Source organism: Helianthus annuus, chromosome 10, assembly GCF_002127325.2.
Source record: "Helianthus annuus cultivar XRQ/B chromosome 10, HanXRQr2.0-SUNRISE, whole genome shotgun sequence".
NCBI classification, from domain to species: domain Eukaryota; kingdom Viridiplantae; phylum Streptophyta; class Magnoliopsida; order Asterales; family Asteraceae; genus Helianthus; species Helianthus annuus.
In genome coordinates, this window is record NC_035442.2 from 123,221,671 (window position 1) to 123,293,759 (window position 72,089).

Here is a 72,089-nt window from a genome sequence, read left to right on the forward strand (position 1 = left end):
TCTCAAGCACCTCATCAGTCATCAACCCTAGGTTGTAAGCAATTTCGGTCACATATTGACCGCCATGAATCTGACTGTTGGGCGTTCTACCTGAGCACTTCACAAAGTATTAAGCCATCCTTGCGGCTAGGTTGATGTGTACTCCCTCAACCAGCGCGTATAGAAAAATCAAATCCGGTGTTGGACAGTTCCCCAAACTGTCCATGCGGCCGCAAATGGTGTGGCTAAACACATGATGCATCACTCGAACCAAGGGGTCTCTCAACCATGAAGCCTTAGACATTCTCGGGTCGTAAGGGTCACCAATAGCATTTGCAGCCCAGAATGCAGCCCGTGCTTCATCTGACGGAAAGGTAAACTGCTCAGTGAAGAACTCGGAGTCCATGTCTGCAGTTGTGTAGATACCCAGCCTCCTACCCAATCGACCTACCGACCAACTGTGCCAGCGTCCACCCAACCTAAAAGTTACCCGCTCCTTGTAGCGGAATTTTGGCCTTCTAGCAGCAAGTGGTTTCTCGTAGGCATATGTGGAGAAAAACTCTATCGTTAGCTCAAGATAGATGGGTCGGGCGACAGCTACTAGGCGCGCAAGTGGGATACTAATCATGTTTTCAAGCCTATCAAACTGATTGAGATCCCTCATAACGTCCCAATCCAACCTCCGGGGGACGCCAAATTGCCCTCGCCTTCTCCATAAGGCGTCCCGTCTTGGGATACAAAGGGCTTCTCGTTCATCATTGGGGTTAAACTGAAGGAAGGGATGATCCATCTGCATGAGGAATATAGTTAGAAATCATGGAACAGGAAAAATTTCATTCGAAAACAGCAGAACGCATAATTATGAAGGTTCTGTCTTCCTGATCTGGGCCTGTGGCACGGGCGTACGACGAGACGCACGGTCGTGCGTCGCCGAGAACAAGGACATGTGGCCGGCAAATGTCGTAACCGCACAGTGTGCGACCAACGGCACCACCATGCGATACCGAGCCAACATCAAAGTCACGACCGTTCCACCACGGAACGACCGTGCAACCCTGATTCTGCAGATTTTCGAACCCCTGAACTTTTAACAGCCTGATTTTTGCAAATTTCAACAAGTTTTGTGCAAACAGGGGTTTAGAAAATCAACCGGATGTTCACTAAACATGATTCTAGCAAGGGCTAGGGTTTCGATTTGTTTATGAAGAGAACCCTAGAGAATCCTTGAAGAATCGGACGAATCTAAACTAGAAAGCGAAGAAACGGAAAATCTACAAGAAGGAACATACCGTGCGAAGAGATTGGTGAAACCGTGCGATTTGAGGCGAAATCGCTCTAGAATGGTCGGCAGCAGTTAGGGTTCGCGAATGAGGGGAATGGCTGCAGATGGGGGTATTTATATCGCCAAATGACCAAACTGCCCTTGATGTGTCGCACGGTCGTGCGACAGCTCGCACTGGCGTGCGGTAGCGACGTTTATCAACCCTGTATGCTGTTGTCGGAGTTGCACCGGGGGTGCGACTCCTCGTTCCGGCCAGCCCGCAAACGCACGATCGTGCGATGTATGGCACGGCCGTGCAACAGCTACAGATGTGCCTGTTTACTGCAGAATGCAGTTTCAGCAGCCGATTTCGACGTTTTTCACCATTTTTACCATCCGCAACATGTTTTAACAATATTCAGACGCAGACCCTTCGCTATGCACGTATAAAAACGGTACAAACTAACGGAAACTACCAAACACTCCTAAATTACGCTAAAACTAGAAAAACATGAAAAAGGACGATTTTACCCCTAAAGCGCTTTTGACGCTCTTGCTACATTTTTGATCCGCGAGTCAGTAGCGTAGACTCTGTCCTCCCCACACTTATGATGTGTGCGGGGTTTGGAGCTCGATGACCTCCACCGCCGACTCTATCGGCCCGACAACGTACAACTTCAAGCGATGCCCATTTACCTTGAAAATAACGCCGTCCGCATTCTCTATTGCAACAGTCCCATACGAAAATACCTCTTTAACTGTGTATGGGCCTGTCCAACGTGAATGAAGCTTCCCGGGAAATAAGCGTAACCGCGAGTTGTAAAGAAGAACAAGATCGCCCGCTTGGTATTCTTTGTGGTCCTTCAAGCGCTTATCGTGCAATCTCTTCGTGCGCTCCTTGTACAACACGGAGCTTTCATAAGAGCGTTGTCGCAGCTCTTCTAATTCATGAATCTGGAGAAACCGGGCTTCACCTCCGGTTTTTAAGTCCAGATTTGCGGTTTTTAGAGCCCACATCGCTTTATGCTCCAACTCAACCGGCAAATGGCATGCTTTTCCGTAAACAAGCCTAAAGGGGGTAGTCCCAATAGGTGTCTTGTAAGCCGTACGGAAAGCCCACAATGCTTCATCAAGCTTATCCGACCAATCCTTGGGGTTTGCACCTACTGACCGCTCAAGGATTCTCTTCGGCCCCCGGTTCGTGACTTCCACCTGCCCGCTTGTCTGCGGATGATAGGGCGTGGATAAACGGTGATGCACACCGTAACGGGACAAAGCTCTCTCGAGCTGGGTATTGCAAAAATGCGTCCCTCTGTCACTGATAAGCGCTTTCGGAGCGCCAAACCGGGCAAATAAGCTTTTCAAGAATCTCACGACCACCCTGGCATCATTGGTGGGTAAGGCATGTGCCTCCGCCCACTTGGATACATAGTCAACTGCGACCAGGATGTACTTATTACCTCGTGAGGGGGGAAATGGTCCCATGAAGTCTATCCCCCAGATATCAAAGACTTCACAAACCTGAATCCAGTTCTGAGGCATTTCATCACGTGCCGATATATTTGTCGCCCTCTGGCAGGCATCGCACGCTCTAACCTAACTCTGCGCATCACGAAATATAGTCGGCCAATAAAACCCGGAATCCAACACCTTCTTGGCGGTAAAGTTAGCTCCATGGTAGCCTCCGGTAGGTCCCTCGTGACAATGGCGCAGAATATCGGTCGCCTCCTTCCCTGAAACACATCTCCTAATCACCTGATCAGCACCAACCCGAAACAAGTAAGGGTCATCCCAAATGTAGTGCTTGACATCCGAAAAGAATTTCCTCTTTTGCTGGTGAGTCAACCCTTTAATCAGAATCCCGCAAGCAAGGTAGTTCGCAAGGTCGGCGAACCATGGCGACTCATCGCATATCTCAACACTCGTCAAAGACTCGTGTGGGAAGTTGTCATTTATGGAATCCCAACGCGTGTCCACGATGTCACCATGCTCTAAACGAGATAGATGGTCAGCCGCTACATTCAACGCACCCTTTTTATCTTGAATTTCAATATCGAACTCCTGCAGCAACAAGATCCACCTGATCAGACGCGGTTTAGCGTCCTGTTTGCTGAAGAGATATCTGATGGCTGCGTGATCAGTATACACAACGGTTTTCGAAAGCACCAAGTACGATCTAAATTTGTCAAATGCGAAAACGACCGCTAAGAGCTCTTTTTCTGTCGTGGTATAATGCTCCTGAGCGTCGTGAAGAGTCTTGCTCGCATAATAGATCGGGTGAAAGTGCTTTTCTCTCTTATGTCCAAGAACGGCCCCTATAGCGTAATCACTCGCGTCACACATAATTTCAAACGGCAGATTCCAGTCTGGTGCAACTAAAATAGGGGCCTCAATCAACTTCTGCTTGAGAAGGTCAAAGGCTCTCAAGCAGTCATCTCCAAATATGAACGGAGCGTCTTTCTCCAACAAACGGGTCATGGGCCTAGCGATCTTTGAAAAATCCTTGATAAATCGCCTATAGAACCCCGCATGACCAAGAAAGCTCCGTATCGCTCTCACAGAGGTGGGAGGCGGAAGTCGTGAAATGATATCTACTTTGGCTGGATCGACCTCCATACCAGCATGCAAAATCTTGTGTCCCAAAACTATGCCCTCCTTGACCATGAAGTGGCACTTTTCCTAGTTTAGGACAAGATTCGTCTCCTCACACCTCTTCAACATCCTTTTCAAATTTTCCAAACAATGATCGAAGGAATCCCCAAATACCGAAAAGTCATCCATGAAAACCTCCATAGAATCCCCGATCATATCATGAAAAATTGCAACCATGCACCTCTGGAAGGTCGCTGGTGCATTACACAGCCCAAAAGGCATCCGCCGGTAGGCGAACGTGCCGAAGGGACAGGTAAAGGTAGTCTTCTCCTGATCCCCAGGAGCAATAAGAATTTGGAATTATCTAGAGAACCCGTCCAAGAAACAGTAATACAACTTCCCCGATAGACATTCCAACATCTGGTCGATGAATGGAAGCGGGAAGTGATCCTTGCGAGTAGCATCATTGAGCTTGCGGTAGTCAATGCAAACTCGCCACCCAGTGACAGTACGGGTAGGAATTAGCTCATTCCTATCATTTGAAACTACAGTCATACCGCCTTTCTTAGGTACAACCAGCACCGGACTCACCCACGCAGAGTCAGAAATAGGATAAATCATTCCGGCATCCAACAACTTAATCACTTCTTTCTTCACCACGTCTTGCATATTCGGATTTAAACGCCTCTGATGCTGTGCACATGGTTTGTACTCGTCTTCCATCAGAATCTTGTGAGTACAAAAAGAAGGATTGATGCCCTTGATATCCATGATTTTCCATGCAATGGCTCTCTTATGAAGTCTCAGAACCTCGAGAAGCTGATTTTTCTCATCCTTTTCCAATGATGCCGAAATTATGACCGGTAAGCGACGCTCCTCGTCCAGAAATGCATACTCGAGATGTGGCGGGAGTTCTTTCAACTCCAAAGGCGTCGGATCTTCAACCGAAGGCTTTGCTTCCTCTTCTTTTACATGGGAAATTTCTAGAAACCTCTCCGGACTCTGGGAACCATCGTCACCAATCTGATAGACTGGCTGCTCGAAATCGTGGCCCTCCTGTGTAATGCCAATCAGGTCCCCACACGACAGACGTGTGTCCGAATCAATCTCGTCAACAGTGCCTTGAAAATGAGAGCACACACACGCGTCGACAATGTCGACATAGTAAAGCATGCCATCGTGACTTTGCGGATGCTGCATTGATCTTTTAATATCAAATGTCACGTGCTCGTCATTTACTCGGAGCGTGATTTGGCCAGCTGCCACATCAACAATCGTCCTCGCTGTATTGAGGAACGGGCGTCCAAGTATTAAAGGCACTCTTGAATCGTCGTCCATGTCAAGGATAACAAAGTCCACGGGGAAAACGAATTTATCGATTTTTACAAGCATGTTTTCCACAAATCCACGCGGATACTTTATTGAGCGGTCTGCCAACCGAATGCTCATCCTAGTGGGTGACGGCTCACCCAGATCCAGCTTAGTAAAAACCTTATACGGCATAAGGTTGATACTCGCTCCCAAGTCAGCCAATGCATGGCTAACAGACATGTTTCCAATCAAACACGGGAGCGTAAAACTACCCGGATCTCCCATTTTCGTGGGCAGACGGTTTTGCAGAACGGCGGAACAAGTTTCATTCATCACCACACATGATATATCCTCGAGCTTCTGTTTATTCGAGAGGATATCCTTTAGGAATTTCGCATACTTTGGCATCTGGGCCAAGGCTTCAACAAATGGTATATTAATATGTAGTTGCTTAAACAACTCAAGGAACTTACCGTATTGCTCTTAGTTCTTCTGTTTCTTCAGCCTGCCTGGATAAGGTACTGGTGGAGTGTAATCTTTGACCGGCTCCTGGACTTGTGCTGTACTTGCTGGGCGTAGCCTGGCTTGCACCTCGTCCGGTGTGTCAGTCGGGACCGCTCCAGTGATCGGTGATGAGTCCGATATGACGGGTCCGGTAGTTTTTCCACTCCTGGTCATGATCGCATTCACATGCCCGCCCGGGTTTGGTTCTGTAATACCCGGAAGACCGCCTGGGGGTCTTTTGGACATCATCTGCGCCAGCTGACCAACCTGATTCTCGATATTCTGAATCAAGGCTTTCTGACTCCTCATTTCCCCCTCGTTAGCTAGAAAACGATCTTCGCTTTGTTGGTATCGTTTTTCGGAGCTAGAGAGAAGCTGAGCCATCATATCCTCCAGCTTGGAACTAGACTGAGGGGCCTGCTGCTGGGAGCTACTCCCAGTGCCCTGATTTTGGTACGAATATGGACGCTGCTGGTAAGGTTGGTTGTACTGCTGGTACTGCTGACCCTGATGAGGCGCTGGAGCACGCTGAGTGAACCCCAATGGGTTCTGATTACCTGTATTCGCTCGCCACCCAAAATTTGGGTGATTTCTCCAACTGGGATTATAGGTGTTGCTGTAGGGATTGTTCTGCGGCCTCACCTGATTACCCACAAAATCTACCTCTTCGTGGCTCTCATACACGACTCCCTGAAAGCATGCACCAGGCTCATGTGACACTCCACACTGGTCAAATCCCGAACCGGCTTGTGCAATCATCTGGGACTTATCGAATTTCGCTGAAAGAGCCGAGATTTGTGCAGTTATGGCCGTGTAGTCATCCACCGCGTGTGCTCCTGCGCGAGATGATGATGATGATGATGATGCTACCCGGCCTCTATCTCCTTCCCGACGAGAGCTGGATTTCAACGCAGCTTTTTCTATAATATCATACGCTTCCGTCGGCGTCTTAGTTCCTAAATCGCCTCCTGCGTTCACGTCTAATCGCTCCTGTGTGTTGTAACTGAGCCCCTGATAGAACGTCAAAACCAGCTGTCGCTTGGAGAAGCCATGATGAGGAACATCAATCAACAAATCTTTAAATCTCTCCCAGGCCGCGTGCAACGACTCTCCCTCGTCCTGACGAAAGGAAACAATCCGGTTCCGAAGCTTGTTTGTTTTCTCAGGTGGAAAATATTTATGCATAAACTGCTCCGCCAACTGATTCCAGGTCCTGATGGACCCGGCTGGGAGTGACATAAGCCAAGCTCTAGCTTTATCACGCAATGAGAAAGGAAACAACCTCAACCGAATAGCATCCTCCGAAACACCTGTAATCCTAAATGTCGAACAAATAGCAAGAAAAGCAGCGATATGCCTCCCAGGATCCTCATGCTCACGTCCGTCAAACTGTACTGAATTCTGCACCATGTTAATAATACTAGATCTAATTTCAAAAGTAGGTGCATCTATAGTAGGCTGAAGGATACTCGGCTCCAGGCCTGCGCTTTCGGGCTGATTTGTTTCATTCAAAGGTCGGTCGTCGTCCGCCATGACGACTCTCTCCTCGTCCCCTGAGCTTTCGTCTTCAGAGATTATCACCGGCTCGTCAATTGCGTTTGCAATGCATTGTGCAATGACAAGTGACCTTTCACGCAGCCTCTTACTCTTTCTTAGGTTATGCGCTGGTTCGTCAGTCGGCTCAGCAATAGCGGGCGCGGGAGTTGAGGACATCAACCTGCAAACGAAAAACTGACACAATGAGTATTTTATTAATATAATAATGCTGTTTCTTTTTTTTTTTTTTTTGCTAAAAAGAAACAGAATATTATTGTAAATGGGCTGAAAAATTTATAAAAATCCGAAAATGGGCCCGAAATTTTATAAAAATTAAAGCAATGAAAATAATCGAATCGGCTAGTGTAAAAATGATTTTTAAGAGCCGAAAATGCAACGAATAAATGAATAAATAAATCCAGATTAGAACAAATAAATAGAATAAAAATTCACAAGTGTACAAAAGAATCACGAAAATGAGTAAATTGAATTAAAAGCAAGAAATATTAACAAATAATCAATCATGAAAATATACACAAATATTAACAAGTATATACACCGATAGCACAATGACTCGAGTCGTTCCTAAAACTCGCCATGTCCCCGGCAGACGGCGCCAAAAACTTGACGTGTGCGTGACTACACATATTTTTACAATGAAATTACACACGATTTGGTTTTAAATTTATAAAAGTGATTATTACTTTTACATCAAAACACACACGAAAGAGGCAAGTGTACCCCGTCATATATGTAATAAAGTATCGTTAAGAACCAAGTATCGATCCACGGAAATGGGCGGAGAAATAATACTAGACCTTTGTCACTAAATTATCGATAAAAACATAAGTCGTTTGGTTTTTTAATTAAACTGAAGTAAGCATAAACAAATATTTATAAAACATAGTAGATTATATATAAATAGCCTTGCTTAATACACAACCAAAGCATGTCAACTAAGTCAGTTTTGGCACTAGCAGTATTCGGTCAATTTTCCATTTTGAGACAATTAGTATCCCTTTCGGGAATCCTAACATGACAATCATTCGGAAAGTTAAAACGATAAACACACTTTAACCACCTAGAATTGTTCTTTAACGTGCAATTGATAAATGTCTATAAAAATCTCCTAAAAATAAGTTAGTCATCCGTTAGGAGTTTTCTAACCTCATTTAATCAAGGAAAGCAACACCGATAAACACAATGCAACCACCGAGACAAGCATAAACTAGATTAAATCACAACCGAGTTCATTTTACAAATCTTGCACATAAATTCACCAAGATAGCAATTTTGGCCGAAACTACTAACTAAGCTAACAAATCATGGCAAGAATTCATAACAACACCATCTAACCCGTTAGAGTCCTTCCGTGAGGGCAAGCTTTCTTGATTAACAATAATTACATTTTATTAAACCACTAACCATTTCTAGTATCATGGTGCCCACATTTTAACTAAGTTAAACTAGTTAACCAAATTAAAAGTTTACTAATACATGATTAATTAAGCTTCATTTTTCAACTATCTTAACTAACCAAGCACCAATCATCCAACACAATTACTTATAATCAAGAAATCAATATCAATAACAAGGTTGCAAACTAATCATCAAAGATAATCATAGAAAATACTTCCAAATGTCATTACAAACAAAGGTTAACATACTAATGGTTATAATCAAGCAAGGGATTGTTGTGTTTTTGCCCAAAGGCTTACATTAATACATAATAATCAGTCTAAATGCTTGAAACATAACAAAATTATGGAAAGATTTGAGAAACCAAACCATAAACAAGCATAAGAATGAGAATCCGGATAGTAACCGAGCTAAACCGGGCAATATGGCTTGAATCCGGGCTAAAGCTGATGCTTCCGGAGCCTGAAAATCGCCTGTGGAGCTCTCCAAAATTCCAGAGTTACGAACAGAATGCTTCTGTTCGCTTTTTATATTTTTTCGCTGTTGCACGGTCGTGCACCGATCGCACGACCGTTCACTTTATGCATTATTGGAGTTACTGTTCATGACATCAGCAGAGTTGACTGGTCTTCGGTCTCGCACGACCGTTCTTCAGATGGCACGACCGTGCGGTTCCGGGATCTTGTTGCACGGACTGAAACACTGGTCGTTCGTCACCGGGAATTAGCTGATCATCGGATGCGCACGGGGTGCAAGGTATGGAACGACCGTGCATCACCGGGATTGTCTTGAACGCCTTGTTGCACTGGTCGTTCATCACCGGCTGATCTTGGTTTGTCGGAGATGCACGGTCGTTCCTCAGAACGCACGACCGTGCCACTTGCCCAGGTCAGTTTTCTAACAGAATGTCCGCAGCTTTGTCATTTTGTCCGGAAAGTCCTCGTTTTCACTATCATCTTGTCCGGTATGCTGTTTTAGGCCTGTAAACAAAAGTATACATAATTAAGTATCCGAATGACGGTTTTACGGCCGAAAACGCATAAAATGGGGATAAAATGGGGGACTAAAATATGTGTAAATTAGCGAATATCACCAGTCGATCGGATGTCAATCCGTTCGGATGCTCATCCGATCGGATGGCCATTCAATTGGATTGACATCTTGTCTCGTAAGGATGTGTTTGTGTATGATGGCTTTGAAGTTTTCGTTGTAGCATTTTGAAAACAGAGTAGTATCTCTACCCTTCAGGTCGATCGATCGAACGGCGGTTCGATCAGATAGCGATCCGATTGGTAGGACACTTAGTGAGAACAAGTTCATAGCAGGATTGTCACTCAATCGGATTGCAATCCGATCGGGTGGCAATCCGTTGGTTACTGATGATCTTTGAAAATTGAAAACGGTTAAGTGTCGAAGTTCCGAATGTCACATGGTCGGATGGTCGTTCGATCAGATGGCAATCCGATCGGACGGCAATCCGTTCGACATTCAAATCTTGGAAAAGTTGAAATAAAAGTCTAAGTGTTGAATACTCAAGTGCAATCCGATCGGATTGTAGTTTGATCGGATGGCAATCGATCGGACGACAATCTGTCCCGCTACCTGATCGTGTCGCTAACTTGGAAATTCGTTAAGTTTTGCGGTTTGTTCGGGATAATATGACAACGTGATAAACAACAAAAACCCCATCAAGACCCTAGTGACCCGATCGAACATAAATCACCCTAATCCGATCAGCCAATTGTTCAAGACAGTGGTTCATGTTTAACCCGAAATCAGTCGTCTCCTAGATAGAATTCAGATCTTGAACCAATACAACACTAAGAAGGAGCAGAAGATCAGAATGAGCTCCGATTCTCTCGGTTTTGAGTGCATTAAGTGTAAAAGAGTTGAAAGAAAGTTAGGAAACCATCTTTCAATCCTTTTAACCACGAATATGTGTAGATCTATGCGAAAACATTGTTGATTTATGTGGGAATCCTTCAGATCTGAGTTGTTCTTGGTGGAATGAGGCCAACACTTGAAGTTCATAAGAACTCCATGATGACATCATCCTAGAACACCTCAAATCCGTTGATTTCACGGTTAAAAGTTAAGATTTGAGGGTGAAAAATATGAAGGAGTGCGTGTAGATCATAGAAGTACAAGATTTAGGTTGAAAACTTACAAAAATCGCAAGAAATCGAGAGAAAGAGAGCTTGAGTGCGGTTGGTCGAGCAGAGGAGCTGTCACATCACAAATGATGTGACAGGAGGGTATTTATAGGGTTTCCAAAAGAGGAAAGTATGCATGGATCAGATTGGCCACCGATCGGATGGCCACTCGATCCGGGTGTCTGGTGTGTTGAGTTTTGTCGTTTCGATTCGCATGTTGAGCGTTGCGATACGTTTCGAGTGAGCGTTGCGATAGATTAATAATAAACACACAAATACTATATCTAACATACAATCATCATAATTAACTGGCGTTTAGCGTTTGCGATTCGATTGCGATGGTGTTGCGATTGCGTTTTGATTAATCACCACAAACATAAACATAATTAAACATGCACAAGTAACACATAAATGGCACACACACGTAAAACAATATCCAAAACGCATAATTTGAGTTGCGAATGCGATTGCGATGCGATAAGCGATAAAGCGATAAAACAAGCGATAAATATCGATTAAACCTCGATTATTCACAGATACTCAACATAATACAACTAAAGTAAATAAAATAAAAGATTCGATTACATGTCAAAGAATTCAAAATAGTAGTTGAGCAAGGAGTGACAGATTGCAATTAGCAATCTTTTCTTCCTTTGACTTCAATCTTGACTTTGACTTTGACTTTCGAAACACGGGGTGTTACAGCCTCCCCTACTTAAGGGAATTTCGTCCCGAAATTAGGCTTTAGCCGTAACAAACAACTGCGGGTACTTCGCCTTCATGTCGCTTTCGAGTTCCCAGGTGAACTCTGCGCCTCGTTTGCCTTCCAAGCGGACCTTCACAATGGGAATGCGTGAGCGCCTGAGCTTCTTGGTTTCTCGGTCCATAATCTCGACAGGCTTCTCCACGAAGTGTAATGTTTCGTCCACTTGAAGATCCTCCAGTGGAACTTGTAAATCATGCTCAGCCAGACACTTTCTGAGGTTCGAGACGTGGAAAGTGGGTGGACGTTGCTAAGTTCCTCCGGTAGTTCGAGTTTGTAGGCCACTTTGCCGATCCTCTCTAGAATCTTAAAGGGTCCAACATACCGAGGCGCGAGTTTCCCTCTCTTGCCGAATCTGACCACACCCTTCCAAGGTGATACCTTTAGGAGTACGTGACCGCCAACGTCAAATTCAAGGGGCTTTCGTCGTCTATCGGCGTAACTTTTCTGACGACTCCGAGCTTTCAGCAGATTGTCTCGAATTTGGAGGATTTTGTCAGTCGTCTTTTGCAGTAGCTTAGGACCGGTTATTTGCGAGTCTCCGATCTCGTGCCATACAATAGGCGATCGGCATTTTCTTCCGTATAATGCCTCAAACGGTGCCATTTGAATGCTGGAATGATAACTGTTATTGTACGAGAATTCAACTAAAGGTAAGTATGCGTCCCAATTACCACCGAAATCTATGACTCACGAACGGAGCATGTCTTCAGGGGTACGAATCGTTCTTTCAGTCTGACCGTCGGTTTGGGGATAGAAAGCGGTACTTAGATTAAGTGCAGTACCGAGGGCGGATTGAAAATTTTCCCAAAGACGCAAGGTAAACCAACCATCGCGGTCAAAGATGATATCGCGAGGTGTCCCATGTCGATGAATGATCTCATTGGTGTAGATTCGTGCTAATTTTTCTACCTTGTAGTCTTCTCGTATCGGCAGAAAATGAGCAGATTTAGTCAAACGGTCAACGACAACCCAGATGCTGTCGTGACTTGATGGCGTGCGCGGAAGTTTCGTTATGAAGTCCATAGCTATACTCTCCCATTTCCACATAGGGATCTCGGGTTGGACGAGTAAGCCAGAGGGTCTTTGGTGCTCGGCCTTGACTTTCGAGCAAGTCAGGCACTTCGAAACATAGAGGGCGATATCTTTCTTCATGCCCGGCCACCAGTACTTGTAGCGAAGGTCCTGGTACATCTTATCGGCACCGGGATGAATAGAATATCGAGACTTGTGGGCTTCGTCCATCAGGATTTGTCGCAAGTCGGTATGCTTGGGAATCCAATTCGATCCAAATAATGGAATATCCCATTCGACTTGTTTACTAGCTGGGCTCCATCGTTGAGAATCCTTTCCTTCTTCAAAGTGCGCTCGGTGAAACAAGCATGTTGGGCTTCGTGGATGATAGTTTCGAGATGATGTTGGGCTTGGATATTACGAACGCTATGCAAATAGCTTCATCTGCTTAGGGCGTCGGCAACGACATTTGCTCTGCCAGGATGATAACAGATCTCACAGTCGTAATCATTGAGAAGTTCCACCCATCGGCGTTGACGCATATTCAACTCTTTTTCGCTGAAGATGTGTTGTAGGCTCCTATAGTCGGTGAAGACCGTACACTTAGTACCGTAAAGGTAGTGTTGCCAGATCTTCAACGCAAAAACAACTACGCCTAGCTCGAGGTCGTGGGTTGTATAGTTCTTCTCGTGGATCTTGAGCTGACGAGATGCGTAAGCGATAACCTTGTCCCATTGCATGAGAACACAACCAAGACCAAGGTTCGAGGCATCGCAATAGACAACGAAGTCATCGTTTCCGTCGAGTAAGGCAAGGACGGGAGCATTGCAGAGCATATGCTTGAGGGTTTGAAAGGCAGACTCTTGTTCAGTTCTCCAAACAAAAGGCTTGTCTTTATGCATGAGAGAAGTAAGCGGCACGGCGATTTTAGAGAATCCTTCGATAAATCGGCGATAATAGCCCGCTAGTCCGAGAAAAGAACGGACTTCAGACGGGTTCTTAGGTGTAACCTAACTCTTAACAGCTTCGATCTTCGTGGGGTCGACGTGAATACCTTGACTATTGACAATATGACCGAGGAATTGAACCTCCTCCAACTAAAATTCGCACTTGGAGAAGTTGGCATAGAGTCGGTTCCCTTGGAGTAGCTCGAGAACCAAACGTAAATGTTGCGCGTGTTCGGCTTTCGACTTGAAATAGATTAGGATATCATCAATGAACACGATGACAAAGCGGTCAAGAAATGGTTTATACACGCGATTCATCAGATCCATGAAAACCGCAGGTGCGTTGGTTAAACCAAAAGGCATAAAAACGAACTCATAGTGGCCGTATCGGGTGCGAAAAGCGGTTTTGGGTATATCCTCCTCTTGAATGCGTAACTGGTGATAGCTTGAGCGTAGATCGATCTTCGAGAAACACGTAGCACCGTGTAACTGATCAAACAAATCATCGATTCGAGGCAGGGGATAACGATTCTTGATTGTCAGCTTATTCAGCTCCCTATAGTCGATGCACATCCAGAACGACCCGTTCTTCTTGAAAAGGACTGGTGCGCTCCAAGGAGAGGTGCTAGGGCGAATGAAACCTTTTACAAATTCCTGGAGCTGACTCGAGAGTTCGCGCATTTCGGACGGAGCGAGTCGACAAGGAGCTCTGGCAACAGGATTTGCTCCAGGAACGAGGTCGATACGAAAGTCGATATCACGACTCGGGGGTAATCCCAGAAGATCGTCAGGGAAAACGTTAGGAAATTCACGAACAACGGGTACCTGGTCTACCTCTTTAACTTTCTTTTCCTTCTCCGCTACCACAATGTTAGCCAAGAAAGCTCTGTATTCCTTGTGGAGATAATTGCTAGCTTGGACACATGACATGAGTTGGAGTTTCTTCGACGCGACTTCACCGTAAACACACAATTGATCACCATTAGCGAGCAAGAAGCGGATCATCTTATCGAAGCAAACAACTTCAGCATGGTTTTCGTGAAGAAAATCCATGCCTACTATGACGTCAAAACTACCGAGCTGCATCGGAATAAGGTTGATAGGGAAGATGTGATTGTTGAGTTCGAGAGTACAATCACGAAGAACAGAATTGACAGCTGCGGTTCTTCCGGTGGCAACTTCAACATCAAACGTCGAGGGGAGATGGGCGCACTTACGATTAAGGAGCTTTTCGAATTCAAATGACACAAAACAGTTATCGGCTCCAGTATCAAACAAACACGAAGTATATATACCATTCACAAGGAACGTACCATTGACCACGTTGTTATCGGCTTGAGCTTGACGGACATTGATGTTGAAAGTACGTCCGCGGGCTGCTGGCTGCTGTTGTTGCTGCTGGGGCTGCTGCTGTTGTGGCTCTTGCTTCACCCCTCGATTCGGGCACATGTTTGCGAAGTGGTTGGGATCACCACACGCAAAGCAAGCTCTAGCATGGATCGCGGGTGCAGGAGCCGCTTGCTGGCCTTAAGGAGCGGGAAGTAGAGCTTGTTGAGCAGGAGTTGGAGCTGGAGCTTGACGTGGACCTGTACGGCAGTTAGCGGTGAAGTGGCCGTACATGTTGCAATGCATGCAGTATCTGCAGGCGATTCCCACTGGGTGGTGATAAGTACAAGTAGGGCAAGCCGGGTGAGGACCAGTGTACGCACGCTTGGCCGGCGGTGCGTTGGTTACCGGTGCCGCTACTTGGCGGTGTTAAGGCTGCGGTTGAGTAGGTACTGATTGGAGCGGGGCAGCAGTGGTTGTAACAGCACAATTCTTGTTGCTAGAGTTGCTGTTCTTCCTCTTGCGACGAGAGGACTTTGAAGGTTGCGGAGCGGCGGCGGTTTCAGCGGCGGGGGTAGTAGTAAATTGATGCAGATTCTTGGAAGCTTTATCCCAATACCCAGGCTTGACTCGCTTATCGTTGATCTCAGCAGCGAGTAAGTAGGTTTCTTCAATTGTCGCTGGCTTTACAGCTTGCACAAAGTCTGCAACACAATCCGGCAGAGCACGGATATACTTCTTGATCGTCACCTCGGGGGTAGTAACCTGACCTGGACAGATTATGCTTAGCTGCTTAAAGCGAGCAGTCAAACCAGCGTTGTCACCATCTTTCTGCTTGATATGCCAGAATTCGTCCTCCAGCTTTTGGCGCTCGTGGTGAGAGCAGAACTCTTGCATCATAACGTCCTTCAACTCATCCCATGTCAGCCCGTAAGCTGCATTATTTCCGCATTTTTTCTCTCGGCCGTCCACCAATCTAGAGCTCGGGATTGGAAGACGCCAATAGCGTTAAGATTACTGAGATTATCAGGACAACCACTCTAACGAAGGGTGACTTTGATCGAATCGAACCATTGAAGCATGGCCGTAGGACCATCTTCGCCGGTAAACTCTTTCGGACTGCAAGCTTTGAGCTGTTTGAAGCTAAAAGCAGCTTTAGGAGCATTAGTCCTGGATTCTTCAGAAGACTTGCTAGCGTTTTCGTTCAACTCGCTAACAATATGGGGGATAACTTTCGCCATTTGCTTGGCGACGAGAATGGCGATGCGTTTGTCATCATGAGTGCGACGAGCTGAACGGGAATGGAATGATTTGAATGACGACGTTGTCTGCAATAGACAGCGCCATAGGATTCAAAATGCTATACAATCTTAATTACCCCTAGTATAGACTCGCGCTCAGCTCTAAATTACAACATATAAAGCTCAGGAACACATCAACTATACAAGCACATAATCACATAAGCACATAATCACAGAACACATAAGCACGTAGGAGCACGTAAGCATGTAAGGCATAGAAGCACATGAGGCAGTCAGAACACAGAAACCTGTCATTCAAAGTTCGTGCGTTCGAGAATAGCGATTGCGATCAATGGGTACACAGCGAGTAACATAGCATGTGATTATCCATAAGTAGCAGCGATTTGTTAGCTTATTGAGGTAGATGTGCAGTGCGGGTAGTGTGTGTCGATCGAAGCGAGAAGCGAAAAGCGAATAAATCACCAAAAATCGAAGCACATAAACAGGGAAAATCACATAAAACACATAATGCTCACATAAAAACAATAAATATCAGAGTGGCGCAGCGGAAGCATGGTGGGCCCATAACCCACAGGTCCCAGGATCGAAACCTGGCTCTGATAACAATCTGTCATACCCCAACCGATGACGGAAACATCGGGGCGCGACACTAAGCGAAACAGATTGTCCAGGAGATTCCATAACAACTACGATTACCAATTATTTAAGCATCACGTCCCATACCATGACATAATAAGTAGCATAGTTATTACAGACAAATCAAAGACAAATTGTTCTGTTTCGACAACTCAAATTTAAATTGTTTTTGTTTGTTTCTAGACTCCATCCTACTTGATTCCACAAAAGCAGGAAAGGCATAGCATCCTAAGCATTCAAACACCTGTCACATACGTTAAAATAGAGGTCAATACACATAGTGTAAAGGTGAGCATACAAGTTTGATAATAATAATAGAGTTCGAAAAAAAAAAATAGTTTACGCATAACCAGCATGTACAACGTATAATGTGAAACATGTAAGTTATCGACAAAGATTCTATCAATACCACTGACTGCGAGTAGCGAGTGCGCAACACATGTTCACCAGTGCGAACACGTGAAGTAATATCCTTAACAATCCTTGAGTAAACAGGTGCTGAGTCCAAACTAAAGTACTATCGTTGCTAAGGTAGGTAGACAGCAATCAATGTGTAAACATAACAAACAGGCATTCATCAAGTCACGTATAACATGCAATAGCGGTTAGCGTATAAATAGTATTTGCGTCGTGTGATTGATGTGATTTGAATATAGATAACGTATGTAACACCCAAAAGTGCGTAAAGCAAAAAGGGATCGAGTATACTCACAGATTGTGTTTAACAAGTAAACACTCTCTTGGATTGAAGGGAGCACTGAGAGAGATTAGCCTGAACAGTTAACGATAGCATAAACGATAAGCGGCGCGTAAAACGGTGCAAAGTACCAAAAGTCGGATGGTAATCCGATTGGATGGCCAGTCGATCGGATGTCAATCTGTTCGGATGGTCATCCGAATGGATGGCTTCGATTGGATTGACATCTTGTCTGGTAAGGATGTGTTTGTGTATGATGGCTTTGAAGTTTTCATTGTAGCATTTTGAAAACAGAGAAGTATCTCTACCCTTCAGGTCGATCGATTGAACGGCGGTTCGATCGGATAGCGATCTGATTGTTAGGACACTTAGTGAGAACAAGTTCACAGCAGGATTGTCACCCGATCGGATTGCAATCCGATCGGGTGGCAATCCGTTGGTTACTGATGATCTTTGAAAATTGAAAATGGTTAAGTGTCGAAGTTCCAAATGTCACATGGTTAGATGGTTGTTCGATCGGATGGCAATCCGATAGGACGGCAATCCGTTCGACATTCAGATCTTGGAAAAGTTGAAATAAAAGTCTAAGTGTTGAATCCTCAAGTGCAATTCGATCAGATTGCAGTTCGATCGGATGGCAATCCGATCGGACGACAATCCGTCATCCGATCGGATGGCAATCTGTCCCGCGACCTGATCGTGTTGCTAACTTGGAAATTCATTAAGTTTTGCGGTTTGTTCGGGACAATATGACAACGTGCTAAACAACAGAAACCCCATTAAGACCATAGTGACCTGATCGAACATAAATCACCTTAATCCGATCATCCAACTATTCGAGACGGTGGTTCATGTTTAACCCGAAATCAGTCGTCTCCTAGATAGAATTCAGATCATGAACCAATACAACACTAAGAAGGAGTAGAAGATCAGAACAAGCTCCGATTCTATCGGTTTTGAGTGCATTGAGTGTAAAATAGTTGAAAGAAAGTTACAAAACCATCTTTCAATCCTTTAAACCACGAATATGTGTAGATCTATGCGAAAACATTGTTGATTCAAGTGGGAATCCTTCAGATATGAGTTGTTCTTGGTGGAACGAGGCCAACACTTGAAGTTCATAAGAACTCCATGATGACATCATCCTAGAACACCTCAAATCCGTTGATTTCACGGTTAAAAGTTAAGATTTGAGGGTGAAAAAGATGAAGGAGTGCGTGTAGATTATAGAAGTACAAGATTTAGGTTGAAAACTTACAGGAATCGCGAGAAATCGAGAGAAAGAGAGCTTGAGTGCGGTTGGTCGAGCAGAGGAGCTGTCACATCACAAATGATGTGACAGGAGGGTATTTATAGGGTTTCCAAAAGAGGAAAGTGTGCATGGATCAGATTGGCCACCGATCGGATGGCAACTTGATCAGCTGGCAGTCTGATCGGATGGCCACTCGATCGGTTGGCCACTCGATCCGGGTGTCCGGTGTGTTGAGTTTTGTCGTTTCGATTCGCGTGTTAAGCGTTGCGATGCGTTTCGAGTGAGCATTGCGATAGATTAATAATAAACACACAAATACTATATTAACATACAATCATCATAATTAACTAGCGTTTAGCGTTTGTGATGGTGTTGCGATTGCGTTTTGATTAATCACCACAAACATAAACATAATTAAACATGCACAGGTAACACATAAATAACACACACACGTAAAACAATATCCAGAACACATAATTCGAGTTGCGAATGCGATTGCGATGCGATAAGCGATAAAGCGATAAACATTGATTAAACCTCGAATATTCACAGATACTCCACATAATACAACTAAAGTAAATAAAATAAAAGATTCGATTACAAGTCAAAGAAGTCAAAATAGTAGTTGAGCAAGGAGTGACAGATCACAATTAGCAATCTTTTCTTCCTTTGACTTCAATCTTGACTTTGACTTTAACTTTCGAAACACGGGGTCTTACAATTGGTGCATTAGTTCAGCTTTATAAATTCAATTTTAGACACCTCATTTGAGCATTTGGCATTTCCTTTGAAACCCAAATTGCATAATTATTAAGGTGTTTCCTGTTTGAAATTTTATAATATTATATTATCAGTTAATATAATGATTATTTAATAATTAAGCCAAGATGAATGAGAGATCTTGTGCATTAAGTTTGTGTTTGGAACCATAAACATGTGGGAAATTGAGCTTGTCCCAAATAGGTGGAGAGATAAATCTTTTGTAGATTTATAATTAGAATTCTCTACACGAATGTATTCTTGTATGACAACTCACACCCAGTGGTTGCCAGGAGGGTGCGAAGCACCTGACACGCGCATGCGCACGCGCCCGGGGATGAGGGCGATGGGTGCAATGTGGCGCACTTTGCACTTCGCACATCGCCGCGAGCCGCTTGGAGCCGCCTTTACTATTTTTTAGATACGTCTAGGTTCGTGTGGCTTGAGCAAGTGGTCTGGTGACTGTTTAGATTCCTACTGGTTAAATTGAATTAAGTTCTCATTAAATTTGAGACTTAATTTTTATTGAATTCTGTATTCAATATGGCCTTAATTTTGCCTTAATTTTTTTTGAATTATGTATTCAATATGACTTTTCAGTTGGAATTCTAAACAACAATATATATAAGTTGGGTGCTTTGTCTAGAAACATAGCAAAAATAGAAATTCGTATGGTTCATATCACACATAGAGAATTTCCTAACTTCGAATCCTGAGAACTCTTTTTTCAGGTATTAGGCTAATCCCGGCAGTACAATCTGCTTAGGTTGTTGTACCGTGGGAAACAAACGGGTTCACCTGGGTGGCCCGAAATCTGTTTTAAGGGAAGCGTGATCTTCACGTGCCTCAGTCACTGTTGTTTTACGTTTTTTCCTTATTTTTTTTCTTGTAACCTGTTCTTAGTTTAATTTACATTTCTTGTATTGTAATGTAATTTCTTTCAGTTTAGTTTTGTTCTTCTTTATGTATTGTAATCAGAATGGTTATTAATAAAATTGTTATTTTATTTATTTTGTGAACGGTGTCCTACATGCTTAAAACACATTTTTAAAACCCGTTCACTGTTTTGGTTTTTAAAATTTTTATAACCAGTTTGTTTTGTTTATAAGCAAACTTTTGTAGTTTATATTGGTTTTCTGTAAACCAATTTGTTTCTGCCATAAAGTGATTGAATTTTTATTCTTGTTTCAGAAATGGCTACTGTTGCAGCAACCACATCATCCACTGTTGGATCCACATCCACTACCATGGGACCATTGGTTGGTACCCAAACGGCTCAAGCAGTTGCTAACCATGCTGAAAAATCAGAGAAGTTTACTGGTTTGAATTTTAAGAGATGGCAACCAAAGATGTTGTTCTATCTGGCCACTCTAAACCTTGCAAGGTTTTTGACGGAGTCTCCTAATGTTCTCGCAGAAGGGACATCTGATGTCCAATATGTGAGTGTTGTTGATGCTTGGAAACACTCTGAGTACCTATGCCGCAACTATGTGTTGAATGGCCTCTCAGATGCCTCATATAATGTGTATCTCAAGGTTCCAACTGCCAAAGAATTATGGGAGGCATTGGAATGGAAATACAGGACTGAGGATGCGGGTACTAAAAAGTATGTTGTTGCTAGGTTTTTGGACTATAAAATGATTGATTCAAAATCTGTGATGAGTCAAGTCCAAGAACTGCAGATTATTCTTAGTGACATTCTGTCGGAAGGAATGAATCTGAGTGAAACATTCCACGTGGCAACAATTGTTGAAAAGTTGCCTCCTAGTTGGGTGGACTTCAAGAATTACCTTAAGCATAAGCGAAAGGAAATGACCATCGAAGACCTTGTGGTTCGTCTTCATATTGAGGAGGACAACAAAATATCACACAAAGGAAGTCAAGTTGAAGCTTCTGCAAAAGCGAACCTTGTGGAACATGGTCAATCCTCAAGGGGTTACAAGGGTAACAAAGGCCACAAGTTCAAAGGAAAAGGGAAAAACAAAGGTGTTGACCTTGGGCCAAAGAAAGGTGGTGTGAAGAAGAAGGTTGGTCCCTTTAAAGGGAAGTGTTACAACTGTGGACAAACTGGTCACCGTGCTGACCAATGCAAAGAGCCTAAACGTGACACAGATCTTATGGTTGATGATGATGGCATGCCATTAGTGGCCATGATTTCAAACCTCACTGCCATGGCGGAGGAGGTAAATTTGGTGGCTAACGAGCCAAAAGGGTGGTGGGTTGATACTGGGGCAACCCACCATGTGTGCCCAGATAGGACCCTCTTTAATACGTTTAAAGAGGTGGTGGGAGAAAAGTTGTACATGGGTAATGCTGCTACAACTGATATCAATGGAGAAGGTGATGTGATCTTGAAGTGGACTTCTGGGAAAGAGCTTACTTTGAAGAATGTGCTTTACGTTCCAGACCTGCGCAAGAGTCTTGTGTCGGGTTGGATGCTTAACAAGCATGGCTTTCGTCTGGTTTTTGAAAGGTGATAATTTTGTTTTAGCTAAGCGTGGTATGTTTGTTGGAAAGGGCTATGCCCAAAATGGCATGTTTAAACTTAATGTAATGGCTGTTAAGAAAAACATGAATAAAAATGCTAGTACTTCTCCTTACTTGGTTGAATCTCCTAATGTTTGGCATGGACGTCTTGGTCGTGTAAATTTTAATTCGATGCGTCGTTTAATTAAATTAGATTACATACCAACTTTTGCCATTGACTCTAAAACAAAATGTAAAACTTGTGTTGAAGCCAAACAAACAAGATCATCCTTCAAATCAATTGAAAGAATAACTGAACCCCTTGATCTGATTCACACTGATGTGTGTGACTTAAAATCAATTCCCACCAGAGGTGATAATAAATATTTTATTACCTTTATCGATGACAATACAAGTTATTGTTATGTTTACTTACTTAAGAGTAAGGATGAAACAATTGATAAGTTTATCTTGTATAAAGCTGAAGTTGAGAATCAACTCAACAAGAAAATAAAACGTGTGAGAAGTGATTGAGGAGGTGAATATGTTTCACCATTTGGGGAAGTATGTGCAAAAAGTGGCATAATACACGAGTGTACCCCTCCTTATACACCCCAATCAAATGGCATCGCGGAGCGAAAGAATCGTACACTAAAAGAAATGATGAATGCCATGTTGATAAGTTCTGGGATAAGCCAGGACATGTGGGGGGAGGCCATTTTGTCGGCCAATTTTTTGTTAAATAAAATACCTTTCAAGAATAAGGATGTAACACCTCATGAGTTGTGGTGGGGACATAAATCATTCTATAAATACCTGAAAGTGTGGGGGTGCCTGGCCAAGGTGATTGTTACACCCCTAAGGCACTTAGAATAGGGCCAAAAACTATTGATTGCATTTTCATTGGATATGCCAAAAATGGTAGCTCACATCGTTTTCTTATATATGAATCCAAGAATCAAGATGTGCACAAGGACTCTATCATAGAGACAAGGCCAGGAAATGTGACTTACTTTGAAGAAGAGTTACCAATGTTAGTACAAACTCATGCAAGTTCTTCAACAACCAATCATGCAAGTTCATCAACAATGGTTGATGAGATTGTTCGAGAGGATACTAAAGAACAATCAGAGGCTGAAGAGGGTGAGCCAAGAAGAAGTAAAAGGCAAAGGACTGAGAAATCCTTTGGGCCTGACTTTCTTATATTCATGGTTGAGAGTGAGCCTCAAACCTATCGAGAAGCAGTCACCTCTTCAAATGGACCTCAATGGAAAGAAGCCATCAAGAGTGAAATTGATTCTATCTTGCAGAATCATACTTGGGAGCTAGTAGATCTTCCACCAGGGTGCAAGCCACTTGGATATCAATGGATATTCAAGAAAAAGATGAAAGCTGATGGCTCTGTAGACAAGTATAAGGCAAGGCTTGTGATCAAAGGGTTTAGACAAAAGGAAGGTCTTGACTATTTTGACACATACTCGCCTGTGACCAGGGCCGGCTCCACAGGCTTGGCAACCTAGGCACAGGCCTAGGGCCACCAAAAATAAGGGCCTCGAAGTTTTTTGAAAGTTTTTATATAATATATGTATTAGGCCTAAATAAATACATTTATTTCAAAACTAAAGTGGTTTTTTATTGAAGGAGCCCAAAATAAATACTGTTTAGCAAAAAGGCCAAGTTTCAAAACCAATTTCGCTTTGATTTCCAACTATTACAACACAACAACCATCGACCTAATCATCAATATTTAGCGGCCTAAAGCCTATAATACAGCCGAAATCATCGTTTCCACTTCCCATCGCAACCTGTTTTTAATGTCTAGGCTATCGTCTATCACTAGACGAAAAAAGTAAGGGTAATCACCCATGGCGTCGGGATTGCAGGAGAGTTTATCGACGAAATTAGGGCCCTCACTTCATAGTTCGCTTAGGGTCTCCAAAAATGTAGGAACGGCCCTGCCTGTGACCAGAATAACCTCAATTAGATTGGTGCTTGCAATTGCGGCTTTGAGAAATTTGGAAATACATCAAATGGATGTAAAAACTGCATTTCTCAATGGGGAATTAGAGGAAGAGATTTACATGGAGCAACCAGAGGGTTTTTCTGCTCCTGGCCAAGAGGGCAAAATGTGTAAACTCGTCAAGTCATTATATGGCTTGAAGCAAGCTCCAAAACAATGGCATCAAAAGTTTGACCAAGTTATGCTTAACAGTGGTTTCAAAATAAATGAATGCGACAAATGTGTCTATGTGAAAGACACGTCTAAAGGTTATGTGATGTTATGCCTTTATGTAGATGATATGCTTATTATTGGGAGTGATGATAAGATGATTAGATCTAATAATGACATGTTGAAAGCGAGATTTGACATGAAAGATATGGGTCTAGCTGATGTGATTCTTGGAGTAAAGATCATTAGAACCCAAACTGGTTTGGTGCTAAGTCAATATCATTATGTGGATAAGATCCTTAAGAAGTTCAATCCTAGGGACACGAGTGTAGCTCAAACTCCCATTGATACCTCTCAACATTAGTAAAAAAATAGAGGTGAGAGTGTTGCTCAATTGGAATACTCAAGGATCATTGGCAGTCTTATGTATCTCATGTTATGTACTCGACAAGACTTAGCATATGCTGTGAGTAGGCTAAGTAGATATACCAGTAATCCTAGTTCAGAGCACTAGAAGGGTATGACAAGATTATTAAGGTATTTGAGATACACGAGAAATTATGGATTGCATTATGGCCAAAATCCAGCTGTTGTGGAAGGATTCAGTGATGCCAACTGGATATCCGATACGAAAGATTCTAGATCTACAAGTGGTTTTGTGTTTACCCTTGGAGGAGCAGCTATATCTTGGAAGTCGTCCAAACAAACTCTTATAGCTAGATCCACAATGGAATATGAGTTTATCGCATTAGATAAAGTTGGAGAAGAGGCAGAATGGTTGCGTCAATTATTGGAATATGTTCCAAGATGGCCCAAGCCTGTGACTGCTATTTGCATACATTGTGATTGCCAATCAGCTATTGGTAGAGCTCAAAGTGCAATGTATAATGGCAGATCAAGGCACATGCGACGTCGGCATAACACGATACGACAACTACTCTCAACTGGAGTTATCACGATTGACTATGTGAGGTCAAAGGATAACATTGCGGATCCGCTTACAAAAGGCTTAAGCAGAGAGGTAGTACATAAGTCGTCGATGGGAATGGGACTAAAGCCCTTGGAGTAAGTTTGTACAACGGAAAACCTATCCTAGAAGATTGGAGATCCCACGATCTAGGTTCAATAGGACCACCTAACTGTACAAACTGAGGTCACTGTGGGGGAGTACCTCAACATACAAAGGGAGTTACAAACTTCCTAGTCTATTCCTACTTAAAATCAGTGATATCAAGAGAGGTTAAGCATATGGCTTTTAATGATTTGTAAATCACCTATGTTAGAGAGAAGTGAGGTCGCTTCGAATGGAATTGGGGGCACAATTCCTAGAGCTCTCGCAGAACCAGGATGGTGTTCCATGACCACAACGGACACAACTATGAGGGGTTAGCCAGACCAGGAAGAGTAATGTGTGATGTGTAATAACGTCTACGTAAAAAGGGGTTGGTTTAAGGACATCGCATCTACTAACTGCTAGGAGACTAAGTATATGTCACAAAGGAGGGTTCAAAGGGAAACCTACCTATCCTGCATTACTTAACCGCTGAAATCTTATCATGACACTTGAGTGTACGGGACAATCTCCATTCATGTGGGGGATTGTTGGAAATTTTATAAATAATATTATATTATCAGTTAATATAATGATTATTTAATAATTAAGCCAAGATGAATGAGAGATCTTGTGCATTAAGTTTGTGTGTTGGAACCATAAACATGTGGGAAATTGAGCTTGTCCCACATAGGTGGAGAGATAAATCTTTTGTAGATTTATAATTAGAATTCTCTACACGAATGTATTCTTGTGTTACAACTCACACCCAGTGGTTGCCAGGAGGGTGCGAAGCACCCGACACGCGCTCGCGCCCGGGCACGGGACGAGAGCGATGGGCGCAATGTGGCGCACTTTGCACTTCACACGCTCGCATCGCTTGGAGTCGCCTTTACTAATTTTTAGATGCGTCTGGGTTCGTGTAGCTTGAGCAAGTGGTCTGGTGACTGTTTAGATTCCTACTGGTTAAATTGAATTAAGTTCTCATTAAATTTGAGACTTAATTTTTATTGATTTCTGTATTCAATATGGCCTTAATTTTTATTGAATTTTGTATTTAATATGACTTTTGAGTTGGAATTCTAAACAACAATATATACAAGTTGGGTGCTTTGTCTAGAAACATAGCAAAAATAGAAATTCGTATGGTTCATAGCACACATAGAGAATTTCCTAACTTCGAATCCCTGAGAACTCTTGTTTCACGTATTTTTTCAGGTGCTAGGCTAATCCCGGCAGTACAATCTGCTTAGGCTGTTGTACACTGGGAAACAAACGGGTTCACCTGGGTGGCCCGAAATCTGTTTTAAGGGAAGCGTGATCTTCACGTGCCTTAGTCACCGTTGTTTTACGTTTTTTCCTTATTTTTTTTCTTGTAACCTGTTCTTAGTTTAATTTACATTTCTTGTATTGTAATTTCTTTCAGTTTAGTTTTGTTCTTCTTTATGTATTGTAATCAAGATGGTTATTAATAAAATTGTTATTTTATTTATTTTGTGAACGGTGTCCTACATTTCCAGATTTTTTTCTGTTATTTATACTTGTTCTCATTGTACTAAGTGAATCGGCGAATTTGCATCTTCTAGTCGTAACTTACGAGGTTAGACTCTTTGACAACCCAAATTTATGTCCAGTTAAAATATTCAATATTGTTGGTTGGTTGCCTATATTATTACTTAAATTCTGCCCTAATCTTTGGAGTAATATTTTTTTTTTTTGCTATGTTTTGATGTAAGTTTGTTACCCGACTTGTTATGATCTGTCTTGTTGTAACATGACCCATTTTATGCAACCCTTGATGAAAAATTCTGCTACTGACTGTAGGTTTAGAATCTGACTTAATCTATAGGCTATACCTTGGTTTTAGGTTTAATGGATCATTGGGCTTGATCCAGTCTATAAGCATTCCCTTTATAAGAGACGCTTAACCATTTGATAAGAAGTTCTCTCCCATCCTCTAATATCATCCATTTAATTATATACTACATATATTGTTGTACATTTTATATGTATATTATATCGATCTATATACATCACGATCATGAACTTGATTGTGCGATAGTGTTTCCGAGGACTATAGACTCAAGAAAAGCAAGGGATGCTAAAAATGGTCCAAAACCTAACGAAAAAGCCCAACTGGAATTTCATTGTAACAACAATATTTAGTGGTTTCTATATGAACTAAGAAATTATATACAACACACATAGGGGAAAGAACTATGTTGTACAATATATATTGCGACAACACGCAAAATAAAATCTGATATTTAGTTTTTGAATGTTAAAAAAAATAAAAACTTACATATATAGGGGGGGGGGGGGATCATATCACTAGACCATTAGGTTATGAGTGTTAGGGATGCCAATGAAACCCAAACTCAATGGGAATATTCGAAACCTGAAACATCTGAGACGGGTTTAGGTCCGGGTAATCGGGTCTGGGGCCGGTATGGAATTACCTTCAAAAAAAGTCGCGGGTATGGAATTTGATGATATACCTGTTTTACCTGACCCGATTACCCGCGAACATATACATGCTTACGTGATTATATACAATGATTTTCTTTTTTTATTATTTATTTTAAGTTTATATTATCAAATTCCACCATCCCAATTCCCATGCCATTCCCAAAACTTTGAACCATTTGTATAGACTTTAAAATACTTAAAACATTTGTTTTCTAAATAATCTATACCATTGGACCATTTCCGTTTCAAGAAACATTATAGTTAATAGTTACTACCCGATGAGTTTTGGGTCATGCATACCCAGCGTATACTTTTAATACACTAACAGGTATTCCCAAAATCTGTAGGTATGTCAGATAGATATCTGACAGGTGTTACCCAAAAAATACGCGACAGGTTTTAGGTCAAGTATAAAACAAATTTTTATAATAAGTCTAGAGTTACGATTACCTGAAACCATCCCAAACCAAACCCTTTGCCATCCATAGGGTGTTGGTTTTTATTTGAACGTTGGGAAAAGTTGTGAAAGTCAATTGGGCATGGAATTGAGATGTTTTGTAAAAGCAAGGAGATCACTTCACTTCTTTTGAGGTGTCACAATCAAACATTCCCAAGTACATCCATTTATTTGTCAATTTCAATCTTTTGAAATTACATGCATTTGGGTCTCCCTATTATTATTCTTGTGTTGTTGCATACCTTTTTTTTTATAGTAGTAACATACCCTAGGCAAATCAAGACAATCGTTAAAATAAAAACGAGCTCGCTCATAAAATGACCAAAATACCCTTCGATCCGTTGCATGCATATCCAAGGACCGTAAGTTAGATATCTACGACTTACCACGGTGACAAACCCAAATCGAGCGAGCTAACAAGCCGCTCATCAAGATAACTTAAAGACAACTCACACCCATCATCATCACCATCATCATTCATACAAAGCATCAACCTTTGCTTACACACCCGCAACCGATCTTCTAACAAGCTCCTTTCCGACTCATGCTTCATAACAATCCACCTCAAAGATTGAATAACCTCTTGATCATGTAACTGCTTTTCATGACTCAATCTCCGGTGTCGTTGGGCTTCCAACTCAACCACACTTTTCTCATTCTGCAGCCGCAGAATCATCTCCATGGCCGCCTCGGCTGCAGTAGTAGCCGCCATTCGCTCTTTCTCAAGCTCTAAGTAAGTATCATTCGCTCGTTGCCTCTCCATCTTCACCAGTTTTCTCAGAGACATTACATCGAACACTTCATCTTCATCATAACATTCTTGATTACCATCATCTTGATCATCAAAACCACTTGTGTTTCTACAATTTACAGTTTCTTTAACCACCTTCCATTGATCAATCATTGGTGGGTTTGAAAAATTCATAAAGTTGATCAACCCACACTTGCATTTTCTTGAACAAAACCGGTTCAAAACCCCCAAGTTGAATACGTTAAAATGCAAATATTTCAAACTGAAATAAAACAGAATTAAGAGACTCAAAAGATCAATGAACTTTTTGAAGCATCCATACATCAAAACCCCCAAACCCCACGAGTTAGAAACCGACATAACGAAATATACTGGATGAAAATTTGTGTATAACTCGTTGTAAGAATCCAGAACACCGTACAAAATGAAGAATTGACAAAAATGATGGTGTGTTCAAGAGTATTTGTATAGCATTTGAGGTGCAAATATCGAGATGTATGATAATTTTGTATCAATAAGAGGGAAAATCATGAAAACTATAGTGTAATACATATGGGCTGTTTCACGAATTTTGAATGGATAAGTATTAAACCAATAAGAGGACAAGGGGCGGTCAGTTAATTTTCCGTGATGGCACTTGAGCACGCGTGGAAGAAACAAACTTTCCACCACCAGTCATTTTTATAACGCGTGATAGCAGCACGTGTTCGATTTCTGTTATTTTTATCACGCCGTGGAAAATGGGTGTTGTGAGGGAACATGGGGGGTTTATTTTTGGGTGTTGTGAGTGATAGGCAATGCCACTAAAAAGGGTTGTGAGTGATGGAAAATGGTTGATGACATGGCGGAACTTGATTGGGTGCTTGTGAGTGATAGAATTCTATCACTAGTGACCACCCCCACCCCACTAAGAGGTCTGAATCATTGTGCTGAACCGAGGTCTGAACCACTAAGAGCAAGTATAATGCTTAACTATTCAGAGACAAATGTCTGACCAATTAAGATAAGACGTCTTAACCATTCAGACTTAGTATAATGCTTAACTATTTAGAGGCAAATGTCTGAATCATTCAGACATCTGCTCAAGAAACAAACAGTCTGAACCATTTAGTGTTGAACCAGTAAGAGGTAGTCTGAACCATTAAGAGTTAAACAAACAGCCTCGTAGTGTAGATAATATCATGATTCAACTTATGATAAAAGCCTAAAACAACTCCAAAATACCCCCAATAATATCTCTATTTGTAATTACGTACGTTTTAGCGTTTGAAAACATACGATTATCTCATCCAAAAATATATGATATTACCCGTATATCAAATACATATTTTTTAACGGCAAAGGTTACCCCCTCTAATTTACATCAAATAAATATTCTTCTTGTTTAGGGTTTAAACCTGAGACCTCCCTTTAAGAAGCATGTGCCTCTATCAAGTGGATTACCCCACGTTGACGTATATCAAATAAGAGAAAACAAATTAGGGCTGGTACTCAATAAGTCAATATATGAATCCGCCATGATGCAATTAATATGATTAATGATGGTCCTGATAAGTTGGTATGGTCGTTAATCTCTTTAAGTTCTTAAGTTCAACTGCTATTAGCATCACTTTGAACGACATTGGTGGTGGCAATGAAGTTTAGAACTAGGCCTCTCTGGAGGTCGCCAGTTTGAAACCGAGCCGAACTGGGTTTTACTGCAGTGGGCCTTCGGGCGGGAGGGTTTTCCCCGGAACTGATGGCTTGGTGGCTCGATTGAGTGCATCCCAAGATTCTTATCCGGTGATTTAGTTGAACGTTCGAAAAAAAATATGATTACCGATGTAATAAATTAGTTTTTTGATGTATTTGATATAAACTTTTTTTTCTTGTTTCGAAGTCATTAGAGTGTAATAGCAGATCATCCAATTGAATATAGAACAATTTGGGACCACAATGACAAAATTATAACAAAATATATACAAGGATTGAGCTTATTTCTGTTTGTAAATCTCATAATTGTGGGTTTTTGGACCACATATCTTTTTGACATAATCATATCTCGTGCTTTTTTGTTTAACAGCATTAAATCAATAAAGTACAAAACAGAACTGTGAAGTGTCTTATTAGAACAAATGTATTTATGAAAAGATTAAATGAGTGTGAGTTGTTTTTTTTCTTAATAAAGTTGTATTAAAAAAAAAAAAAAAAAAAAAACACTCATTTGAATAACCCACATTATTGTAAGCACCAATGAATTGCTTTAAGAGCACCTGTAACATAAAATGTGCTAAACGGCCAACTTATAGTGTACATGCAAGCTTACGGACGCCGTGGTAACTTATGTGATGTTGCGTGTGTTTGGACGAACGACCACGGATGTAATGGGGTGGGGAAGGTCCTTTTTTCTTTCTTTTTTTTGGGGGGGGGGATTTTTATTTTCATTTTACTTAAGTATGAAAAAATAGGTTATGTTTTTCTTTCAAATAATATAAACTTGTAATATTTGTAAAAATTTGCAAACTCTAAAAAATTATAAACTTAATAAACTTGATAAACTTTTAAAAAATGTAACGGTTATAAGTTTATATACTTTTGAAAAGTTTTAATCGGTTAAAAAAATTGTACAGGTTATAGATATCTAAACTTTTAAGTTATATATATATATATATATATATATATATATATATATATATATATATATATATAGGGTGAGGTTCATGCGAGAACCACCTTTATTGCGAGAACCGCGAGAACCAATGTGAACGGATGGCAATTTTGTAAATAATACAAAAAAATTAGACCCCGCGCTCCCCGGACGTCAGCGTTGAATTAAATTATGATCTATATCACAGTTTCAGTTCCAAACAACTACAACTCTCCCAAATCAGACGATTTTCCCCCAAAAATCTCATAAAAACATTCCGATATCAATCGCCGATACTCAATATTCAATCGCCGATACTCAATGCCGCTCCCTATTCCAACAGTTCATCAGCAAAATTCGCCATACGATCATCCTATTCAATCGCCGTCTCGAAATTAGGGCAAAAAAACGGCCGTACCGAATCGATTTAGGGCAAAAAACGGTAATACTCGGCATATTCGGCGAGGTTTATGAACTTGAAAGTTCATACAGCCATGTAAGTTCATACTATCTAATATCATACAAAGTTCTTTGTGCTTGTTCATGTATGTGCTTGTTCATGTATGTGCTTGTTCATACTTACAGCCGATTATATGTATGTGCTTGTTCATACTTACAGCCGATTATATGTATGTGCTTGTTCATATAGATTAGAGTCGATGTAGGTCAATACAATTATGTGTTAGTGATTGATTTGGAATGCACATGTGCATAGATTATGTGTTTGTGATTGATTTGGAATGCACATGTGCATAATATTGTTCATGTAAATACGATTTTGTGTTTGTGTTTGTGTTTTGATTTGGAGTGCACATGTGCATAATATTGTTGTATGTATTCACATGTGCATATTTATATTACATCCGCATGTAAATACGATTATGTGTTTCTGTTTGTTTTAGAATGCACATGTGCATAATATTGTTGCGATTATATGTTTGTGTTTGTTTTGGAATGCACATGTGCATAATATTGTTGTATGTATGCACATGTGCATAGTTATATTACATCCGCTCTTTATTGTCTGTCCGAGGTACTGGCTACTGGGTTTACTGTCTGTGCTTTTGGGATCCGTATTTACTTCCCGAGTTGTTGATCTCCGGGTTAGTCAGCTGCATACATGTAGGGTCTATCGTTAATGCTGGTAGTTTGCTGCATGTTGTGAGTATTATGTTAATGGTGCACCGGATAACAGACCTACTGTTTGTATTTGCAGTTTGCTGCATGTTGTGAGTATTATGTTAATGGTGCACCGGATAACAGACCTACTGTTTGTATGTCTGCAAAGTGTGAGCCTAAAGCATAGTGCTGAATTTATGATGCTGCTGGATCTTAATATAGCCTCAAAATGCTTGTGTATCGCTGTTAACAGCTGGCCGCATCAGTTATTCATTTGGTCCTGCAGTAAAAGTTCCAGGGGTATTTTGGTTGAAAAGACTGAAGGTTTTAATGTTTGTTCGTGTAGATTACAGCCGATGTTGTGCATATGTGTTTGTGTTTGTTTGTTCGTGTAGTGTGCATATGTGTTTGTGTTTGTTTGTTCGTGTAGTGTGCATGTGTTTGTGTTTGATTTGGAATGCACATGTGCATAATGTGATTACTTATTTTTATACGTATGGTTTTGGTTCATATCTATGCTTGATTGGTATGCACATGTGCATAACGTGTTAGAATGCACATGTGCATAATGTGATAACTTATGGTTTTACTGATAACTTATGGTTTTGGTTCATATTTATGATTGATTGGTATGCACATGTGCATAACATGATAAAGTATGTTTAATTTGTAACCGAATTTGTTTTTGTCGGGTCAATGTGTTAACATGTGTATATATTGATAAATTGTTTAATAGTTGTATGTATGCACATGTTCATAATTATAGTTGCTTAGTTATAGTTATGCCCATTGCTTAGTTATAGTTATGCGCGTATGTTAGTGTTAATATACATTCTCCTTGTATGCAGTAAAATGGAAAAAAAAAAAAAACAAAGAAAGTTACGTTTCTACTGAAGCCGAGAGATGAAGGGTCAAAAAGAATGCCTGATGCGACGGAAGACGAGCATGCGGTTGTTAAGCAAAAAGGTTAGAAAGTATTGAGAACTTACTGTTAATATTAGTATTGTTAATGACGCAATATGCATTTTATGCACATGTGCATTATCAGTTTTTTTTTTCAAATGTTATAACTCACGCAAACGCATTAATTTTTTGAATTCAGGTATTTTAAAGGTGGAAAAAAGCGCACAAAAGGAAAAAAGCATACCGAAACGAAAAGATGCAACTAAATGTGTTGATGTAGAAAGAAGGACTAGCAAACGCAAACACGAAGAAACAACCAAAGGTTTGGATGTAACATAAAATAATTAATAAGAATTTGAAATGCACATGTACATTTTTTTTGTACATACATTATATAACATGTGCATGTTATTATGTTGATAAACAGTTTCAAATAAAGAAGTTGTGTCACCGAAAGTTAAGAAGACGGTGAGTAAAAAGGTTATGAGGGTATCTAACTGGAAATCGATACGAACACGCATATCTCCACATCAACTTTTGGTGGGGTTAAACACATTCTCTAAACAACAGTTGGTAGCAATAAAAAATATGGGGTTTGGAAGTATTATGAAGCTTAAAACTGACAGCTTGCCAGCGAAGATGTCACATTTTGTGGTAGACAATTTTAGCGGGAAAGATATGGCAATCAAGTTGACTGTTGGAAACATTGAAGTTAACGAAACTGTTATTAGCGAGTTGTTGGGATTGAGAAACAGCGGGGCTGTTATAGAGTATAAAAAGAAGGAGAAAAAGAAGGATAAAGAGAATGAGGAGCAGAAAGAACATAAGGATGAACAAAAGGGGAAAAATAATGATAAAAACAGTGGGTCTGATATAGAATCTGATGTGAAAGAAGACGAAGACGAAGAAGAAGATGATGAGGAAGTTGGGATATTGGCTGAGTGGAAGAGTTTATACAAAGGGCGTACAATAACACCGAGTAGAATTGTCGATAGATTAAGAGATAGCCCAACGGAGGATGGCATAATGTTTAAATATGATTTTTTGACATTGTTCATGAATACGATGGTGGAAATAAACAAAGATGGTAGATGCAAAATTGATTTTCTGAAATGCTTAGGCGAAGATGTGGCGATTGAAGATGTGAATTGGTGCAAGTATATTTGTGATAGCATGAAGATGAGCAAAGATGGATGGCAACGGGATAGCACGTCAAAATATTTTAATGGTGCTCTTACAATATTGGTGGTAAGTTAAGTGTTATGTTTGAAATAAGACATATAATTAATTTGTATTTTTGTATAAATTATTTTGTTTTTAGTTTGTGTATATATACATATACAGTTTTCACATATGGTAATAATGCACATGTGCAGATGTTATATGTGGATAGAACATTGTGTGGGGACATCAATACGGTCCGAACATCGAGTCCATTATCATTCTGGACTAAAGAAATGTTGAGCAGAAGGCAGACATGGGAAATAAAGAATGGCGGTTTTGGAAAAGGGGCATTACGTGAAGGATATGTCGACACTCAAGTTGACGTGGAGCATGAAACGAAAGAGGATAGAATGAAGAAAGTGGAGCAAATGGTAGATAAGAATGAAGGCGAAAAGAAAAATGTGACGTTTGAGGTACGTATAATGTTTTAACGTGATTTATTTATTTATTTTTTTATGCAATTATAAATGTGACCCAGCTTTCATTAATTATATTGTTTAAAATAATAACTTGTATTTTGTAGATTGTATGTGGTTGACATAGATATGTGTTAGGTTAATAGACATGTGGTGGGGTTAGTGGTTAGGATACAGCTTTCATTAATTATATTGTTTAAAATAATAACTTGTATTTTGTAGATTGTATGTGGTTGACATAGATATGTGTTAGGTTAATAGACATGTGGTGGGGTTAGTGGTTAGGATACGATGAATATGATATATGTTGTGCAACCTGATGCACATGTGCATACTGATGTGTTGATATGAACATATAATTTATGCACATGTGCATACATATAATTTATTGATGTGTTGATATGAACATATAATTTATGCACATGTGCATACATATAATTTATGCATATATGATATGTGCATGATGTTGTTTTATTATGAACATATAATTTATGCACATGTGCATACATATATTTTATGCATATATGATGTATACGATACATGTTGTGCAAGATGATGCACATGTGCATAATGTTGTGTGTCGATATGAACATATAATTTATGCACAAGTGCATAATAAGAATTTTAAGATGATTTGTGCAAACTGATGCACATGTGCATAATGTTGTGTTTATATGAACATATAATTCATGTTCTAGCTGATGCACATGTGCATAATGTTAGGATGATATGAACATATAACTCATGCATATGTGCATAACCGTGTTTTATAATGTGATAAAGCTGCTGAATATATGCATAATGTTGGGTTGATATTACTAACTTTGTTTTATTGATGTGTTATTAATTAGGAGCATGTTCGTATGGTTGAAAGTTTAATGGCTGAGACATTAAGCAAAAAAAAGTTGTTAAATAAAGAGTTGGATGATATTTGGTACAAATATCCAAAGAATGAGAAGGTTGAAGAGTTGGTGAGGCAGTATGATAGAACGTTTAGAGGTGAAAACAAAATGTCGGTTTTGCTAAGCACAAAGGAGATGGGTGACAACAAAGAAAACAAAGTGATTGAGCTTGAAAAAGACAAAAAGGTTAATGTTAAAATCAAAGGTGGGATGAAGGTGTTTACAAGGTCAAGAAAAAGAAGTTTAAAAGATGAAGGTGATGTGTTGGACGGTGTATCAAAAAATGACGAATGTGGTGCAACGAAGGTCGATGGGGTGACACAAAACGACGGGGATCTAAAGTTAGACAAAGTTGTCGGTGAGACCATTAAGTGGGCAGAAACGGAAAAGAGTGTCATGAAGAGGCAAACACGTAGGAGGAAAGAAGTAGATAACACCGTACCGAGTTTTGAGTTGTTGTCACAAAGCTCGCAAAGCTCACAAAGTTCACCAGAAGCAGACATTGGAACAAAAGTGCATGCGAGTGTTAAAGATACAAAGGTAAACGTACATGTGAGTGGTAGAGATACAAATGTGGTTGACATGAATGAGCCATTAAATGATGATGAAAAAACGTTATGGCAATATTTGATGACAACAATCGACAACAAACGAAGGTATGGACGTGAATTATAATGTTATGTTATTATTTGTTGTGACATAATAATTTAGAATTACAATCTGATGTACATTTTTGTAGGGCGGAGAGCAAAAAATGTAATGTGGACGATAAAGAAATAGATGTTGAAAAGGAGAAGGAAGAGGTCAGCATGACATTCAAGTAAGATTAAATATGCATTAATTTTTATTTAAAAATCTGTTACATATTGTAGTATAGGAAGCAATTTGTTTAGTAATGACATAAACTTTTGTCATATAAAGCATGTAATCAGTAAATTCAGAATAATTAGGTAGATTGTTTATACTGTTCGCATGTTATAAGGGTCTGGTTGGTTGCGATTGATTAGGTTAGCGGCTGTTGTGATTTGAAGGGTAGTTAAAAATATAGTGTAGGTATATGGGCTGATGAATTTTGGCATAAAAAATATGGTGTATAGTATATGTAATTTATTTTATGCACATGTGTATACAGAACATAACTGATTGTGATTTGAAGGGTAGTTAAAAATATAGTGTAGGTATATGGGCTGATGAATTTTGGCATAAAAAATATGGTGTATAGTATATGTAATGTATTCTATGCACATGTGCATACGGAACATAATTGATGTAATTTATTGTGACGATTACAGCTCAACTATTTTTGAAACCTCACATGGAATGACAACACGCGCATTTTTGATAAACACATTGGAGGATGGGCAATGGATCTCACAAAACGTGATAGATTGTTGGGCGGCTATTTTGAATTACGAAGAGAAAAAAACAATACATCAGGGAAAAGGCGATTATGGTGTTATACGACAACTATCGTAAGTGTGTTATAATTCATGTTTAACAATCATATTTAGGATATTTATAATTGTGTGTGACATGTATTTATGTAACGTGCAGCCGGATTATGTGTTGAAAACGAAACAGACGGAACAACAGGCGTTTACAATATTAACTTCACACTTGAAGGAGGTTGTTGAGTGTAACAAAAAAATGTTGGAGTTAAAGGAATTTAACATCATAATAATACCAATGATCGAAAGAAAGCATTTCTATATAATATGCTTTGATTTAGAGAACGCAAAGGTCGAAGTTATTGATAATATGGTGAGTAGTCGCGGGTTTTATAGAATGTCAGCAGGAAGAAGTTTTAAAGAAAATGGAACGCCATATAAAGTGGTAAGTATAGATTTTTTATATTAAATGTTATATTTGAAAATAAGGATATATGAATATGACATGTAGTAACACTAAATATTATTATTTCTTTTTGTAGAAAAATTATATGGCTGGCTATTTGAAGAATGTTAAACATCCAAGCGCGGCACGCATGGCAGCCGCACCGTTGACGAAGAAAAAACTGGAATGGGCGACGAGCGATAATTTCAACGATTGTGGCGTGTTTGCTATGAGGCACATGGAAATGTACAAAGGGAGTGATGTCGAGTTTGAATGCGGTTTTAGTACGCAAAAAAATATTCAAGACATGCAATTGCAAAACATGAGGATGAAGATTGCAACAAAACTTTTACTATCAGAGGCGAACGTGTACAAGGCAACGATTATGTACCTCGCAAGAAAAGCAATACAAAATTTGGAAGATGAAAGAATGCGAGAATTGTTGGAAAAAGAGCGAGCAAAACAAGAAAAATGTTGGGACACTCTTAGCAAATGGAAGAATGCGGATAAAGTTTGAGAGTAGTAGTAGTTCATGACACGTAGGTAGTATTTGAACATTAAACTGGTAATTTGGATTGTTTTGTTTGGTTAGGCATGTTAGATGGTTGTGTTGGGAAGGTAACAAGTTGATACAGTTATGATGCATGTTACATTTTGGTTAGGTGTGGTTGGAATTAGATAATCATGTTACTAATAGTTGGTTGATATATTCAGAAGTTGAAATCTTAGCAAATTGGTAATGTGTAGTGTAAAAATTGTTGTGTTGGATATGTAATATGGTGATCAATGTTTGGATTTATAGTTCATATAGTTTGTTGTTTATTCACACGTGAATTAATTTGGTTACAGTAACAAGTTCGTGTTGTGTGTTGTTTATGCACATGTGAAATAATATGGTAAAATGACCATATGCACATGTGCATACAGTGTTATTAGTTATAAATGTATATGTTTGTTAAAATATGGAATGTTACGTTGATTAGTAAGTTAAATGACCCGTATGCACATGTGCATACAGGTGCATGAAGTGATATAACACAGTTGATAAGTAAGTTAAATGATTGTATGCACATGTGCATACAGTATGTGCATGAAGTGATAAAACACACAGAAATTGTATATGACAAGTTAATCACCAATATCAATACTGTAAGTTAAATGGGTACTAATAAAAAATAAACAAAACAAACATTAGTAGTCATAATTAGATAGTAGTCATAATTAGATAAGTTCGCTAATCATAAGTTGTAATACATAATAAATCAATCAAGAATCACGAGCTATGTTGGATGGTTTGCGACGTCTAGTTGAACGCCTAAGGTTTTGATCAGGCTCAAAAGACTGTTCAGGTTCACGTCCAACATGTGTTCGCTCGGGTACGGGAGCTTTTTGCATAGAGACGGGGTATTCAGATGCATCGTAATCAGAAGAATTATACTCATCGATGTCATCATTGGTGTCATCATCGGTGTCATCGAGATCAACATCAGTATCATCAGAATCAGAATCAGACGAGGCGGGTAGTCCAGTGGCGATAGCAGAAGCACGTTTAGCTGCTCGTGCAGCAAGTTTGGCAGCTTTGATTTTCTCGCAGTTGTAGAATCATGGTCAAATACATACTTGTTGCATTTGTTGCATAAGCGGGCGGCTTTTTGTCGTTTACCGGCTTTCTTTCGTTTATCTTTAATGTTTTGACCACCGGGGCCGATCCGTTGTTTTTTGGTCCCACAACCTTTGTTTCTAATACCTTGCGGAGGATGAACACTTTTGCTTAGATTTGAAGGTATGTTTAAGATGTCACTAATGTTTGCAGTTTTTTGAACAGAACGAGGTTGAGGCTCACACGGGAATGATTCAAATACGCGGTTTCTGATGCGTTTGATCTCAGAAGATAAGGAACGTAGCTGATCAGGATTGCGTCTGAGTCGGGTTGTGCATTGAGTGACTAAATCCATTATTTCATTATGGATGATAGCAAACTCGCTGTTGTTAGATGAGTATATGTTAGATACGCTATGAACAACCGACGGGAGCGCATCTCGTTTCCACCGTGGAATGATGTAGTGGGACGGTATCCGTTCAATTTGGTGGTAACGGAATATACAGAATACATGTCGGCATAGGTATCCAATACGAGTGAACCCAAGACATGTACAGCTTACAGTTTGTTCAGGTACATTGAGCGACACCTGCACATATGCATAACATATATTATAAGTAGAATGAACACTGTTTGATATACGAACGAGTGAATAACATAAGATAAAATTTGATACATGCACATGTGAATAAAAAAAATTAATCAGACAGACAATAGGTATAACATAAGACAAAGTTTGATACATGCACACGTGCATAACAAAAAATTGATAAAACCAAAAAAATTAATCAAACAGACGGTTACAATAGTTGTAACATGACAAAAATTGATATATGCACATGTGCATAATAAAAATTGATCAAACAAACATAACATGACAAAAATTGATATATGCACATGTGCATAATAAAAAATTGATAAAACAGACAATGACAAAAATTGATATATGCACATGTGCATAATAAAAAATTGATCAAACAGACAAATGACAAAAATTGATATATGCACATGTGCATAATAAAAAATTGATCAAATATGCACATGTGCATAATAAAAAATTGATCAAACAGACAAATGATAAAAATTGATATATGCACATGTGCATAATAAAAAATTGATCAAACAGACAAATGACAAAAATTGATATATGCACATGTGCATAATAAAAAATTGATCAAACAGACAGTAGACAGTAGACAGACAGTAGACAGTTATAATAGATATATTGAGGTTAATATGTAGTAATGGTATATTAATAGATATATCGAGGTTAATATGTAGTAATGGTATATTGGGGTAAGGACATACCTCGAATTCATTGACATAAGACATGTTTGATTTGCAGTGACGAACAGTGTAATTTTTTTACATCGGTCGTTCCAGGACGTTCAATTGGCATACAATGGAACATGCCCATATATATTTCTTTTCGAACTTCAAGAAACATAGACCATGTATATGTTTCGGACGCGTGTGCCTCTATGCGAAGACCGGTAGATAAGCGAGGGGTCGACATGTCGCTTTTAAATTCGAGATCTCGTTGTGTATGCCGTTGAGCATTGATACTGGTTTCAAAACACATTAAAAATTGAACTAATGTGTTAGTTTCTGACGAGTTGACTTTAAAACGCGCGTTTGAGCTCTCACATCTGGATGTAGTCTTCATCAAACAACACATCGGTATCTCTCTGAAATAACACGGGACCCATTCGTGGCGTATAGCAAACACCTCACAAAGCCACGGATGATTGTCTAGGTGATATTCGTCCATTAACACGTGCCATCTTTCTTCAAATGTTTGTGGTGTGATGAATAAATTCCACACCAGCTTATGTATTGACGAACGAAGAGTGGTGTTATCAAGGATGTCATTTGAAATCTGTAAATGAGGAAACATGAATAATAAAAAAGTTGAATTATTTACTCATATTATATGGTTTAATTGGAGCCGTGTTAATATAAAAAAAGAGAGTGTTTACCTTGGACGGAAGTTTTCTCATTATGTGCCACATGCACAAACGATGGATGGAGTTTGTGAAAACGGTTGATACAGCTTGTTTCATTGATGCGTCTTGGTCAGTGAGAACAAAGATTGGTTGTTTCTTATGTGCAGCCAGAAAGGTGTTTAGTAACCATGTATACGACTCTATAGTCTCATCGTATAACATGCCAGCGCCAAAGATAACACATTTTTTGTGGTGATCAACTCCGGTGAATGGCACAAAAATCATTTTGTATCTGTAAATAAAACATATGATATTAAAAAATTATTAGTAATTTCACATGATGAAAAAATATAGTATCTTACTTGTTGGTGTCATATGTAGCGTCAAATGCACACACATCACCGAAAGCCTCATAATTTCGTAATGATACGAAATCAGCCCAAAAGAAAGATCGCAACTCATTGTCAACTATGACACAATCAAAATAGAAATCATTAAGATTGGTAACTCGAGATCTCATGGTATGTAAGAGGATGTCTGCATCGCGTTCACCGATGAATGCACGTATGTCTCTAGAGCAATTTTTGAAATCTTCTGTTGTGCCACGAACATTTTGAGGTCCGCCTTTAAGTGATGCTTGAATGTTATGAGCAACAGTTGGGCCAATTTTGTTAAGACTAACTTTGTGAATGAATTGTTGCTCCTCAAATCCAAGTTTCCTGTTTTGTTTTAACATGTTGGCGTGATCGCTACCAATCATGCAATGGTTGTGCGCGGCGATGAAACCATATATTTTGTATTGTTCGGTAGCACGATCAAACCTCACTTTAATACGCGTACGACACCTGGAAACTGTGAATCGGCTTCGTCTATGTTGTTTCTTGGATTTATCATATATGGTTGGAGCATTTTTGGATGGAGCATTGGGGTCAGATTCTGTGACTCGTGGTTGTCCTTCTCTTGAACATAATATATATCTATGAGTGGAGATTTTCGTATTAGGATTGTCATGATACTTTTTGTTTTTCGATGTACCGATACGAGTAGAAAACCCGGATTGCGTAGCATATGTGTTGTACATCATGACAATATCTTCCCAATGGGTAAATGTACTATTTACCACAGGAAGGTATCTATCATCAACTTGAGGTATCCAATACGGGGTGCCATTAGGTGTAGCATGTATGACAGCCGTAATCGTTCCTGTAAGAGATAATTAATAAATTAAATGATAGTGGGAAATAATTAATAAATTAAAAAAAATTGTCAACATGATATAGGGACGAATAGTATAATTGTAATTAATATGCACATGTACATTGGCAGTTAATGTACGATGTCATAAGTTATTGATTTGCAATCATAATGCACACGTGCATAAATTTTCATTGAAAACATAATTTGAGATAAAGATGAATAATGTGTAATATGAAGAACTTAACACAGTGCATAAATTTTCATTGAAAACATAATTTGAGATAAAGATGAATAATGTGTAATATGAAGAACTTAACACAATGCACATGTGCATATAACATTAAGTAATCATATTTTCAACAAAAAACAATTGTAAACATGCAATGCAGTTAACACAATGCACATGTGCATATTGAGTAATCGTAATGAACAACATAAACAGTTGTGAACATGATAGAGTTGTGAACATGATAAAAAGGAGTATATCATTGAACAATTCACATTTTACATAAAATGGATATAAAATACCTTTAGTTTCAAACCGAATGAACTGTAAATGTTGATGTTCTGTGCTTGTAGGTGCTGTACCAGTAGATGTGGTGGTACCCGTAGATGTGGTGTCAACGGATAACGATTGATCAGGTAAGTTAGCAGTTTCAGAGCCTACGTGGCCTGATGTAAACATTGAATCAAGCGTCTGAATTTCAAACCCATGAAGGGTATGTCGATTTGCAACTGGGTTTGCAACTGTTGTAAACACAGGATTGTAACTTTCAGTTGGATTAACAGCAGGTAAGGTATTGACATCAACATCAGACGGACATACAGCAGAAATATCAGACGGACCCAAAGCAGAAATAGGATTTACAATGACATTAGATGGGCCACAAAAACTAGCATCTTGATGTGGATGATACGAAGAAGATGTTGTATGTTGATCACCCGATGCAGAAGGTTCAACTCCAACACGAGATGAGTCAGACGAAGCCATTAGTATCCGAAATCAGTATACCAACGACGAAATCAGTATCACAATTGAACCCCCCCGTAAAATGTGTAAGTCCAAGCCGCCGTGAAAATGTAGAAAAGCAGTCGCCGCCGTGAATATGTAGAAATCAGTCGCCGCCGTCGTTGTTTATGCAAAATATCAAATGAAACGACGAAATCAGTAAATGTGTAAGTCCACGCCGCCGTGAAAATGTAGAAAAGCAGTCGCCGCCAGTCGCCGCCGTGAATATGTAGAGATCAGTCGCCGTCGTCGTCGATTATGCAAAATCTCAAACGAAACCCTAGTTTGAAAAAGACAACAGTGAACCTTGAAAACGACGGGCAGTGAACGACATATGATAAGCGCGTGTTTTTTAATTAAATATCATTAATTACAAGTTTGCCACGTGTTCACATTGGTTCTCGCGGTTCTCGCAATAAGAGGTGGTTCCTAACGGATCTTTATCCTATATATATATATATATATATATATATTATATCAAAAATTAAATAGCTTATCATAATAACTAACTTTGGTTCTAAAACGAAAAAAAGTTATATGTATATAAAACATACATGATATCAAAAATTAAATAGCTTATCATAATAATAAATAACTTTGGTTCTAAAACAAAATTGTAAAAGATGGTGATGATGAAAATGTAAAGATGAGTGGCTGACTTGAGAAGAGTTTGTGGGTGAATGATGAATGTGGTGCTAATGTATATCGTGATTATAAGCCTATTTTTACGAAAAATTTCAATCCGCTACAACTTAAAATATAATGGAATGTATTATAGGCATGGAATCTATTTCCGCATCGCAATGATTCGGACACCTGGCTATGAAAGGCTGATATGATAAAAGGTTTCTCAGTTCAGTTGGCGAGGAAGACGCTTGAATTCACTTCCCTTGAATATGATGGGTTGCTGTTTGAATGGGTTAACTGGTTACCGGTTAAAGTTAATTGCTTTACTTGAAGAGTTCTGAAAAACGACTATCTGGATGGTATGGCGTGACAGAAACGAGAAGGTTTTTAGGAATATCAAGAGGTCCTCTAAGAAAGTTTGCGAAGAGATCATTTCCATTCTCTTTCACTGGATCATTAACAAGTCTAAACACTTCGATTGCAACTAGATGGCATGGGTTTCTGACCCGATTAGCGTTTGCGCTTAGTTTTTTTTTTTGGCTCTGTGTTGCTTTTTGTTTCCCTCTTTGTATCCAGTCTCGCTGGAAGGCTTTGTGCCTTGATTGTGTTTCTAATATATATTGTCATTCCAAAAAAAAATTCTAAAACATCATGCGAAGAAAGTTAACCGGTGTGTTTTAAATTCAATTCCTAAAATACATATATGATAATGTTTTAAATTGTAACATTTGATATTTTTCTCTATTATACCATGCCTAAATATTAAAATATGATCTCTACATAGATTTCTCACACTTTAAAGGAAAAATGTCAGTAGAGACACACACACACACACACTATATTATAATATATATGAGAAGAACAAGTAAGTCAGCATAATTTTAAGAATTTAAGGAATTACAACATCTAATACATATGATACAATAATTTAAAACATGTTTGTTGCCTTTTAAACCAACTATCCCCACGTTGTCTTGACAACCTTAACTTTTTCATATGTGTTAATGCATATTTGTGCACGATACTGTGCGAATAGGCTAGATAGAGTCTATACTTAATATGCGTGTTAGAGCGTGTCTAAACACATGACAACAGTCAAACGTATGAGAGTTACGTTTGACTAAGCGCCAAACGTTTGAATGTGTCAAACGTATATCTCAAGCAAATGAGCCATACGTTTGAAGCTCCCAAACACATGGATCATGAGCTATAAATAACGGTGTCATGGGTTTGAACTTTTGATAAGTTTCATTTGAGAGGAGATACCACACTTGATTCTCCCAGAGTTTAATCGATGTAAACTCTTTCGGTATCAATAAATCTGTGTCGATTCGTTCCTATCACGTCTATCTAAAACTCCGTCTTGAACGTGTTTAAACACTAACATATAGGTTTTACGATACGTTTCACGTAATTTTAATATGTTAATATTTTCCAAAAAAAAAAAAATACATCATAATGACAAACATGTTATTTCCTTTTATTTGAGTATGTTATTGGTATAGTGTTTTTTTTTAATTAAAAAAATAACATGTCATGTAATTACTAATGTCTGTGTTTCTGTCGCATCACGTGAACACCCTTTAGTAAGTCTCTCTGTGTGTGTGTATATATATATATATATATATGATGTGAAAAAAGGCACATGAGTTTGTAAACACTAGGAGATGAATTTAGTTCTTTTGAGGTGAAATCTAAGCACCTTCAAACATTCCCAAAAAATATACATATGATATTGTAGTAGGCTTTAAAATTCACGGTTCACTATTCGATATTTATCAGATCTGCTTTTAAATGCATTTTAGAGTTGATTTATTATGTAAATGGTAAATCCATTAGACGTTTCAATATTTTTATCCAATTACTTTTTCCTTAAACATATATGTAAAAATATAGAATTGTTTTATATAAAGAGTAAATCCACGATAATTTGCCTGACGTCACAATAGTTGGGGCCTAAGTTGGAATTCTGAAGCCCATGTAGTAAGTTGTAGCATCATACCCGTAATCAAATAACTGATACGTTATAATAATGCTATTAAGAGCAAGAAATGGTCAAATAGAATTGCAATTTAGAAGTGGGTGATGTTAAATGTACCCTTTTTCTACTGAATATACCTCCTTCTTCAATTTTCACATTAATATAATAATTCAAATCCTTTTGTTTTTCTTTCATTTTTTATCTTTAATTATTATTATTATTATTATTATTTGTTTTTAAAACATTATTTTATTTAAAAAGAAACTTTTTTTGATTATTTGAAAAATAATCATTTTCTTACGTTTTAAATTAAAGCGAGTCATTCTAATTTTGAAACGGAATTGTTTTGTTCATAGCCGGCTTGAAGTGGGTATTCGAATTCAGTTTGTATAAACAATGATACACAAAAATTTAAATGAAGCTTTAAAGTCAGCCAACTTAAATAACGTTTTATTTTCTTTTTACGTCTTATTACTTTTAATAAATAAAAGTTGTTAATTATATTAAAAAATATTTTAATATAAAAATAGAAATAGAAAGATGAAAGAACTAAAATACGAAATAAATAAAAAATATAAAAGCAATTGTTTTTTTTCAAAACAAAGTTCTGAAACTTTTTTATTGTATAAAAAATATCTTTTTTATTAATTTTAATGACGTTTTATAGAAACATAATAAAATACTAGTAAGAGAAAGTGTCTTCAAATTATAGAAACACAATAGTTTTCAAAAACAATATTTGAATTGTTTAGAGGGGTGAAATTTGACAATTTTTAAACTATATTTTTTAGAAAGGGGGTATGACTAGTAAAAAACGGGGTGCATTTAGCCAACCTCTTTAGAAGTAGGGATGGAAAAAACTCTCCAACCCGGTCCTTAAGGGAAATCCATAACCCGAAATATTTGGCCAGATCGGTTATGAGATTAGTTTTATAAATCATTATTAGTAATTTGTATATGATTGTTGCTTTAATTCGCTTAGCCACATTTTATGCTATGGATTCACATATCTAGGGCGAATATGAGATTAGGTGATACTTGTCAGATTACCTAAATTCATTTACCTAATATATTAACATGTTACGCTGTTTAATAAAATATATAATAAACAGTATGCAAAACTCTTCAAAAACTTGAAATTATAATAGTTATAGAATTACTAAAAAGTGTACTCGAATATTTTTATAATTCAAGTAAGTTTTTAGGTGAGTATATGATTAGGCTTCGGGTAATGACATCTTAACGAGAATACTTGATACCCACACACCTCGATGAGTATTGAGTACTAGGTAACTAGCATGTATGAAACTGGGTACAAGACTTGACTTTTTAATTATGTGACTAAGGTTACCTCGTCTCATACTCGGCTCGTTCCCATTCCTATCGAGAAGAAGGGAACGTGAAGTGAAAGGAAAGAACGTGGCTCGTGTTTGACACACTTTTTTTAGAACATTTCTGTTTTTAAATAACAGAGGAGGTATATAAATATATACTCGACTGGCAAGAAGCTAGCCGTGGAGGAAAAAAACAATTACGCAATCGTCTATGTGATTTCGTCACTTTTGTCACTTCAATCTAAAAATGAAACTTTTGTAACTGGACACCTAAGGTTTCATCTCTGTTGTCATCTCCATCCAAATCACTAACTAAGTTAAAATGTATCGCTAACTCCCATGGACGATTTTGACAATTCTCAAACCTTAATGACAATTTTGACACTTTCCCATTTATTCTTTTGTGTTTTAATTTTATAAATTTTATTTTTATTATTATATAAAAACAATAAATATAAGTATAAATAAAATATATATACATATACAGACATTGATATATACACACATTTATATATTTACATACTTATTTTTTTAAATTTCTTTTTTACAATTAAATAAAAAATAGTTGTTAACCTAGACATTGAAATGGAGGTTTTTCTTGGCATTGAACTAGACAACCTGAGACCGAGGTGGAGATAAAGGAATGGAAGGAATGTCACGAGGTTATCTTTTCTGTGAGGCTCCGCAATGATAAAGATGATTGGTCTTGGAATGTGGATAGCCAGAATGGTTTTTTGGTGAAATCGGTGAAAAAGGCTATGACTATTGATAGAGGGGATAGTCAACCCCCTAATTTTGAGTGGTGTAAATGGGTGCCCATCAAATGTAACATTATGACTTGGAGAGGCAATCTAGACAGGCTTCCGACGAGAATAAATTTAAGAAGAAGGAATGCGGATACAACATCAGTAATGTGCCCTCTTTGTGACGAATTCGAGGAAACGGTGGAACATTTGTTCACTGCTTGCTCGGTGGCTATACGGGTGTGGTCGGCTTTCAGCGTTTGGTGTAACATCCCGCCGCTTTTCTTCTTTGAATTCTAAGACATTCTTGACATCCACAAGGTCATTAGGTGTGGTAAGAAGACGAAAAAGATTATTTATGGGATGGCTATGATTGCTTGCTGGTGCGTTTGGAAAGAAAGGAACGATGTGCTTTTCAAACAAAAAAAGTGCAGCCCGCAAGATATCATAGGGGAGACACTATCGAAAAGTTTCGCTTGGGTTAAAAATAGATTTGCTTGTAATTATGTAAGATGGGCGGAATGGTGTAAATATCCTTTGTATATGTTGTAATTTTCTTGTCCTTTGCCCGATTGAATCGGGGCGTTGTTTGTTTGGCCTTTTGCCTGTTTGGGTCAGAGGTAGGTCTTATTGAAGTTTAATTTTTCAAAAAAAAAAAAAAAATGGTCATGCTGACAGAAAATGCCCCAAAAGAGGGTGAACGTGAACCACTGCGAATGGTCTAATAACCTAGAAGAAACGTATGTCTTGCTCGTTCGTTAATGCATGTGACACTTCGGTCGGTGGATAGACGTCCTGTCTTTCCTTAACGAGTGATCCAGTTTGACTCAGACGTCCTGTCTTTCCTTTCCTTAAGGAGTGATTCAGTTTAAAAGTTGGCATTTAATTATCAAACAAAGTAGTTATTGGTTAAGCTGCACATTTAATTTAACAAAGTTGGAAGCTTTTAATTGATGAAAGTAACATTTTAGAGAATCAAAATCATGTGGTTTACCAAATACCATTCAAACATTCAATACTCAAGATATGATTGATGATGATTTATCCGTATAACACATGCTAAGGTCAAGCAACTCGAGGAGCTTTGTAGTATGCTGGAACCGTTGCTGGGAAGAACATTTGTCGCACCCCTTCCGACTTGATAATTGGAAATATGATCCCAGATGCACCCTGCAAACAGTTTAATTCAAATGTCAAACATATTGCCATAAATAACGATTCATTTTAAACATATTAAAAAAAAAAAAAGCTAACCGAGATGAGTCGAGCCCCTAGCCATAACCGTTTTGGTGATGGGAACGGGATGAGCAAACGGCCAACACCATAGATAGCAACAGCAAAGAAATGAAGAAACAGGACTATGGGGCGCGGGTTGAGTCCTGAAAGTAAAGATATCGGTCCTTGTGAGCAGATGCCTCCCAGGCTAAGATAATCGAAGCATGCTTGCCGCATTTCTTTTCTTGCTGGGTCTGGTGATGCACAAAATACCTTGTATAGAGCACCCGCCAACGTATTTATCGTAGATGACACCGGCTGCAAAAAAATTAATAAAAATAAAATAAAATTCTATTAGTCTTAGATATATGTTGAGATTATATTATTAGTTAAGTATTGAAATCTACTTGTGACTTGCCTTTCTAAGAGTGTAGAAGCACTCAAGATAATTGCAAAGTGTAGGTGCATCATTAAGATTACTTAGTGGTCTAAGAAGGTCGCGAAGTAAAACGATATCTGATAATGCAACGGTCATTCCTCCACCGGTTAATGGGTGTCGCATGTTAAATGCGTCTCCCATTAAAAGTGCACCTGGGGTAGGTTGCGGATCGGCTGGCATGCTTCTGTTTGGCATTGTTCTTATGTTTCCTTTATCTATTGCTGCCACAAAGGCGGCATATAACTCGGGTGGAACCTGATAATTTTAGCATAGAGTGGTTAGATCAAAAGGCTAAATAGAAAGAAATTGGGGATAGTGATTAGTGAATTGAATACCTGTGGAGCAACGACGGTTTTGAGGTAATCGACCATTTCCCCATTGGCAATAGAAGGAACCTTTTGTCCAGGGACGTCGACCAAACAACGAACCTCGGTGTTACTAATCGGATAAAACAAAATTGGTGAAGGATCCGCGAGTATAACATGCCCATGGTTTGCATACGGAAGATCCACATTCTCCAAAACCAGACCCACAAAGCAAGAGGGTACCTCTACCTGTTACATAAATAGATTCATAATCTTGTTATGAAATGATTTGTATATAGTTATGAATACCTTAGGCTTGCAAAGGGCACGCCGTAGATTAGAAAAACAACCGTCACAAACAATGGTGAGAGGCGCGTGTGCGGTCATCACTTGTCCGTCTTTGGTTTTGTAACACACCCCTTTAACTGTTCCATGTTCCTCAAGTAATGATGTTACAGTCCCTTGTTCCAGTTTCACACTAGTAAGTAATTAAGATACGAAAAATGTCATTCATAACATGTCGGTAAATTCTATATCGATTATATGAAAACAGGGAAAAACTATACTTTGGAAGAGATGCAGCTTTCTCCCTCATCCGTCGAATAAACCGCCCATTGTGAAAGCTTCTTCCAGATATATCCGATTCGAACTTTTCCAAAGGATAAGAGAGTTTCGTGTTTCTACCATCCATGTAAATGGCATAACCGAAAACTTGTTGAGCCTCAATTCCATCCACACAATCTGCAACAACTCAAAAGTATCATCATATTACATAAGTTTCATGAGGTTTAGTCAAATTAAAGAGGAACCTGAACCTTACCCTCAAGACCCAACTCAATCAATTTCAGATAGCCTCCTGGCTGCAGAAGCTCACCGACAATTCGGTCCGGTTCAGTTAAGTCCCTTTCAATCACATGTACTCGCCGTCCATCCTGTTTTAGTTAGGAAGTAATAAGATCAAGTGGTTTAAAATATATCATATAAAACTGGATTTGAATCTTGTTTTTACCAAACGGTAACATTTGACCAGTTGTTAGAAGCTGTTTTATCCAGATCCAACATGCCCACAGTTTAGTTAAGCTACTTAAATGCATTAGTTATGTAGAAAAAAATATATGCTTAATAGAATCTTATCTCTTATTCGCTGAGCTGTGTCACATTGTCTCTTTTGGCATATTCAGGGTCAGCTTAGACTATGACAATTATTGTCCAAGAGCTCCCACCAATATTTGTTGTCGATTATCTATAGTTTATACTATATTATATTACAATCATTATAAACACACTATTGACTCTTCACTAATTAATATCTAAAAAAACTTATACCAATTTTAAACCGTCATAACTTTTCATATGTTAATATCTAAAAAAACTTACATCATAATAACGAACATTTTATTCTCTTTATTTGATTTAATCCGAGTATGATATTGCTATATTTTTTTTCTTTAGTTAAATAAACCATTTTTAAACGGCCATAACTTTCATATGTTAATATCTAAAAAAAACTTACACCATAAAAACGAACATTTTATTCTCTTTAATTTGAGTATATATTGTTATATTTTTTTCTTTAATTAAAAAAAAACCAAAATTAACATGTTAAGCGTAATTACCAGTGTCGTTGTCATCCCATTAGTAATATTTATATAATTACTTATCTAGAATACTCTCAATAATCCATAGAAAAAACATTAATTCGGTCTAGTATTCCTAGAGGAAAAAGAATCAATTGCAAAGCTGAACTGGAGTGAAAAACTGAAAATGTAACAAAAACTTAGATTCAAATTATAATCGAAGCAAACATCATTACGTTTAAAATCGTGAACAAACACATACATATTATATAAACCGTAAAAGCAAGCAAAGATGTTTCGTATAGAGAGATGAAGTTGTTAAAAACAAACAAACCTTAGCAAGAGTACACGCAAGAGCAGCACCGGCAACACCGGCACCAACAATGATAACGTCAGTCTCCGTGAGCCGCAATCCATCGTCACCGGAGTTATCAACACATTTCCGATGAATCTCCGTCGATTTACGAGAATTCAATATCAAAATGTAGAGCAGAAGGAAGCCTGTTAACAGCGCAACGGCGGAAGCAAGAAGAAGATAGTTCTGGTGGATAACTGTTGTTGGTGATTCAAGCTCCATGAAAGGTAAAGGCGAAGAGAAATTTGCAGGCAGGCGTTTGTGAGTGAGTCGGTTCACAAGCTGTTATACTTCTTTCTCTCTCTAGAAGATTCGTTTACGTGTGGTTTGTACAAACTCGGGAGCTCGGTTTGGTTTTATAGGGCCTCAACGCGCGCATGTGGCTTTTCTACGTCCAATACAATCAATCTCGAGCACTTTTGGACATTTACTGAACCAAACAGAGTACTCTGAAAGTAACCCGAGTCCACCACTATTTTTAGGAAAAACCCGGTAACCCACCCGCCGGTAGACACGATGATGAAACTACCAGTAAAACCCGTTGGCTCAAGGATCAAACCCAGCTTTCTCCGAGTCTTCTATAATTGTTCACCAGTGTCTCACTATACATCAAATAGGAAGAGTTAATCCTGCATCTCACAAGAGAATTGCATACCTTCCACCACTTGATCTAGAGATCATTGCGACGTACCAACTAAATCACTACTAGAAAAGTGGTCATTTTGCTACGGAAATTTGCTACGCAAAAAAATGCGTCACAAATTCTAACACATTTACTACGCATTTCCTACGGAAAAAAGACCATGATTTTTTGGGCAATTTGTGACACAATAGTGACAAATATACTAATTCTAAGTATTGTGTCAGAAATGCGTAGCAACTTGTTACGCATTTCCGACGGAAACAATATTTATTTGTTGCAATTATATTTATATGTTAAGTTCATTTAAATATTAATTGTTGTGTCAGAAATGCGTAGCAACTTGCTACGCATTTATGACGAATTATTTATTATTATACTTAGATTATATTTTAATGTTTAATCAACATTATTATTAATTATGATGATGATGGTGGTGACGAGATCAGATGAAGACGATGATGTTTTAGAGGGCCTGCGACCGGAGACGCTAGGGGTGTTCAAAAAAATCCGGATCCGAAACCGAATCCGAAATATCCGAAAATCCGTATCCGAAATATCCGAAATTTCGGATATCCGAAAATTCGGATATCCGAAAATCGGATAATCCGAATTTTCGGATTCGGATTCGGATATGAATTTCAAAAATTTCGGATAATCCGATTATCCGATATCCGAAAACTAATTATTTTTTTTATAAATATATATAGTATATGAGCATTATATTTTGTTTGAAGTATTGTAAAAGTTAGTAAAAAAGTAGTAAATAATTGTACTCGTGTGAATTTATGATTGTTTTTAGTTTTAAATGTTGGAAATTTATAAAATCGAATATAAGTTTAGTTTTAATCTACACACGAACCAGATTTTTTGATTTTTTTTTTATAAATTCGGATATCCGTTTGGATATCCGAATCCGTATCCGAAATTTCGGATATCCGAAAATCGGATATCCGAAATTTCGGATACGGATTCGGATATCAATATTCACTATCCGAAATTTTCGGATATCCGGTTTTCGGATATCCGAAAACCGGATAATCCGATCTTGAACACCCCTAGGAGACGCCGCTCACGGCGGCGGTCTTTATCTCCGACCGACAAACTTCACGGTAAACCGTCCTGTTTGTGAGAAATTTTTTCATGTCCTGTTTGCGAGAAAATTTTATTTCAGTAACCGGATGCTATATCAGATCTGGAGTATGGATCTTGTTCATTTAGCTTAGAGTATACAGGCTAATCTTGTTGTGTTACGTTAGTAAAAAGATGATTGTCTGATATTTATCGGCATAATGGAGAAGTTGTTGACATGTTGCTTCGCACCTCCACTTCAACCATCCGTGTGTCGGATATGCAAGCAAGAATGAATATAAGTTGCCATTTGGATTTGGATTTAGATTTCGATTGGGAATGAGATTCAACCATCCGTGTGTCGGATATGTAATTTTATTTTCTTTATGCTTGTAGTTTTTATACATTTTTTTTATGTAAATTTGTATAAATTTATGGTTAATGTTATTCAATTTTTATAGTTTTTAGTTTTATTTGCTTCTGTATCAATCTCTCGGATGTTTTATAAATAGAATAAAACTAGAAAAAACATTAAATTTCGTGACAATTGTGTAGCAAAAATTAAAAATTAACTTCCGTTAAATGGGTAAAAAAATGCGTAGGAAATGTGTAGCAATTTGTGACAGCCTTTTTCTTGTCAGAAATGGGTAGGAAAATGCGTAGAAAATGCGTAAAGAAACCAGTTTTCTACGAATGGTTTAACTATATATGCATTTCGTTACAAATTCGTAGAAAATTAAATTTCGTCACAGTTGTGTAGAAAAGTATAAAAATTAAATTTCGTGACAATTGTGTAGCAAAAATTAAAAATTAACTTCTGTTAAATGGGTAGGAAAATGCGTAGAAAATGTGTAACAATTTGTGACAGCCCTTTTCTGTCAGAAATGGGTAGGAAAATGCGTAGAAAATGCGTAAGAAACCAGTTTCCTACGAGTGGTTTTCCTACATATGCATTTCGTCACAAATTCGTAGAAAATCGCGAGTTGTGACGCATTTCCTATGGAAAATGGTGTCAGAAATTTTAATTTTTCTAGTAGTGAATGTGATATGTACACGGTTTTTTAACCATTTGTGTTTACATACCATTTGTAATTATCTTTCATAATACAATAATATTAAAATTAAATGTCTGGTTGGTTCCTATGGTGTGCAGATATTGTAGATTTGATCCTAGTGGTTTAATAACTACAGAGTTTGGTTGTAAATTTTGCACTCATGTATTCCTTATCACTAACATATGTTAAATTCTTAGTTAAATCTTGTTAAATGACTATAATACCCTTACCTATTAACAAAAAAAAAAAAACAAAGAGTAAATTACTGTTCTGGCCCATGTGGTTTAGCCAGTTTAACCATTTCAGACTAAAAAGGAATATTTTAACATATCAGACCCCGAGGTTGTATTTTATAACGGTTTCGCCCCTGACACTAACTTTGTTACTTTTTGCAGTTAAGTGTAAGGGTAATTAGGTCATGATATACCTTAAGGGTTGTTTTTATAATTACAAATTTCTTTTAATATTTAAGAGATCACTAATGTAATTATTCAAGTTTTTTTTTATTATTTTGTTATTTTCACGATTATTATATAACAAAATACGTTTTAAATATACAAATAAATATGTATTTTCATTAACCGTTTATTTTTATAAAATTCGTTTTAAAAAATAATTTATTATTTTACATTTTGTTTAAACCCTATATGGTTTTTAAAATTGTTCCCTTTTAAACCATTTATTTTTTAAAATCATTCTTTTTAAAGTCGTTTTTCTTTCAAAGTTTTTTTAAACACTTTATTTTATACCATTCTTTTTAATATCATTTACTTTTAAACAGTTCTAAACTACTTATTTTTTAAATTTTACAAAACAACGTGCATAAAAAACAAAAGAAATGTAAGATTTGAAAAAAAAAAACATTCTAATAAAAAGTTTGCACAAGATCGTTCTTTTTTTCAAACTTTATTTAGAATGGTTTTTTTTTTTTTTCAAATCTTCCATTTATTTGGACCGTTCGTTTATTCAAAAAACGTTAAATTTTTTAACCTTTCCTTTATTAAATTCGTGCGTTTTTAGTTCCTTACACTTGTTAACTTATTTTTTTAAGGTTTTGCTTTTTTTTTTATAAAACATTTTTAATCCTCGTTTTTTAAACTACTCGTTCGTTTAAGATTGATCGTTTTTATATTCCTTCGATTTTTGAAATCGTTCATTTTCTAAAGTTCTTTTTCCCTTAACGGCTATAAGTAAACTGAATACAAGATTTAAAAATTAACGATTTCAAAAACGTTTCTAGAAGGAACAGTTTAAAAAGAAAGGATTTTAAAAGTTAATAACTTATAATAACGAATTGTTTAAAAAAGTTAAAAAAAATTGATTTTAAAAAGAACGGTATAAGTTGACTCGTTTAAAAAAATTTAAAAGACAAACATCTTTAAAAAGAACGATTTTAATAAACAAGAGGTTTAAAAATGAATAATTTTGAAAACGATAGACGGTTTAAAAAAAGGTTAAAAAATGATTTTAAAAACGACGTTTCTAAAAAACAAACGCTTAATGAAAATACATATTTATTTGTATATATAAAACATATTTTGTTAAATAATAATCGTTAAAATAACGAAATAATAAAAAAAAACTTGAGTAATTGCATTAATAATCTTTTAAATATTAAAAAAACTTTAATTATCAAAAACAGCCCATAAGGTATATAATTACCCTTACACTTAACTGCATAAAAAGTAACAAAGTTAGTGTCAGGGGCCAAAACCTAAATGCAACCTTAGGGTCTGATAATCTGATATGTTAAAAGATTCATTTTTAGACTAAAATAGTTAAACTGGCTAAACCACAAGAGTCGAAATAGTAATTTACTCAAAAATAAAACAATATATATTCTTCTACCCTACCACCACTTATTCTTCTTCTACCCTAAACCACCATCACTACAAGCACCACCACCATTGAACACCAACCACCACCATCTCTCCTCCACCACTGAACACCCACCACCACCACCACTAAACACCCACATCCACCATGTCCCAACCGAATCCAGATCTTGAATGGAGATTCGGTTCTCGCGTATCGCCACCACAACTTCAAACTGAACAGATTTCTAAGCAGTTAGAGGGGATCGTCTTGGCTTGGATACAACTCGCTTGAAATCGCCACTAATGAAATTGATTCTAATTGATAAGATTATGTGATAGATAATTCTTTATTTGATTCTAAATTTAACCAAATATAGTCTACTACTAACTCTTGAATTTTTATTTTGAGGTTTTTGAAAAATAGAAATAATAATTCTATATTGGTTTCCGTTATTCATATATATATATATATATATATATATATATATATATATATATATATATATATATATATTAATTCAACACATAACCGAACAACAATGAATTGACGGTAACGGCCGTTAATTATACTAACTTGCATAGAAGGCGAAAACAATACCACTCGCACCTCCATAGCGTGCTCTCTACCTCCAAACAAACCTTGCGCGTGTATCACACCTCAAGCATCCATATCCATTAGAAAACCATCATTTAGGTCTTATCCATCGCCGTACAAGTCTGCTGTTGTTAGTGTTCATCCACCAAAAAATCGCCGACGACGAGGTGTAAACAAACCGGAGAAATTCATCCATGGAGATGCAAAACGACTTCGATCGGCTTATGTTTTTCGAACATGTCGCCGGAGTGCTGAAGTCACCTACGAGAAAAACCCTCTGGATACCGAGGTTAGGGTTTGCTTATACAACAATAAGTATGTTTATGCATAATGTTTTCAATCATTAAGTGTTTCTGAGTTAGATTTGTTTATTCTGACATAACTTAACTAGATGGGGAGGTGCGTTGCTTGAACTGTCCACGTTCCAGAGTGTTCAGGAATCAAAGTTGATGATCAAAGGTAACCTAATTTGCAAAAATGAATGTGCTGTTGATTTGTGTTTTTAAGTTAGGTTTTGTGTATTCTTTGTTGGAACTGTTTGGGAGATATATTAGATGTAACTAGGGATGAGCATTCCAGACATTTTCGTTACGATTCGATACTCACTTTTTGGTGTTTTTCGGGATCGATACTTTTGGTTCGGTACCGGTATTTCACCGATTTTTACCTTTAAATATCGGTACCTTACCGAGCATTTTTGGTACCGGTACCTAATTTTGGTGATTTTCGGGATCGGTACTTTTGGTACTGCTACCGAGCTCATCCCTACATGTAATTTATTAGCCAAGGTTTATTATAGGAGATTTGATTGGATTAGGTTTACTTTATAACTTTCTCTGTAATTATTCTCATTGATGGTTTGTTTGATGTTATTATGTAGATGCGATATCGAAGTTGGATGAAGCATTGGCGATTTATCCGAAGAAACAAGATGCTTTGTGGTGTATGGGGAATGCCCAAACTTCTTATGCTTTTTTGACTCCGGATAAAGATGAAGCAAAGGGTTATTTTGATTCAGCTTATGATTTCTTTGAGCAAGCTGTTAACGAGGTATTTGGTGTAATCTTGTATATGTATTAATTCACAACATAACTGAGAAACAATGTATATTAACTGACGGCGTTAGGTTTCACATACGGCAACACTCTTCACATTTCACAAACTCAAAACCCCCAAATCAGTTACACACCTGTAACCGCTTCATCATCTTCATCTTCTCCAATTCACACCACCACATCAATGGCTGCCACCTCATCACCTTGCGAAGACAACATCTACATGGCAAAACTCGCCGAACAAGCCGAACGCTACGAAGAAATGGTTGAATTCATGGAAAAGGTGATCGGAGCACGGAGAGCTTCGTGGAGAATAATATCGTCGATTGAGCAGAAGGAGGAGAGGGGATAACAAACGGCTGAATGCCGGTCAGGTAATATTCAACTTATGAGATATGATTCCAAATTTCATTCTGCTGTATATGGACATTAATTTGTTTGATATGCGGATGTTGGGCTTGCAGCAAGCTTATCCACCAACTGGGCAGATATCAAGTTCATCCTATCTAACACCTTTTCCGATGGTGAGTTCTGCTTCAAATCAAACAGCTGGTCTCTTTCAGCTCTATCCTGATGGAATGGCCCCAACAGTGCAACATTCACAACTCAACCTGCAATTGCCTCAGATCATGGCTTTGTCAACACTTCCTGGAAAAGGGTAACTTCTAAAAAAACTCAAGATTTATATTAAATCTTCATGTATCTTAAACTGACATTTAACTTTGAGCTTTGAGCTTTGAAGAGTCTTGCAATACTTGCATCATGCTGTAATTTGTCAGGGCAAAGCAATGGCGTTATGGAGATTGGATGTGCACTAATTGTAACAATCACAATTATGCATCTCGATAATGTGGTCATAGAAGATGCCACCCACCAACAACTTTCTGCCTTTTACCAGGTAATTACTTACAGTAAGCATCTTTTAATTTCAAATGTTATCACTGAACATGTTGTATGCCTAAGCTACATGTGATTCAACTTTTTCATTATCAGTCATAATTGCTTGAAACGATCGAGTTCCCGCGCATCGCGCGGGGTAATCACACTAGTTATTATCATTATTCGTTATTATTATTGTTATTATTATTATTATTATTATTATTATTATTATTATTATTATTATAAAGGATCCTGTACATTAATCTAGAAGTGTGAGAAGTGTATTATAACACTATATATAACACTATATAACACCATATAAACACCGGGTAACACTATGTAACACCATATAACACTATGTAACCCTATATAACAAATATAACACTATATTTTGTCTGATAGCATGTCTATGATAGATGTATAGTGTTATATATTGTTATATAGTGTTATATGGTGTTATATGGTGTTACATAGTGTTATACGATGTTTATATGGTGTTATATAGTGTTATAATACACTTCTGGATTAATGTACAGTATCCCTACCCTTATTATTATTATTATTATTATTATTATTATTAGAGTTAATTACATAGTTAGTCCCTGTGGTTTGCACAAAATAACATACTTAGGTACTAAGGGTGTGGGGAATGGTTAGACACTTGAAAGCGGTAAACTTCAAAATCAACCAATGAGAGTGTGCCATGTCAAAGTGGTAAACTATACTCAAAAGCGTTGGCAATGGTTAGACACTTTATGAATTGGTAAATGCAACACCTCGAAAATTCTTGTCCATTAAAATAAAGACACGTGTCATGTGAGACAGACGTGTCAGAAAAACCAGATTAAATAAAAAGATGTTTGGTAGGATTTTAATAAAAAAAAGGGCGTCATGTTATTTAAAATACCTCTGAACGACCCAAGGGCGACATGTTATTAAATCACCTCTGAGCGACCCGAGTTTTATAAATCCCAAGATCCTTAAATCATTATATAATCATCTTATATGATAACCGGTTGTTTCCAAATAAATAAAGTTCCATCTTTTATGTGAACTCGGGATTTGGCAGGATTGTTACTACTAATAATGCTGAATAAAATTCTTATAAGAAAGAATCAAGAATAATTATGAAGTTTGTTAACTATAATGGGAATCCAAGACTTGTTCTTGGTGTTTCCGTCACTTTACAAGTTCCATAAAAGGTCACATGAAGGAGGAAACATGTAAGACCTATCTAAGCATGCAATGGCTGAGCAAATGGCCCCACTACTGAAAAAGATGGACTGAATTCGGAAATGGTTTGATTGCATGGTCAAGACTTAAAAGTTTACAAATTTTTGTCCTCTGACCAACGGTTACGGACCGCAAGGCCCTAGGCTTACGGTCCGTAAGGAGGGTACCTGGGCGTTTTCAGCAAGGGTCGGTTACGGACCGTAGCCATTTCAGCATACGGTCCTCAAGAGGCGCTTACGGACCGCAAGGCCTTAAGCTTACGGTCCGTAAGACTGTCGCTGGCAGCAGAAAATGGACAGCTGCCTGTTCAGCCTGTTGCACCGCCTTATTGAGGTGGTTTTCGAAACAAGGGACTCTCTAGGCAGTATTTAGCCTATTAGGGACACCTGGGGTGATCTTGTAACTATCCTAGACTTCCATGTCTTGATCCTAGAGCATCTTGGTCCCTATATAAGGAAGTGAAGTGGTGAACTTTGATCATTCATTGTGTCACTCACTTGGAGCTTTTCTCTGGAACTTCCTTGGACAGCAACAAGTGCTCATTAAGTCTCTAATCCTATTTAGGATCCTTGTAAGTGACCTTAACCTCCCTTAATCCATTCTAGCGTAGTTAATTAGCTAAAAGTCAAACCGTCGTAATTAAGGTTTGACTTCGTGATTACTTAAAATGTGCTCTATCAAATCACGAATTTAAGATACCTTTAAGTAGGTAATTATGTGGGTAACAAACCCTTAAAAGGGTATTTCCAGATTCCCACTTTAAGCATGTCAATTGTCGAGTCAAAGCTAACTATAAAAAGTCAACAGAACGCTTAAATTCAAATTAACTTATAATTAGCAATGTAGGATGCATGCAACCTGTTTTATCATTAATATAACGTGGTAAATAATGTAAGAACATGTTCCAACATGTTCAACTCGACAATTTTCTGTTTAAGCCCGGTTTGGAACCGAAAGTCGCATAGTTTGACTTTCGCTTTGACTTTCAGTTCTGACCCGTTTTAGTCTAGATTAAGATTGCCTTAGAGCTTCTTTTGGACCTAATAACATGTTAGTATATCCTCATGTGATTATACAACTTGGTTCATTAGATATCTTGATCGTATGCATGTTTCCGTTAAATGCCCATATGTTGACCATTATGCCCAAATATCCATAAATCATGATTTTTGAAAATATAAAAGGATAGACATCTTAGTTACTGAATTATAGACTTGTCCCCAAAATTTGACATCAGTTTGAGGTCTAGATTAAGAGTTATGCTCATTAGCGTAATTAGAAGCTTTCTTAGTAAATAGCTAGCGTAATTAGCATGTAACCTACCTAGACCCAAACTTTATATCAAAACCTTATACCCACTGTTATATAATAATATTTTGGGAATTTTAAAGATTTTTATTTATTTTTAAGCTGAGCATAACATAAGGTTTTAAGCTTAATTCGGCTTATGCCGGTTTTGCCCTTTTAGACCATAAAATGAGTTTTTCAAAACCTTTTGACCCCAAACCTTTTTCTACTGATTTGTTATGTCAAATATATTTGGTGCCAATAATCTCATGGGGCGTAATTGGAGTTTAAAATCATTTGGGGCATAATAGGACTTATCTTACTGATATTACAACATATTTGGTGCCAATAATCTCAGGAAACTTGTATATGATTTATATGGTTGCCCGTTACGCACTTTCGCGTTCGGATCGGCTTATGTAACTAGTTTACGCACATTAGCCGAAACGGGCCAAACCGTATCATCTTAGTCTCTAAATTCAGAATGTATTTTGTTTACCCATATTATACAAGTCTCCAAACTTGTCGGGTCTAAGTCACATTCCTTTTCGGTTTTCGCTTCCTCGCGATTAAACCATGTTTATCCTTCGAAACTAACCGGTCTAAGCTTAGGCTATGTTAAAAGACCCGTTAGGATTCTAATAGGTTATTATAAACCTTCGTTCCAGAATAGGAGCCCAGTAAAAGACACTTGCATTTTGCTTTTGTGGTTTATACTTGCTCAGGTAAATACTTTTAACTTATTTTCCCTTATACGGGCTTGGGGGTACGGTATATAAAATACCGCTTGGTCGGGCAATTGACCCTAACTCATTAGTAGTTGGGTATTATCAATGTGACCCGTTTGAAAACTAGTTTTGTTTGTTTTACGCCTTTGGGAGTTTAATGACCATGTCCCAGATATCCTTGGCATCATTTTAAGAAATGGCCACGACCTTGACACCCGGGTGTAGGCGTACACCCGGTAATGTGTCCATACTTATTAAGGTATAATCGTTGGCTTCCCGCCGCGGACTTATACTGAGTGGTGTGTCAATTAACCTTAAACCCGGCACGATCCGGGCGACTAAACGCATAACGAACATGTAATTCTTTTACAAGTTTAACTTTGATTAATTATTCCCAAGTTATAAAATGTTTTGTGCCTTGTGCATTCAAATCAATTTTTAAACCTTTTCAAAATGAGTCGGTTAAATTGTATTTACCAGTGCAAACTGACGTATTTTCCCCAAAAAGATTAAGTGCAGGATCTACACGGAATAGGCTGGCTTCTCCTTAGCATCATAGAGTCTCGCAAACTTTGGGATGCATTTATCTGTTGAACAATTTTCTCCTTTTTATTCCGATCCGCCTGTGGATCTATTTCGACTATTTGTGATACTTAGATATTACATTTGATGGTTGAAGTAAATCTATTTTTATTACTTCCGCTGTGTATTATAATTTGTGTTGTTTGACAATGATGATATCAACTACGTCACGATAATCCCCCACCGGGCCCACCGGTGACACGTGGAAATTCGGGGTGTGACAGGTTGGTATCAGAGCCAATACTGAGTGAATTAAACACTAGCCTTTTGTGTTTAATCTCAGTGCACAAATTGCACATTCTTCGAATTCCAAGTCTAGACAAAGAACATAGGACAATCTCTGTTTCGTTTTATTTTATTTTGGGTTTATTTTATATATGTTGTTGTTGTTATCTAAAACTTGTATGCAGGTCAACATGCCACCAAGATTTCTTCGCGGTCGAGGCAAAGGACCAGTCACGGGTCACGATCACGAAGCCGGGCCTTCGCACCGGCGTACCTCGTCCATCACTATGAGCACTAGTCCACAAGAGCCGTGGAGGCTCTATGTTGAACCCGAGAGACGGTCAGTTTCCCTCAGCTCTTCACCTTCTTACCAGCACTCCTTTGGGCCCCAATCGGAAAACGAGCCCAACGAACAACCACCCTCTTTCATACCTTTGCAGAGATCCAACTCTCACCACTCCTTTGGTGACCCAACCCCAGTTTTCCAAAGCCGATTCAACCCGGCCAACATGCTTCCAGAACCCATGGGTTTAACCCACTTGGAACGGAAGACCACTTCTCTGGGGAAAATGACATGGACGAGGATACTGATCCAATGGAGCCTGCTACAGGAACGCCGAACCACCCCATCGAAATCTCGGATGGGTCATCTTTCCACGGATCACCGTACCGCGGTCCGGATAGTTATCAAGAGAGGTTCAATCAGTGGGACTGGTACTTCACGCCCTCTGAGCACTCATCCCCGTATCAGCAACAGCATCAAGATCCTTCTGAGGATCAACGATTTGTGGCAGTCACTCCGCCACCACCACCACCAGTGGAACCACAGCCGCCTCCGGAGCCACCGAGGCGGAGAAGGTCGAACGCACGGATGTCCGTGCGAGGAGGAGTCCGAATCAGCACTCCCCAGCCCTCAAGTGGTAGTCATTATCCGCCACTCCAGGAGGAAGAGGAAGTCCCACAGATGGGGGGTCCATCCAGCCCCATTCCAGAAATCAACTCAGTACCTGCGGCACCACCGTTGGGTTTCGATAACCCAATCCCTGTATACGCCGGTTCAGCGGCGTATAATCCCTTTGAGCAGCCGGCGCATACCCACTACAACTACAATTATGCTAGTGTGGATTCGTATCAAGAAGCATGGGATTACAATGCTAGTCACCCGGAGGGGCCTTATGGTGGTCTATGGACCACCGGCTACCCGACTTATGGGTACCAGCATCCGCCGCCTCCTCCACCGGTGTACCAGCCGCCACAGCCACAGATAATTCCTCTAGAGCGCCAGCAGGAAGTCCTTGAGAGATTAGACCGTTGTGAACGGGAGATTCAGACTGAGCGCAGACACAACAGAGGATTCTTCAAAGGACTATCAGATCTGATCAAGGGAAAGTCCAAAAGAAGGGACTATTGAAGATCTTTGTTATTTTTATTTAGTTGTAATTCAGTCCCTGCGTGAACTTTTTGCTTCAGTATTCAGCTCCTGCGTGAGCTTGTCATTTTGTACTCTGCTCCTGCGTGAGCATGTTTGGTTAGTTAACCCCTGCGTGGGTTTGTTTCTTTCCCCGCCCCTGCGTGGGCATTTATTTTCGTAGAAGTCCCGTTTTGGGCAAATGTTGTACTTGTTTGAAACAATTATGAGATGTGCTAGTTAAATTTTCATCTTTATTTATTATTGATAATTATATGCATAAAACCTGAAAATAAGTGAAAATTTAAAAAGATCTGCCGTTATATTGGAATGGTAAAATCTAAAGAGAACAGAGACCTAGCCTTTTGATTAATAAAACAAGGCCAAAATGGTAGTTCCATAATTAGGTTAAGATCCATAATTAACATCTCAATTTAGGACTATTCTGCATTAATTATTAAGAGAATCTTAAGGGTAAGACCTAGCCTTAGCATTGTTGCAAACATGGCCAAGATGGTATAACCCACATAATAGATTCCAATTATTGTTAACATCTGTTAGTATGTTAACCTTTTAGGCAAACTGTGAATCAGTAAAGTCACACAGGCCATCCTTATTAAAGGGTTAATTTTAAATTCCCTTAATTATTTAACCGCTTCTTCGAGGCGAAGTGCCTGTGGGCAATAATTGAATGTCCTCCGTGACTAAGGACAGTGGTAACTTATGACTCCCTGTTAATATATGGTAATGAACTATGATTCAGACCAAAAACACCTAGATACTATAAAATCCTGGTTTATTAAAAACTGTCCCTGTGACTAGGCCTTATGTGCTAATAATAGAGTATCATAGGATAATGATAAAATCCTAAGATTCTAACAAATTAACCTGAAATGGCAATTTAAAACCTTGGTTAATAAAACATAAAATACTGTAAGAGCCTTTAAGTAAAAACCTTGTCCATCATTTATATGTAGCAATTGAAGCTACATGGCTGGATCGGATGAAGTCAATAGCCATCCGGTAGGAAAACGTGATGATGCTAAATTCTTAGTGACGGGTGCTGAGCTGAAAGCAATTGTGAATGATGCGGTTGCAAAAGCCTTGGAACGGCAGTACAGTGAGTACAGTGAGACCCGTAGTAGAACCCTACCTACACCGCATGCTAAACCAAAGAATCATTCTGAGGCTCACAACAAACCACCACCTACTCCACCCAAATCTAAGAAAGATGATGACCGACTTTCCTCAAATGAAAACAGTGTTCACCCTAAGAAGACTGTGTTTGACGATGCTCCGCGTGCTAAGGGTTGCACGTATAAATATTTTGTATCTTGTAAACCCCGGGAGTTTACTGGGGAAAAAGGAGCAGTAGACTGTATGACATGGCTTGATGAAATAGAGACAATTGTCGACATCAGTGGTTGCGCTGAAAGGGATATGGTTAAGTTTGCATCCCAGTCTTTCAAGGGTGAGGCTCTAGCTTGGTTGGGGGGGGGGGGGGCGTTGATCCAGGCTTCTGGAAAGGTTGCCTTGTACAATATGTCATGGAAGCAATTTGTTGCTCTTGTCAAGGATAACTACTGCCCTCAGCATGAGGTTGAACGAATAGAATCTGATTTCCTATCTCTGGTTATGATAAACCTAGACTGCCAGGCATACCTCACCAGTTTCAACACTTTGTCCAGAATGGTTCCTTACCTAGTAACCCCGGAACCCAAGAGAATCGCGCGCTTCATTAGGGGTTTGGCCCCAGAAATCAAGGCTAGCGTGAAAGCCTCCCGACCTACCACATTTAGATCTGTAACCGATTTGTCTCTGTCCCTCACTCAAGATGCAGTGAGACAGAGATCATTAAGAAATGCGGACTCTGAAAAGAGGAAACGCGAAGATGAAAATTCACGTCGGTCAGGCAAGAAGCAAAAGGGGAACCGTGACAGTAAAAAGGGGTCTGAAGCCAGGAGGAACGATCAACAGTCGGGCGATAGGCCCAAGTGCAAGGTTTGCAAGAAGCACCACTTCGGGAGGTGCAGGTATGAGCAGAAATCCCAACCTAAGGCATGTGGGATATGCAAGTCCACTGAGCACCGAACTCTTAAGTGCAAAAAGTTGAAGGATGCAACTTGTTACAGTTGCAATGAGAAAGGGCACATCAAGACCAATTGCCCAAAGATAGTAAAGAAGGCTGAGGGAGGGAAGAAGACCAACGCTAGGGTCTTCCAGATGAATGTGCAGGAGGCCATCCAGAATGATAACGTCATAACTGGTACGTTTCTCATTAATGACGTTTACGCAAGAGTATTGTTTGATTCTGGAGCAGATAAATCCTTTGTAGATGATAAATTCTGTGAATTATTAAGATTGCCTATTAAAGCCTTGAAGGTAAATTATGAGGTAGAGTTAGCAGATGGGACTTTAGAAACCGTCTCGACTGTGTTAGATGGATGTGCCATATCCATTAGGAACCACTCTTTTCCTCTGTCCCTCCTCCCGTTCAAATTAGCAGGCTTTGATGTAGTAATAGGAATGGATTGGTTATCACGAAACCAAGCCCAGATAGTGTGCAACAAGAAGCAGGTAGTAATCAAGACCCCATCTGGTGAGCCACTCACTATTCAGGGAGATACTCAACACGGATTGTCAAAACAAGTGGCCATGCTTAAGACATCCGGATGCACGAGTAGGGGTTGTGTCATTTATATGGCACAAGTAACTATTGGCGAGAAGAAGCCCAGGATCAAAGACATACCAATCATTTCTGACTATCCCGAGGTTTTTCCAGAGGAACTACCTGGTTTGCCACCGGACAGGCAGGTGGAATTCAAGATTGACATCATTCCCGGAGCTGCACCAGTAGCCAGAGCACCATATAGATTAGCACCAACGGAGATGAAGGAATTAAGGACACAGCTAGATGATTTACTGGCTAAAGGTTTTATTAGACCTAGTTCATCTCCATGGGGAGCACCAATTTTGTTTGTTATGAAGAAGGATGGATCAATGCGTCTATGCATTGATTACCGTGAGCTAAACAAGGTTACTATCAAGAACAGATATCCTTTGCCTAGGATCGATGATCTATTCGACCAGCTACAGGGCGCGAGTTACTTCTCTAAGATAGATCTCAGGTCAGGCTATCATCAATTGAAAGTTAAGGAGGAGGATGTACATAAGACCGCGTTTAGGACTCGTTATGGTCACTACGAGTTCCTGGTGATGCCTTTTGGGCTCACTAACGCACCTGCCTCATTCATGGATCTCATGAATCGCGTATGCAAGCCTTATCTGGATAAATTTGTCATCGTCTTCATTGACGACATCCTCATCTACTCAAAGAACCGAGCTGACCATGAGAGGCATCTTCGGTGCATTCTTAAGCTGCTCCATCAAGAGAAGCTCTATGCCAAGTTTTCAAAGTGTGAATTTTGGCTTCGCGAAGTCCAGTTCCTTGGACACGTTGTGAGTGAGCGTGGAATTCAAGTGGATCCCGCAAAGATAGAAGCTATCATGAACTGGCAGGAGCCAAAGACACCTTCAGAGATTCGTAGCTTCCTAGGTCTGGCTGGATACTATAGGCGTTTTATTGAAAACTTCTCAAGAATTGCTGCACCCTTAACGTCGTTAACACGTAAGAACATTAAGTTTAATTGGGGACCTAAGCAGCAAGAATCTTTTGATATCTTGAAGCAGAAGTTGAGTAACGCACCAGTGTTAACACTACCTGAAGGCATTGAAGAATTTGTGGTGTATTGTGATGCATCACACACCGGAATGGGTTGTGTGTTAATGCAAAAGGGCAAGGTCATAGCCCATGCTTCACGACAATTAAAGGTGCACGAAAAGAATTACACCACCCATGACTTGGAATTGGGTGCCGTTGTATTTGCACTTAAGCTTTGGAGGCATTATCTGTATGGGACGAAGTGTGTAATCTATTCCGACCACAAGGGCCTTCAACACCTGTTCAATCAGAAGGATTTGAACATGAGGCAGCGACGATGGATGGAAACCTTGAACGATTATGATTGTGAAATAAGGTACCATCCAGGCAAGGCCAATGTAGTCGCAGATGCCTTGAGCAGGAAAGAAAGAGTGAAACCAATAAGGATCAATGCCAAGAGCATTGAAATTAAGAATAGTTTGAATGAAAGGTTGTTGGCTGCACAAAAAGGAATTGGAAGCCAACTATCCTGAGGAAAAACTAGGAGTAACTGAAGAACAGTTGTCCTATGATAAGAACGGAATGTTGAGATTAAATGGACGAATATGGGTTCCTGTATATGGAGGACTTCGAGATGTTATCCTCAAGGAAGCCCACAGTTCCAAATATTCCGTCCATCCTGGAGCTGATAAGATGTACCAGGATTTAAAGGCAAATTATTGGTGGATAGGCTTGAAAAAGTCTATAGCTGCTTATGTAGCTAAATGCTTGACGTGTGCTAAAGTCAAAGCTGAACATCAGAAGCCGTCAGGTTTACTGCAACAGCCTGAAATTCCCACTTGGAAATGGGAAATGGTGATGATGGACTTTATCACCAAATTGCCTAAGACGCCGAAGGGAAATGATACTATATGGGTCATAGTTGATAGACTGACTAAGTCAGCACATTTCCTGCCCATTAAAGAAACCTTCAGCTCTGACATGCTAGCCCAACTGTACGTGGATAAGATTGTGGCCTTGCATGGCGTACCAGTATCTATTATCTCAGATCGGGATACTAGATACACATCACATTTCTGGAAGAGTTTCCAACAGTCTCTGGGCACTCAATTAAATTTCAGTACGGCTTACCATCCCCAGACGAATGGGCAGAGTGAGCGTACTATCCAGACATTGGAAGACATGCTACGGGCATGTGTAATTGATCTAGGAGGTAGTTGGGACAGGCATTTACCGTTGGTCGAGTTCTCCTACAATAATAGCTACCATACTAGCATTAAGGCTGCGCCTTTTGAGGCACTATATGGTAGAAAGTGCCGAACGCCCATCTGCTGGGCAGAAGTAGGGGATGCCCAATTATCAGGTCCTGACTTAGTCTTCGAGACAACAGACAAGATTGTCCAAATTCGTGACCGCCTGAAAGCTGCTCGGGACAGGCAGAAAAGGTATGCGGATGAAAGGCGAAAGCCTCTCAAGTTTGAGGTTGGCGATAAAGTTTTGCTCAAAGTATCGCCTTGGAAAGGTGTGATGCGATTTGGCAAGAAAGGTAAGTTAAGCCCAAGGTATGTAGGACCATTCGAAATCATCGAATGTGTAGGATCTGTGGCTTATAAGTTGAACCTACCTGAAGAGCTCGATGGAATTCATAATGTATTTCACGTCTGCAATCTGAAGAAATGTCTAGCTGATGAGTCGCTAGTCATACCACACACAGATGTGCATATAGACGAGAGCTTAAAATTTGTGGAAAAACCTGTGTCGATTGAGGATCGACAGGTAAAGAAGCTTCGGAGGAAGCTTGTGCCTATTGTCAAGGTAAAGTGGGATGCTCGTAGAGGTCCCGAATATACATGGGAGTTAGAGTCCAAAATGCAAGAGAAATACCCTCAATTGTTTCAGTAAATCTCGTGGTCGAGATTTCTTTTAAGGGGGTGAGGATGTAACACCTCGAAAATTCCTGTCCATTAAAATAAAGACACGTGTTATGTGAGACAGACGTGTCAGAAAAACCGGATTAAATAAAAAGATGTTTGGTAGGATTTTAATAAAAAAAAGGGCGTCATGTTATTTAAAATACCTCTGAACGACCCAAGGGCGACATGTTATTAAATCACCTCTGAGCGACCCGAGTTTTATAAATCCCAAGATCCTTAAATCATTATATAATCATCTTATATGATAACCGGTTGTTTCCAAATAAATAAAGTTCCATCTTTTATGTGAACTCGGGATTTGGCAGGATTGTTACTACTAATAATGCTGAATAAAATTCTTATAAGAAAGAATCAAGAATAATTATGAAGTTTGTTAACTATAATGGGAATCCAAGAATTGTTCTTGGTGTTTCCGTCACTTTACAAGTTCCATGAAAGGTCACATGAAGGAGGAAACATGTAAGACCTATCTAAGCATGCAATGGCTGACCAAATGGCCCCACTACTGAAAAAGATGGACTGAATTCAGAAATGGTTTGATTGCATGGTCAAGACTTAAAAGTTTACAAATTTTTGTCCTCTGACCAACGGTTACGGACCGCAAGGCCCTACGCTTACGGTCCGTAAGGAGGGTACCTGGGCGTTTTCAGCAAGGGTCGGTTACGGACCGTAGCCATTTCAGCATACGGTCCGCAAGAGGCGCTTACGGACCGCAAGGCCTTAAGCTTACAGTCCGTAAGACTGTCGCTGGCAGCAGAAAATGGACAGCTGCCTGTTCAGCCTGTTGCACCGCCTTATTGAGGTGGTTTTCGAAACAAGGGACTCTCTAGGCAGTATTTAGCCTATTAGGGACACCTGGGGTGATCTTGTAACTATCCTAGACTTCCATGTCTTGATCCTAGAGCATCTTGGTCCCTATATAAGGAAGTGAAGTGGTGAACTTTGATCATTCATTGTGTCACTCACTTGGAGCTTTTCTCTGGAACTTCCTTGGACAGCAATAAGTGCTCATTAAGTCTCTAATCCTATTTAGGATCCTTGTAAGTGACCTTAACCTCCCTTAATCCATTCTAGCTTAGTTAATTAGCTAAAAGTCAAACCGTCGTAATTAAGGTTTGACTTCGTGATTACTTAAAATGTGCTCTGTCAAATCACGAATTTAAGATACCTTTAAGTAGGTAATTATGTGGGTAACAAACCCTTAAAAGGGTATTTCCAGATTCCCACTTTAAGCATGTCAATTGTCGAGTCAAAGCTAACTATAAAAAGTCAATAGAACGCTTAAATTCAAATTAACTTATAATTAGCAATGTAGGATGCATGCAACCTGTTTTATCATTAATATAACGTGGTAAATAATGTAAGAACATGTTCCAACATGTTCAACTCGACAATTTTCTGTTTAAACCCGGTTTGGAACCGAAAGTCGCATAGTTTGACTTTCGCTTTGACTTTCAGTTCTGACCCGTTTTAGTCTAGATTAAGATTGCCTTAGAGCTTCCTTTGGACCTAATAACATGTTAGTATATCCTCCTGTGATTATACAACTTGGTTCATTAGATATCTTGATCGTATGCATGTTTCCGTTAAATGCCCATATGTTGACCATTATGCCCAAATATCCATAAATCATGATTTTTGAAAATATAAAAGGATAGACATCTTAGTTACTGAATTATAGACTTGTCCCCAAAATTTGACATCAGTTTGAGGTCTAGATTAAGAGTTATGCTCATTAGCGTAATTAGAAACTTTCTTAGTAAATAGCTAGCGTAATTAGCATGTAACCTACC

General features: G+C 38.8%; 3 protein-coding genes across 3 annotated transcripts; 1 reads left to right on the forward strand and 2 right to left on the reverse strand.

Annotated features, from left to right (window-relative positions):
• Positions 1-28,161: 28,161 nt before the first annotated feature.
• On the reverse strand, positions 28,162-29,534 carry LOC110882126 (protein FLOURY 1-like). Its single transcript, XM_022130211.2, has one exon. The coding sequence runs from the start codon at positions 29,133-29,135 to the stop codon at positions 28,407-28,409; it is 729 nt and encodes a 242-aa protein (XP_021985903.1). The 5' UTR covers positions 29,136-29,534; the 3' UTR covers positions 28,162-28,406.
• A 19,622-nt stretch (positions 29,535-49,156) lies between these two features.
• Positions 49,157-52,458, reverse strand: LOC110885327 (squalene monooxygenase SE1). The gene is made up of 8 exons (XM_022133006.2): positions 52,106-52,458; positions 51,015-51,126; positions 50,761-50,935; positions 50,504-50,672; positions 50,225-50,443; positions 49,869-50,144; positions 49,490-49,768; positions 49,157-49,405 (listed from the first exon to the last, which is right to left on the reverse strand). The coding sequence occupies exons 1-8, from the start codon at positions 52,346-52,348 to the stop codon at positions 49,301-49,303; spliced, it is 1,578 nt and encodes a 525-aa protein (XP_021988698.1). The 5' UTR covers positions 52,349-52,458; the 3' UTR covers positions 49,157-49,300.
• A 4,417-nt stretch (positions 52,459-56,875) lies between these two features.
• On the forward strand, positions 56,876-58,399 carry LOC110882072 (mitochondrial import receptor subunit TOM20). Its single transcript, XM_035978285.1, has 4 exons — positions 56,876-56,961; positions 57,389-57,593; positions 57,685-57,763; positions 58,185-58,399. Exons 1-4 carry the CDS (start codon positions 56,876-56,878, stop codon positions 58,382-58,384), a joined length of 570 nt encoding a protein of 189 aa, XP_035834178.1. The 3' UTR covers positions 58,385-58,399.
• Positions 58,400-72,089: the final 13,690 nt, after the last annotated feature.

What these genes read in the sequence shown, in the direction of transcription:
- LOC110882126 (XM_022130211.2), bottom strand. Translation starts at nt 29,135, where the DNA reads ATGTCGGTTTCTAACTCGTGGGGTTTGGGGGTTTTGATGTATGGATGC.
- LOC110882072 (XM_035978285.1), top strand. Translation starts at nt 56,876, where the DNA reads ATGTCCCAACCGAATCCAGATCTTGAATGGAGATTCGGTTCTCGCGTA. An exon ending in ACTGAACAGATTTCTAAGCA is followed by an intron (nt 56,962 to 57,388) that starts GTTAGAGGGGAT and finishes CATATCCATTAG; the next exon opens with AAAACCATCATTTAGGTCTT. An exon ending in ATCAAAGTTGATGATCAAAG is followed by an intron (nt 57,764 to 58,184) that starts GTAACCTAATTT and finishes GTTATTATGTAG; the next exon opens with ATGCGATATCGAAGTTGGAT.
- LOC110885327 (XM_022133006.2), bottom strand. Translation starts at nt 52,348, where the DNA reads ATGGAGCTTGAATCACCAACAACAGTTATCCACCAGAACTATCTTCTT. An exon ending in GTGCCCTTTGCAAGCCTAAG is followed by an intron (nt 50,444 to 50,503) that starts GTATTCATAACT and finishes TTTATGTAACAG; the next exon opens with GTAGAGGTACCCTCTTGCTT. An exon ending in GCTTCTACACTCTTAGAAAG is followed by an intron (nt 49,769 to 49,868) that starts GCAAGTCACAAG and finishes ATTTTTTTGCAG; the next exon opens with CCGGTGTCATCTACGATAAA.